General features: G+C 41.1%; 1 protein-coding gene across 1 annotated transcript; it reads right to left on the bottom strand.

The window, feature by feature from the left end:
- Positions 1-3,725: 3,725 nt before the first annotated feature.
- On the bottom strand, positions 3,726-46,077 carry kitlga (kit ligand a). The gene is made up of 10 exons (XM_054777161.1): positions 45,692-46,077; positions 23,032-23,142; positions 22,386-22,442; positions 21,899-22,051; positions 20,845-21,022; positions 14,349-14,408; positions 12,034-12,131; positions 11,761-11,870; positions 8,823-8,878; positions 3,726-8,734 (listed from the first exon to the last, which is right to left on the bottom strand). The coding sequence occupies exons 1-9, from the start codon at positions 45,704-45,706 to the stop codon at positions 8,848-8,850; spliced, it is 813 nt and encodes a 270-aa protein (XP_054633136.1). The 5' UTR covers positions 45,707-46,077; the 3' UTR covers positions 3,726-8,734; positions 8,823-8,847.
- Positions 46,078-60,948: the final 14,871 nt, after the last annotated feature.

Below are 60,948 nucleotides of genomic sequence, written 5' to 3'. Positions count from 1 at the left end.
TGGCCAGGAAGGCCAGGAAGAAGGGCAGGGTGCTGGCTGAGGACTTGGAAAAGGCTGCAGTGTAGTTGTGGATCATTATTTGTTTATGATGGAACAAAACACATGCAACATGTATGGAAGCCCCCTTTCTGCTACCCAAAGAAAAAACATCCCAATGGCAAGTTAGCACTGTGAGGTAACCAAGGACCAAATGACTCCACCTGAATAAAACATGATTAACTTAATTATGCGTCGATATCTTTGGGGTGTCCAATCATCAGGATTGTTATTACCGACATGAACGTTTTGTGACTGCAAGGTTTTATTTACCACTGTTTTTCGTGAGCACAACATTGTACAGTTACCTTTTAAAACGTATTTTTATGACGTGCCGGTGATTGAACACTGCAAAAAATAAGCAAGTTTGGAGTGCACCCCAACTTTAAATTGTCCCTCTCTTGTCAGGTTTTTAGTCGGCAGGTTAGGAAAAGTCTAACACCACACATCTTTGACATAAATTTGTAGCATTTTAGAAAAAAACACAACAGATGTCCTCTATGTATCCCACGTCCTCTGTCGTACATCCAACATCAAAACTCCCAACACTATTCATTACTAACCTTATTAAAGGCGCTTCGTGTTATAAGATCAACTGATCTTTAGTTCCGGGTTGGTCAACAATGTCTCTTGTAAAGTTACTATAAGTATTGTCCACACAGACTAAATGAAGACATATGTTAAAGTTTAAGCCGCCAGCGACATCTCCTTGGACAAAGACCGATGTACGAAGGTGCGGAAGCAACACTCCATCAGTATGTCAACCAAATTTGAGTGGTCATCCCTACAAACTTACAAAGGCCACATTATGAAACTTGTGGTGTTCCATATGCATAAGTCTTCCTTCATTTCTACAACAACAAAGTCCCTGAAAGAGTGCCATCATCCCGCATTGTCACGACACACTTGTGTCCCGCCTGACACATCTTGATGGGGGCCCTCATAAAGTCCACCTGCTAGATGTTAGAAGAGAAGCAGCAACCTACCCTAGATTAAAGATATAAAAGGAGTACATACGCACATGGTGGAAAGTGTTGGTACCCTTACGCCAAAGCAAAGACCCACAAACCCTTAGTCATTCTTGAGTTTTTTTGGCTCATTGTCTTGTTGGAAGACCCAGGACCTGTGGCTGAGACCAATCTGTCTGACACTGGGCAATCACACATGGCTCCAGAATGCCTTGATCATCTTGACATTTCATTCTACCCTGCACGGATTTAAGACACCCTGAGTCGGATGCAGCAAAGCATTCTTAAAACATAAGCGAGCCTCCTGCTTCATTGACGCGTCTGTAAACATAGAGCTGTTGTGACTTGCCAAAAAGATCTAGCCTGTCAAAATGCATTCTGGCAAGTTTCATTAAAAAAAAAAAAGATGACTTTTGTCAGTTTCATGTTACACTAGATTCCTGCTGTTCACAGGGGTTACGTCTAAAACCATCCACAAACAGTAATAATGTGGGTAATTGAGACGTCCATAAAAATGTCTACATTTGACACTAATAAAGCCTGGTTCATCTTGGCTAGCCGTCTGAGGAGACTTTGAGTTTTGAGGTTAGATTGTAAGAAAGCTTCCGTAGCCACACATAAATCTTTACTGGCTTCCACTGCATGTTTATTTCTAACATATGATTTCACTTTAACACTTAAAATGTCCAGCGCCTTTTTGCCATGTCTCCAAAAGGTGCGTACGCCAACTACAAAGGTGCCGTCACGGTGCGCACATTCTCACGCCAAGTTGTGTTTTTATAGGTACCATACTTTGCGTGGAAAATGGCGTATGCAACTTTTCCACCACATTTTTTGCGTACGTAAACTTTATAGGTGAGGCCACAGGGCTGTGGCATTTGACTTTACAGGCATCTTTTTCCCTCGTAACTTTTACAATGTTATTTTGCATTGTTCCTCACAAGGCAACACCACAGAAGCTAGCGGCACCGCCTCCCCTCACAGAGGCAAAGAGACTGTATGACTGACAAGAGGGCTCATTTCATTCAAGCCGTTGTTTTATGACACAAACTCACCCAGGTGCTGAAAACAAGCATAGAGTAAATCCTCCCTGCGTCTGTTTGGAGGCGAGAGAAGAGGAAAACAGACATGCATGCACATTGCAAAATTATCACATTCATTTTCATTTATTGTGCGATGAATGAATTTATTTACAGTTTTTTTTCTAAACAAGAAATCTCGGCACGTTTTAATCTCATGAGATCTCGTGACACCCCTACAATCCACACAATAAACATTAATAGCAAACCACATTTGTCCATAAATGGTGTCGTGCGTAATGTGAAATGTATGCAATACCTTGTACAAAGGACTTTGTTGGTAATGACAGCTTCAAGATGCCTCATCCATTTTCTATACCGCTTCTCCTCTTTAGGGTCGCGAGGGCATGCTGGAGCCTATCCCAGTTGACTTCGGGCGACAGGCGGGGTATACCCTGGACTGGTCGCGAGCCAATCGCAGGGCACATATAGACAAACAACCATTCACACTCACATTCATACCTATGGACAATTTGTCTTCCCGATCTCCAGGCTGTTACTGTGTTGGCCAACATGCTAACCACTAGACCACCGTGCGGCCCCTTGGAGAAACCAGTCACATGCATTACTCATGTGTGGTCTTGGCCCATTCTTCGTTTTCAAATCTTGAAAGTTCCGTGGGCCTTTTGTATGAAGTCTGATTTTAGCTCTGTTCATAGATTTTCAACTGGATTTGGGTCAGGTGTTTGGTTATTCCAGCAGCTTTTGTTTTCTTTGAAACCAGTTGAGTTTTATCGGCTCCATGTGTTTAGGATCATTTTATTGCCGGAATGTCCACCGTCGTTTCATCTTCATTACGCTGGTAGATAGCAGAATATTTTTCTCAAGAACGTCGCTGTACGTTTGTCACTCATCCTTCCTCCAGAGATTTAAAGTTTGCCACCACCTCCAAACGTCACTCTTCCTCCAAACATGGCGACTATTATGGGATCCAAAGACAGAGACAGTTTTGTGAACAATATTTGATAGAAACAGGCCTTTTGTGCACCCAGAATAAGTTTCCCTGCTATATTTGACCGCTATGGGTTGTACAATGTTAATAATTGTTCCGAGTCACAATGGACACTTTACATAATTTGCTGCAATGATGATTGGTGTACCACAGGGTTCACTCCTCAGTCACAAATTGTTCAGCTTGTGTACGACACTTTTCTCATCTGTGTCATATTATTGACTCCCAGATATGTTTTGTCTAGATTAGTACTGAAAATGATAATCACTTGGACTTGCTACTTTAAATTTTAATTGATGGAAAGGAGAGAAACCATCAAAAATGTCCATATGTTTTTTGCTATTTTTTTCCCTTTCACACTGAAATTGTTTACTTTGATTACATGGTGTACATTTCAATAACCATCCACTGTACACGTGTGTTTTGGCTTATTCAAAACACAGTCCTTTAATCATATGCTCCTAGTAATAACCGTAACTACACATCGCCAATGATAACATAGTAATGGGGTGTAGCTTGCTTATGTTCTGTACACTTAAGTATTTTCTCATGGAGGTTGACCAGCTGTCAAAGGCTGTTAGCAAGCAGGAGGCGCCCAACAAGTAACAAAGTATTTTGCCACCGGCGAATGTTTGAAGAGGGCGTGGGAGCTGACTGTTTATGCATGAAAGAAAAGACAAAGCTCGTGTGAACAGTGGGATAAATGTACTTTATTCATATGGTATGTATGTTTGTTTACATTTATACAAAAATACAGAATACAGTAGAGTTCTCACCCAGAGTACCAACTGGGCATTCATAATAATATTAATAATATCAATATCTGCCTTTCGGGCCACCAGACATACTTGCAGTCCAGAGCCATTCGAGTGTCCCACAGTGAAGCGGGCAGCATCGTCCCTGCCATAAAGTCGTGTTCAGGATGTGGCTGGACAAACGCCAGTGCAGGAGAACATTATTTCGGGGTTGTGGGTCTCTCACTCGGCTGTATGTTCATTCATTCATTCACAGCTTGTTGCAGCTAATCATAATCAACTTTGGGGCAAGACAGTCTTGCGTTTCTGTGGGAAAACTGGACAACGCTAAAGAGGAATTTACCAGTCCGAGCATGTTGTGTTGGGACATTTTGGAATGGACGACATAGAAATTATGGAACAGGTGACAGACTCTTGTTAATGAACTAATGAGGTGATCTTACAATGCACAACGGAGCACTGATGCTTGGTAAATGTTCCAAATGTACAAAAAAACCTTCACAATGAGGGATAGACATCGTGATCGATTGTGTCCGACTGATTGCTGATTATTTGTGTCTTGAAGCCACTGAGAACACAACTCACCACAACGATCCGGTTTCAACTTGGTTACGGCCTAAAAAGAAACAGCTGCATTCACTAGGGCAGTTTTTTTCTGCTCACGCGTCACTGACTTGGAAACAGGAGTTCAGAAGACTCAGAGACTCTCCCATGATGTTGTAAAAACAATCAATTCCTCTATAATATCATTGAAGTTGGATCAACAGCCCATCCCTGCACGGAATGTAAGAGAATCGACAAGTTCTGATGTCTGTGATTCACGTTCTGAGTTCCTTAAACAAATGGTAGCGTTACTGCAGTGTGCAACGTTCAAATCAGCATGGAACGGTCCACTGTGTCCAATCCAACAAGGCACAAAACTAAAATTGACCTCCTTTTTGTCATTAAAGGAGAATATTGCCCATCTTTTATTAAGAGTACTTAAACCACATACATTGACTTATTCAGCAATTCAGTCAGGGGCTTATTAACTGGAGTCTGATGATGGCTGTGCTGTTGCCATCAGACATCAGACCAGGGGTGTCCAAACTTTTTCCACTGAGGGCCACATATTGAAAAATGAAAGGATGCAAGGGTCACTTTGATATTTCGTAAACCAACACAAGTCGATAACTGATATATATATTTCAAGAAAAAACTGCATCTCAGCTTTGGGTGATAAACTGTAGGTGTTTTTTAAAACTGTCCACCTTTTTCAATTCTTCTGGTAATTATGTATTTATTCCCATAACTAAAAATTACAACTTTATTTTGTTTTGTTTGTTTCTCATAATATTAGGACTTTTAAATAATAACATCCTTTTTTTCTTTAATATTTTAAATTCATGACGGTATCTTTCTTCATAACATGGCGACGTTATTCTTGTAAAATTACGACTTTTTCTTGTTAGATTACAACATTTTTCTCCTAATATTTGGACTTTATTCTTATAAAATTACAGCTGATTTTTTTTTTTTATTTTGCTGGGGTTTTTAAAGTTTAAAAATATATTTTTAGAATGTGCTGCAGGCCAATTAAAAAATTTTAAAAAAACAGCGACAGGCCGCACTTTGGACACCCCTCCATTAAAAAATGTCTAATATCAAAGTGAAGACAAGGCCATCCAACAAAGTGCATCCAAGGATCAAATCCAAATCTCTCTCGAGGAAGCACACTTGTTTGAAATCTTCACCTGACAAACCTCATAAACCTGGTAATGGTAATGGTAATGGTAATGGTTTTCACACCAGTCTAAAGTGGACAGAGTCTTCTAAGTGTCGCAGCACATGAGGTCCTCCAGTGACTGTGGTTTGCACGCATAGAACAAAGTCAACATGACTGCTGTTCCCTGAAGGCGACATGCCTCCTAGAGTGGCCGCTTATTGGGTTAGCATCTGCTGAAAAGACACTAACTGACGTTAGCTGGCTTTGTTGTTGAGCTGGAGATCGACTTTGACGTGAATCAGACCGTTTTGGTCTTAAACTGTTTTGAGGATGCACAGTTGTGCAACCTATTTGTGTACGGGCGGCTTTTTGGACGATAATTCGAAAATTGCATTTCTTGTGCATTTTTCATATTAAACTGTACTAACTGGCTTAGTCAGGTTGTCTACATTTTTGACATTTTTGTTGGTCTTGTTGGGTCGTTAAAGGTGCTGTCAGCCTTGATTAGGTAGGGTGACCAAATGTCCTGTTTTCTCAGGCCACGTTGTGTTTTCCCAGGACATGTCCTATCCTGGCCTTCCTGGTTTTTGTTTTTTTTAGAAAGTGATTAAAATGTACTGGTTTTCATTGTGTTTCCATTGGTCCATTGAATTGGCCAGTATTGGGGTTTGCTAATATAGCTGATTTCATATTTTTTAGTTATTTGTCCAGTGAGACTTGAGCTACTATTTTCTTACAAGGTGGTTTCTCTAATACACAAGCGACATTACTTCTATCATTAGTTAATTCCAGAGACGTTAATGTTATTTGCACACCATTGGAAAATGTATTATTTTAGGCATAATAAAACATGTTGAGTAACTCTGAGAATCTGAATGTGTGTCTTAGGCTGTAGATAGTATTTTATTTTATATATAACACTTTTCTAGCCATACAGAGGAGGCCTACTTTATATGTATAGATATTTTAAGGCATCTTTGAGTAAACTTCGAGTATCATTTGAGTATCTCACTGCCGGGTTGAGTGTCCTGATTTTCTGTAAATTAAATCTGGTCACCCTACCAAGAGGGCGCTCGCGTTTGAACGTACAGCAAGCATTATATCCTGCCCTCTGCATGTTTTGAGAATGTAAGCGATGCCCGACATTACAATGTCAGCTATTGACAGCGATTTAGTGACGGGCCGAAAGACAATATACACCCATTTTTCATGCAGTTTAACTCATTTGTTCAATCTGTTGTTTTACACGACCCTAACATATTCTAGCCGCTGGTGGTGTTGTTATATTTTTGTGGTTGCAAAAAAAGTTACTGATGCATGTACAATGTACAAATGTAATGTCGTCCCTCGTTTATCGCGGTGAATTGGTTCCAAACCCGACCACAATAAAGTGATAAAGTAGGATTCAATATTAATAAACTGAATATTTTCATAGTTAGAGCATAGAAAAGCCCTCTTAATAACACCTTTACACTCCTATTATTCTTTGTTTACACCACATTGCACAACACTAATGTGCAGGCCACAGGATCACTGCAGGGACATAAGAGGCAGCTGCCGCTCATAGCATATAGCAAGCTACCGAGCTAACTAGTTAAACATTTTTCCCCACTCCCCACGGTGTGGGGAAGAAGGACAAAGCAAGAAGCCAAAAATGTACCACTTCCACACGGAATGGGAGAAGAACTTTTTTTTCACTCTATCATGTCAGACATGCCATTGCTGACTGCATGCACTGTGAAGGTAATGTAATCTAAGGTAATGTCTCATCAATGTAACATTACTGATGCCAAGTGACCAGAATACTACGTATAACTTGTCTTTCCATATTTTTATTAATAAGAGGCCATAGTCAACCATAAATGAGCAATCATGAATTCATTCTTTGAAAACCGCGATATAGGTAGGGAGTGATGTTCGAACCGTGACGTAGCGAGGGACGACTGTACTTTTAATACAAAGACATACAGCACCTTTCAGTGAAGTTTCAGTTTTCTTGTGTGGTCTTGTCTTTCTACGTGCTGCAGTATACTGGACTCTGATGGACTGAGGAAACGATCCCAACCCTGCTCTGTGACATCCGTCATGTCACGACCTCATGTTCCAGCAAACACAGTGGAACCTCTAAAGCAGATCAGCCAACAATTTGTAATTGAATCAAAACATTTGCAAAAAAAAACTTTGGAGTTCAAACTGCCTCCCGTGAGGCTTTTTTTTTTTTTTTTTTGCTTTGCACTTGCATTTTTTTAAAATATGCAACAAGAAGTTAGATGTAGTAAGCAGACTCAAGTTCGAAGCAGTAAAACTCCAGCGTCACCACACACCTCCTCATTTGTTAGAAAATTTAAATTTTTACTATTAATACTGATTCACTTCTTTAAGAATGTGAAAATGTGACTTAAAACAGCGACTTTACGCTTAATAATGTTTCTATTTCCCATTATCCAAATAGTTAGTGTTTGACCTTAGAGGTTCCACTGTACAGAATATGAAATAGTTGCAATTTGTGGTGTCCACATATGATTGGCATCTTTCCCATCCTGTCTAGAACCTTGATCCATGTTACAATTCCGGTACCGTTGTTACAAAGTCAAGTTGTTCGCCACGAGTCCGTGGTTCTGCTGGAGGACAAGCATCCAGACCAAATGGGAGAACAAGGAACTGTAACTTGTTCTGGAATGTGTTTTTTTTTCAGTTTATATGACGAAGGAAGGACGTAGCTAAAGGTGCTCCACCTCAAAAAAGTGTAGAAGTGTAGCAGCTCAGTGCCACCATCAATAAATAAATAGATCTTACACACGCTTCAATGAGACGAGTTGAGCTATGGAGATGATTGTGATGCTCGTTGGAATCCGAGAACATAGCAGACGTGTTGAGAAGGAGGCGAAGATGAGGATGAGCGGAGGTAGCACTTCATCGCATCATCATCCAGCATCGGCTTCTCTGCGGACAGTCATCAATCTCCAAGGAGGGCGGTGGGGTTGGGGTGGGGGGGTCGGGGGGTGGAGGTGGTACATGGGCTTCCAAATACGTTTTGGGCTTTCAGTCGTTTTGTTAAAAGCACAGGGTTAACGCAGTCTTAAAGCAAAGGCAAGCTTATCCATACAGTAGAATTGTGTGGTTTAACCAGACACATTTTGCTCGTGGCAGTCATAGCTGAGCCACCGTCAATCTGGAGAGGAATCCAAAGCGGGCCTTTCACCTCAGAAGATTTCTCTATGGAGTTCCAGTTGAGATACCTGAGGGGGAACAGGGGACACATCGTAAAACCGGAGTTAGGCTGCCAGACAATAAGGCAAGACTCTAAAAGTGTGAGTAGAGTCTTACCATCTGAACAACACGGAGGGATTCATTACACTGTTTCAATCACGTTCAGCTTGTTTCTGCAATGAGAGAAACACAACACGACGCTGTCAGTCACTGGAAGGAACACAAGGCAGGAAAGACAACGGCTTTGAAAAAAAAGCAGTATGTTAACATCAATGTTGTAAAATAGTACAAAAAAGAGAGTAAAGTTACTTTCTTTTTATTTTGCATAGTTCAAACTACACTAACTACACAAACTACACATGCATTCGGAATTGCGTTTTTCTCTGTGAACATTCGGTACGCTACAGAAGTGTACTGACTTCCACATGGTACACATTAAGTGAGGGGCGCTCATTCAAGCTGTTTACGCAAAAGCTAAGCTGTTTTATGTTTTTGTTGTTTTTTTATGTGACCTTAAACTGAGGTACGTACCAAACTGTCATTATGGCATACTGTTACACCCCTCGTTCACGCATAGCTACAAAAAGGAGGAAAAGAGGGCAATGTGCATGCCAGGCCACTAGTTGGTGTTGCAGCTTTGTAAAAAAAAAACACAACAAACTATTGCCAGTTTTTAACTGGTTGGATTAATTTCGGATGCGTCAGCTCAGAGTTGAAGCAGAGGTAGAACTGGATTGTCCAACTTTAGAGCCTTTTTTGCTCGCCCGAGACAGGTTGTTTTTAGCATTAGCATTCCCAGTCCATAGATGGTGGAAAGTCTTCCTTTTTGTTTTAATAGTCAACAACTGTTTGAAGTGTGCACTACTCACGCCTACAGGACTTAAGTGGAACAGTAACAGAACTCATAGCTAGACCGAGAACCTCCTGTATGCCTGAGTTACTGTACATTACTCGTTGCTACATTTCTAGAAATATCCGATACCCACTCCACGATCTTGGGCCCATGCCTGACCCGTACACCAAGGTGGTGGAAATAAGTTGCATAATCCCATTAGCTGTGCTCGTGAACTTAGTTCTTGTGGCTTGGCACGTCCAGACACTTTAAAAAAAGCACAAAGCAGCCATAAGTCAACCATGTTGAGAGGCAGTCTGGTCTGAAGGCAGAAAGTGCAAACAAAAATGAAGATAAGATCTCCCCCAAGGAGGCGCATGGCTGCCACGCACCACCGCAATGTGGTTATAAGTTGGCCCAACATTGCCCGACTTTTCACAGCTGCTAATGAAACTCTGCTGGTGTGTCGATGCGCGGGGCGCGTGGGCTCATTCATCTTGCTGAATATTTCATTCCATTGGCTTCAGAGAGGAGGATTTTGTTGGTGGACCTTTTTGTGTGAAGCATTCACTGTGAAGGTCTTTCGCATGTTTGTCAACAAGTGGGCCAGTCCACCATAGCACAGGGTGGACATGCAGGAGCAGGTGTTTTCCTTTAATACTTCTGCCTTCTACCTCGGAAATCACAGAGCGTTTATGTGGCAAAATAATCAGCAACCAGTGGAAATGCGTTGAATGAGCCCAGTTTATAATTTCACTGATCATTAGTCTCATTAGTTTCATACTTTGCACTTTACTTTGTTCGTTTATGGATATTTGTGCCAAATAGAAATGAGAAGTTTTCCAAATCTGATCGTTGCTTTTGGCAGTGGGATATGTTATCATAGCTGACCATGATTGATCATGATTTTTTTCTTTTGTTGAGACAAACTATTTTAAATAAATATGGCGCTTTCTCTATAAGCTGGATTGCGTATTTCAGTATTTGTCTTATTTTGCACCAACAGTGTTTATCTGTGAAATGGCATTACAGCAAAAGTAGAATAATGTGTTTATTACATGACAAGAGTTGAGATGCTGTCAATATCGGTATTAATAAATATCGGCATCAATGAAAATGTACTGGATAATATCAGTAAATTGGTAAGAAAGCCAATATCCAGCCTCTTGTGGCAGTGCTTATAGAGCCATGGGGGTATAGCAGGTCTGATAGTCTGTTAGTCTGCTAGTCGGTCATCCGTTGGTATCACTCACACTCCCCTCGACTGTTTTCACTCATACCTCAAAGGCCACACTCAGTCCATACAGCTCAAGTCCTGCAAGTGACTGACCTCTCTAGTGTCACTACAGGTTTGCCTCAGGGCTCTGTATTGGGGCCCCTTTTTTTCATCATCTACCTTCTCCCACTTGGCAATATCTTCCGCAGGTTCAATATCTCGTCCCACTGCTTTGCTGAGGACACGCAGCTCTACCTCTCCACTAAACCAAACTTCATACTACCTCCGTCCTCCCTCACCTCCCGTCTATCTGAAATCAAATCGCTTCCTTTTTGGTCTCCCCCAGAAGTTCCTCCATAAACTTCAACTGGTCCAGAACTCTGCTGCCCGGATTTTAACCAGAACTGCTTCATTTCATCACATTACCCCCATCCTACAGCAACTTCACTGGCTCCATGTCAAGCAGAGAATAGACTACGAACTCTTCCTACATACCTTCAAGGCTATACACAACCTCAGCCCTTTGTATCTGACTGACCTCCTCCACATTGCCACTCCATTGCTCGCTCCGTCAGATCCTCCTCCTCCATTCACCTCACTGTGCCCTCTGTCTGCCTCAGCACCATGGGGAGCAAAGGTTTCAGCCGCTCTGCTCCCAAAATCTAGAACTCATTACCATCTGACATCTGAAATATTGGCTTACTCCCCATCTTCAAATCCAGACTCAAAACTCATCCGTTCAAGACTGCATACTCACTTTGACTTGTTCTTGTTGTTTTACCCTTTGTTGTTTTGTCTGTATCTTTTGCAGTGTTCTTCGGTTTTTAGAAAGGCGCTTACAAATTAAATGTATTATTATTATTTTTATCAGTGTCTTTCTTCATGAAGGATGCTGGCGCCAGCAACTCATACAGTGGTTTGTACAGATAAATAATCTGTATGACAGGAAATAATTGAGAACCACTGTGCTATGACATTGAAAATGTGAATGAAATATAGACACTCACTTTTCTGTTATTTCAGCATCTAGTGGGGCCGCAGTCCCTTCCGTTCCCGTGAAGAGTCCACTTTCTCCAGAATTCTGTGGAAGATCCTGCTTGTTCCGTCGTGATCTGAGCTGCTCAGGAGGCAGGAAATTATATTAATAAAAATTCGGGGCACTCCAGCAACAGATTACAACAACAGCAAGTGAAGCCTGAGTAAGGTTGAAAGGCAGCAGCTGGCTGCCACAAATTCCACACAACATAGTGCCGTCGAAGGGAATAAACTGGTGGACTCACCTTCCATACGAGCAGGAATAAGAGGGCTAGGAAGGGAATGAAGAGTAACGAAAGAAGACTTCGCTCCACCACCTCAGGAAGCAGCCGTGCTTGTTTATCTGCACACACAACAAAAACAACATTACAATGCAAACGTGTACATTCTAACACCTTTTTGACTGACGTAATCCTGCTTTTTCTCACTGACTTGTGAGGTGTCCGGGGGGGTGGCGTGAGAGGCAGGGGGAACTATACGATATAGTACCACTGTATGTACTATACTATACTATACTATATATGCATTTCTTCAAGGCTGGCAGGTCTGTTACTATCTTGGTTTATGTTTCAAAGATGCTGGTGCCAGCAACATACACAGTGGTTTGTGCAGATGTATGAATAAATAATACAGGTTCTCAACAAAAATCTCTGTCCCCTGGTGGTATAATTGAGCACTGCACTATATGGACCAACAGCTTGCACTCTTCTGGGAAGACTTTCTACAAGATTTTGGATGTGTCCATTGTGAGAGCAGAAGTGTACAAAATGTCTTTAGCTGAAGAATGAAGATTCACGGACCAGTAAGAACTCTCGTCCAATCTCTCATTGATTGATCACGTGTTCGTGTAAACACGATTGATCGTGTTTATCGCGTCACATGCCTACTCTGTAAACAAATACACGGAAGTCTGGTCTTTGGCTAGCGGGAATCATGGCTAGCAGTGCCAAGGAGAAGCCAGAGTTTGAAAACCCTCTTCCGTCATTAAAGTCTCCTAAACAAAAATGTTTTAATTGTTATATTTTACTATTAAGTATTTTACTAAAAACTAACCTTGTAAATTAGTTCAAATATATATATATCAAATGTAAATATTCAATCCATCCATCCATTTTCTATACTGCTTGACCTCACTAGGGTCGCGGGAATGCTTGGGCCTATCCCATCTGAATTCGGGCGAGAGGCTGGGTACACCCTGAACTGGTCACCAGCCAATCGCAGGGTATGTAAAGATTATATTATAAATTATAAATTATATTATAAAATATCTAAAATATAATTATATAATGACAAAAATATAATTATATATTATAATATATATGACTTGTTAAATGTTAAAATAATTACAGTATTAAAAGTACATTAAAATATAAAAATATTCATATTTATTTCTTTATTTTTAAATTTGACTATTGTATTCATTGCAGAATCACCTGCTGGCATTCCACATACCGAGAGCCAACCTCTGCAGCCGAGGATTGGACCGCCAAGGTCCCCGCTCTCGGCTGCCACTCGACTCAGGCTGACCCGACCCCTTGGGGGGACCCGTGTTGTGTCTTCCGGCTATGCCCAGCCACCAGATACTTGTCATCGTGTCCCACCTCCAGGCCTGATGCCACCAGATCGCGGGTACAAGCGGCTGAAATGAGTTATTTCCATAGAGTGGCTGGGCTATCCATTAGGGATAAGCTGAGAAGCACTGTCATCTGGGATAAACTCGGAGTAGAACCGCTGCTCCTCTGCATTGAGAGGAGCCAGAAGAGGTGGCATCTGGTCAGGGTGCCTCCTGGAAGCCTCCCTGGGGAGGTGTACAGGGCAGCCTCGGGGAAGACCCAGGACACGTTGGAGAGATTATGTCTCTCAACTGGCCTGAGGACGCCTCAGGATCTGCCGGGAGAAGCTGGACAAAGTAGTCGGGGAAAGGGAACAACAGCAGTTTTATGTTTTGCATTTTGTTCCTTCCCTGCACACAAAATGAACCAACCGTGAACTTAAAACCGAGCCGTCATTATGGTGTACCGTGGCGTACCCCTATTCCAGCGAAAAATTGGTTAAATGAGCTTGAATGATTACAGTTAACGACAATGAAGACTTTTAATACAATGAGTCACTAAAGTAGCCTTTTGAATATATCAAATTACTTTTCATCCTTCTGCAAATACAACTAAAAAAGCGTGTGATCATTGTCTGCACACGTGGACTGTAACACATAATGGCTTCTACATCTAAAGCTTGTCACGTTTCATATCGCACGTACACACTAGCATGATGATGACATAACAGGGGCAACAGGGACTTGAAGACTTAAAAGTTAAAAATAGTCGACGCAGCGAGGGTGCCAACATGGCTGGGAGAGTCACAGAGGTCAAGATAAACCGTGAGACTTTAGACGGAGGAGGAATTTGCCCTGCAGTTACGCCGTCAACCGAGTGACAAGGCGAGCTGTTCCCTGAAATTGTGGAGCCGGAATTTGTGACACACCAGCTTGACTAGTTTGGCAGCCCGAACACACAGCTGGCACCTCATCTTGCAAAACCACAAAGACATTGACAAAACCTACGTGTTTCGCAGCCTGTTGACAAATCACATTCTGAGCTTTCCCTGCTGGATGGCGGCAATTCTGAGGAAGAGAGAGGACAAGGATTTGAGTGAGGAAGTGAAGGAAACATTCAGAGAGAGTAAAAAACAAAGTTAGTGATCTGTGAAAGTCACGTCAGTGGTGTTTCTTCCACGCACAGCAGAGTGCTTGGGAAGATGGTAGGATTGCTGTGTATCAGCATGTATGCAGTCAAGTTTTGGCCTTTCCAGCCGTGCTACCTGAGGACACCTTCAGATGGGACCGTCCAGACACTCAGACTGGACTTTCTATGTCACCCGCAACAAGCCTTTGGATAATGGTAATAATGGTGCCTGGACTGAAAGCTTCTCACTCAAGAGCTGGCCTACATCGCACTTGTTTACAACAGCCCAACAGAGAAAAACATACACTTGTTTGGTTTTAAGTTGACTGTAGTTTGACTCACTCAAGACGGTCTTAGCATGCTATTGTGATCCTTAACGTGTAGACTTCTAGGACAGACCAAAAATGCAGGGTCGTAAATCAGGACAATGCTTCCCACCGGGCATCCTCCAATCGTTTACGATACGGTACATTTGGGGTGTAACGGTACACCATCATGATGGTTTGGTATGTACCTCAGTTTTACGGTCATGGTTGGGTCCTGTAAGGGATTAAAATGCTTCACTTTTGTTTAAACAAGTAAGCGCTTAAAGAATGTGAATGATTATTTTATTTTTAATAAAGTTCCTTTTTGGCTGAAGTGCAGCGTAAATAGTTCCAGTTTGTAGCCCTGTTCCCCATCTCTACTTAACAATTGCGGAACACTGATTTTGTCTTACCCACTTGTCTACATACTAAATTGTTTCCATAGTTCACTGTGAAGGCCAAGTGTTCCCAAACAAGACACTTGACCAACGGAAAGAGGTTTTCCAGCTCTGAGTTCTACTTGGCATTTTCGCTGGCCTGACTCCCGCAAGCCAAAGGTTGACTAGACGCGTGATGTGATAAGCACTTTGTGTCCCTCACTTTTAGTATGTACCGTGTGGGAAATCGATACGCCTCTGTACCGAATTGAAGGTTCCATGTGGAAAAATCTGATTACGAATAAACGTACTTGGGGAGTCACAAGACACAGTTCGCGAGACGAGACAATACACAAGATTGTGTCTACGAGAATGAGATGAGACAAGATTTTAACATTACTACTACTAATATAATTTCTACTACGTTACACTCTTATGCACTCTGTGTGTATGCTAGCGGCCCCGCCTCTACCCATCCAGACAAAGACACTGTATGACAGACAAAAGGGCTCACTCTGGTCATGCCGTTGTTCTATGGAACGTGCCAAAGTGCTGAAACCAATGCACAGAGTGAATTATTCCTCTTCCTGCCTGTTTGGAGGCCGGAGGCGAGGAAAACAGACAGACATTCACATGGCAATATATTGAGGTCGGCAAAATTATCAAGTTCATTTTCATTTATTGGCTGCACGGTGGCTGAGTGTTGGCCACACAGTCAGGGGATCAGGAAGACCTGGGTTTGATTCTCCTTTGGGTATTTCTGTGTGGAGTTTGCATGTTCTCCCCGTGCGTGCGTGGGTTTTCTCCGGGTACTCCGGTTTCCTCCCACATTCCAAAAACATGCATGTTAGGTTAATTGGCGACTCTAAATTGTCCATAGGTATGAATGTGAGTGTGAATGGTTGTTTGTCTATATGTGCCCTGCGATTGGCTGGTGACCAGTCCAGGGTGTACCCCGCCTGTCGCCTGAAGTCAGCTGCGACCCGTGACCCTAGCGAGGATAAGCGACATAGAAAACAGATGGATTTTCATTTATTGTGTGATTAATTAATAATTATTAATTAATAACGTTTTTTTCTGAATGAGAAATCTTGTCACTTTTTGATCTCGCCAGATCTTGTGACACGAGGTCTCGTGACATCCCTAATACTGTAAGTACCATAAAAGTTGCTCACTTTGCAACTACAAGGTCAGCTCAAATTGAACCTGCCTTGATATTGAATCTATGAGAGACTTCCATCAGTACTGAAGAAAAAAAACATTTTAGAACTACACACTACACACACCATCCAAATGTGACTGTGGCCTGTGTTCTGTGAAAACAAACCAAAATCAACAATAATATCAAATTCCAGTCCGAGTCAAGTCATTAACAGGCAATTATCTTTCTATCTCTCCATAACTATTCTGTGCACAAATCATAATTATATTTGTTTAGTATTCAGGAAACAAAAAACCTTTGTTTATTTAAAAAAAAAAACATCTCCAAATATGACAACTAATCAAGGATTTAAATTTACATTCCACTTAAACAGATGATGCATAATAAACATAAACTCATATAATAAGCGATATTGTTGCAAATTTTGCACCCAAAAATCAAATGTTCAGAATATCATACACCTTTTTGAAAAGGAAGAAGCTGATGAAGCTGTCTAATCTTCACAGTTTTAAACAAGGTTCTCAATAGTGACAGAAAGTAATTGAGAAGTTTGAGAACCACTGGGGCCTACTGTAAGTATGTCAAAATGAGTGTAAAGTAAATGTCATGAGGGGGCGAATAAATAAAGGGAATGGAAAGGTGCACTCTTGCTGGGGAGTGTGGGAACGTTATTTTAAGAAGCTGAGCTTTATTTGCCAAACCAAATGTTGACATTTCCCGAGTCAGGAGGCAGATTCATATCACAAATGTGTGAAATGCTCTGACTGTTCAAATGTGTCTGCAATCTAATAACAAGCATCAAGGCCTGTGCCAGAGGCTGCAACATGCCAGCATGTCAACACACCAGCATGCCGGCACAATTTCACCAAGCAGTTGCTAGCTGGCACCACAGCACACATGAGCTGCTCCCTTTTTTCCTTCACATAACACCTTTTCCACATGTCCGACTGCAGCATGCATGGCTAATTCACATCACATTTGCTGAAAGAAAACACATTTGTGAGTCACTTTGACCCGCTGAACCACAACACAAAAAGTTTTGAAGCCCACCTGGTCAGACAGGAAATAAAGAGAATCCCCACATGGAGCTGTGAAATATTGACAGGGTTGACTTAAGACATGACAACATTTTTCATGTGTCAACCAATATATCGCTAAATATTTAGGATGGATTGCTACAATCACGAATGTGTGACGACAGTAAAACCTAAAAAAATAATAGAACGCCTCTGAGGAATTTGTCAAAAGCGTTCAGTGAAAAATACATATGACTTCACTTGAAGCCTCATCAGCGTGAAAGGGCATACTCACACCTAACACCTAAAGCACAGTACGTTTGACTAAAATTCTCCTCTTTAGGCACGATTCCTTGCACATGCAAGCAGCGTAGCGGAGTCACAGAATAATGGTAATGTGATCGCACACAGCGGATTCTTTAATGATAACCAACACAATTCATAATAGAACTAAAATACTATACTATTATCCCAATGTTAAACCCCCAGTATGCTCGATCTCACAAGGATGTACTCGTGGGTGGTTGAGACGTGTTGCAATCCTCTCGCAAGTAATCAATGACAGCACAAACCTTGCAGAAAATAAATAATCACAACGACTCCAAATAAGTATGGAAATATTTCGCAAAGTCAAAGCAAATGCAGTCAAACAGCAGGACAGAAGTGATGGGATGGATGTATAGAGTGAGCGCAGGCCAGCAGGGGCCAGGAGAGGAAGGGGGAATCAAACTGAAGTCCATGACCGTAGGTATGGCCCAGTGTGAGCGCAACCTAAGAGAACCGTACTTAGTAGACTTCATGGTCTTGTCACAACTTTATTGGTCACAATTAAGATAGGGGCGATGATTTATTGTCCCCGCAGGGAAATTCTTCACGAGACTCTAAATGACCTTAGACCAGGGGTGCCCATTACGTCGATCGCAAGCTACCAGTAGATCGTCAAGGTAGTTGATGCTTATATCTATAACAAAAGTTATCTATTCACTTGTAGCGCTAGTCATGTAGAAAAAATATATATTGTTTGATGCCTTTGAACTCCATTACAGAAATCAGTGTTTTCTACACGTTCGCTTCTTAAACTATTATTTCATGATAAAATTAAATATGTGCCCATTGGTGAAACCTTTTCAATATGTTGCCTTGACTTCGGCTGCATTTTGTTTTGCATAATCATTTTAAATTCTTGTATTTTGGTCATGTTTGATAGCAAATGCTAACTGGATGTAATACATGAACTGTGTGCCCTAATGAACGCTACATAGCTAATTTGACTGACATATTACCAGTACTCAGGTTATGTACACAACTATTTAGGAGTTATGTGGAATTATCTTTATTTCCATGTTGAAGTGAATTATGATAGCAACTACTTTACCTGTAAACTTTGAAAATGTGAATGTGAAATACTAATCATTAATATTTACAATAGAAGTTCAGAGTTTACTGGTTATATTTTGTATATGTTATATGTTTTATGGAAAGAGGTAGATCATTTTGACTCGTAACTGGCATGCTGAAAAAGTGTGTGCACCCCTGATATACATGTACAACGTACATAAATACCTACTCATATTTTTTTTATAAATATAGTCAATATATATATTTTCTATATTTATAGTAGTAGGTAGATCTTTGGGACTTGGTCATTTCACATGTACCTCGCAGGCTAAAAAAGTGTGAGCAGTGTGAGCTTTAGGCATTAAGTGTGTACACACACTGGCCCTGGCTGGCATGCACTCACTCTGCATTTGGTTGTCACGTCTATTCTACTGTTTTATTTCAATTTCCCTGACTTTGTGGATTATTTCCAGTCTTATTCCAAGTGATTCTGATTATTTGTTTCGTGCAAGGTGGCAGATGTCATTAATTACCTGCGAGACAAGCGTTTGCATTCATTAAATGACCTGTAAGGGAAAGGCTTCTTGAGACGTCATCTGTACTTCTGTGAAGAAGGTGTCGGACGTTTCGCTCCTCATCCGAAGAGCTTCGTCAGCGAACTAACAAGTGCTGGTAGCCTAGGCCTACATTGGGGAAACTAAGCAAATGCTCCAAAAAAGGCTTTATCAACATCGCAGGGACAATTCTAGTGGGCCTCAATCAGCAGTACATCTACACCTTAAAGCAACCAATCACTCTTTTGAGGACAGCGAGGTAAAGATTTTGGCCAAAGAAAACAGATGGTTTGAAAGAGGAGTAAAGGAAGCTATTTTTGTCAAACAACAGAACCCATCATTGAATCGGAATGGTGGTTTGAGGTTCAATTTGGACCCTGTGTTCAGCAGGTTACTGAGACCAAAACCCACAGCTCTTAGTCTTGCAAATGAGGTGAAGCCAGGGCCGAGCCAGAACAATAGATGCTAACGAGCCAGTATCAGAGTCGTTCATACCCAACTACAGGGAGCTACACTTCCCTTTGATCGGAGGTGCTAATGGCAGGAGACAATTAGACCACTACTTCGCCCAGGCTTAGTGTAAGGAACCAATAGGAGGAGGGTGTTGGCACACCAATTCCGCCCACTCTTACTGTATTTAAGGCCTAGGCTACCAGCACTTATTAGTTCGCTGACGAAGCTCTTCGGATGAGGAGCGAAACATCCGACACCTTCTTCACAGAAGTACAGATGACGTCTCAAGAAGCCTTTCCCTCGTTGGACAACTCCTGTACGACTGAGAGCCTACACAGACATAAATGACCTGTATTTATTACGCACACAAACATATTCGCGGGTGAGTGAGCGTGCCGCAGGTTTGACTTTGTATTTTATTTGTATAATGAAATGTGTCAGTTATCATTAAGCACCTGCGAGGAGTGATCGCATTACAGTCACTCTATGCGTATGTGCGTGTTATGCACATACGCATAACATGCACTAGCCAAACATGCTGGACTTTGGATGTGAAGTGGGCGAAGGCATGGTACGATTGGCCTACTGTAAGCGTAACCCGTCTGGTCGAGAGCGCTAGCCGTCGGGCTAAAAGCCTGGACTCTCAACTTGATGTCCAGCGTGATATTTAAGGAGTCAGGGAGTGATATTTATTGATTATTGATATCAAAATAATGTTTGACAAAAGAAGGTTCTAGTAAAATTAACCGTACCCTTTCTTGAAAATGATTTTTTTGTTTTCAGGAAGCTAACGACCTACCTCATACTCACTGCTCACGCTGTGACCAAGATACAGTTCAATGCCGGATTTTCCAGCATTCATCCAATTAAATCCAATATGCAATTCTTCTTTACTGTTTGCTGACAACCATTCACACCTAACTGCTTGAGTGTGAGTGGGGGGCTGGAGCTGATCCTCGGCCTCTGACCAATCACGACAAAGGGGGACTAAGAGGGTGACGGGGAGAAGAATGCAGATTTACCCTGTACACGACTTGAGATTTATGGAGTATTTGGTTAAAAGAAACTTACAATAGTGCCCCCTGGGATGCAATATCATTATAAAATCCCCTGAAATGAGCAAAATAGGGCACCTTGAAGAATCACTTAAAACAGACTTTAAGCGCTCACCTTTTAAATATTCTTCTGTTTGTGTGTATGCCGTCGTGGGACAGGGAGGAGGCTCGCAGTCATCAGAATTGTCTCGATGCTGCGCACTTGTAAGGAAGTCTGAGACAAACTCAAAGTATTGCTCCGTGGGCCACCTCTCTTCCCTGTAGTGGCACTCAAAGTCGTACATGACAGGCTCCTGCAGAGACACAAAAAATAAATAAAAAGTCCAACTGACAGAAGCGCTAAGATTTCCCGTGTTTCGCTCATGCTACGTTCATGCGTGACGTGCTGAATGAACCCAGTTTATAATTTCATTGGTTGTATTAGTCCAGAGTCCAGAGACTTTGCACTTTATTTTGTTCTGATACGGAAGTTTGTGCCACATATAAATGTGCAGGCCTCCAAATTGTTACCAGCATTAGTTAACTGGATTCTTATTTGTGTATTTATTAAGACTAATGTGTCTCAGTGTAACCCGCCCTGTTTCGCACCGCCCGCACCAGGGCTCGAATACAGGACATTCGCAATGAGAGGCGAGAGCGCTGACCACACGGCCAAAAGCCCGGACTGTCGACCACGTGTTCGGCGCAGCTCTAAAGGCAGAGGGAGTGAGGTTTACCAAGTACACTTGCACAGCCTCACAGGCTGCCATCCGTTACATTAGCCTGAACATGATATAATAGTTGGTCATAATTTTTTTAATGCTCATTTTGTTGAGACCAAATATTTAAAATAAATATGGCACTTTTTCAATAACTAACATTGCATATTGCAGCATTTGTCTTATTTAGTGGCATCACAGTCAAAGAAGCATAATGCATTCAATCATTGCACAAGATGTAACATGCTTGCTGCCTATATTGGTATCTGTTGATGTCAGGTAAGGAAGTGCTGGACAATATCGGTATACTGTATCGGACATCAGTTAGAAAGCCAATATCGAGCATCTCTATGGAATGTTCAAATGTGACTTTGCCTGATTGAACAAAGACGATTGTAGATCTTGTAGACCACAAAGTAGTTTCACTGTACACTGTAATGGGTTGCATTGTTGTGTACTGTGTGTACTTACCACAGACCCCATGTTGAGCCGTAGTTCTTGGAGCATTTGTATAAATATGCTAATATCTTTTCTATTGGATGAAATGTTGCCAAACTTGTGCGCTAAATCTTGCAAACTCTCTTCCAAGTAAAAGACGTTGAGTTTTACCCAGCACATCCTAGCCTGAAAGACAAAGAGCAGACAGCAGGGAGAGGGGTTAGAAACAAGCTGTGTGCCACGTAGAAACAGCCAGGGCTATCATTAACAAGACAGGTCTAGACAAAAGCCTAAATAGACGTCCCAAGGGACACCGGGTCAGACAAAGTTTGGTGTAAAACTGACACAGAGGTAAAGGTTACACTAGTCAATGGGTTTCTTCCCATTCTGGGCGAGAATAGTTTTCACACTCCTTGGTGGAGTTTTGGAGTGAAAGCTCACACACTTGCTACATTTGGCACAAAGCTGCTCAGCAAATATTCTTATCGACTGAACAAAGCTTTATTGAGGAAAGTCTTACCTCTTCTTTTGGAACGTAACGTACAGGAATTTTGTAGTCTTTAGGAATATTATGTTTCTGTGGGAGGAGAACACAATAGGGAATCAATCACAAATACAACGCATAGTGAAGGATTCATTTACTTTTATTGGCATGACAAGTAACATGTGTCAAGCCAAAAGACGCCTCTGCCTTTCTAATGACTGATGTTGCTGCTTTGTCTTATCTTGACAATCTTCGTAAAGCAAACATATATATATATATATATAAACCAGCTGTTCTGTGGCTGTAGCATCTCCTAAAATGTGCAAACCACAAAATTGCGTTTGACCACAGAAGTCCCAGATTTTTTCTATGCTTAAAAACTTGATTAGGATGAAGAAGTATGTGATGTTTTGGTTTGGAAAAGTGACGCTTAAAACCACAATGTACATATATGTGTCATGTAACTTAGAGTATGTGTTTAAATATCAAAAGAAACTGCAGTGCAAATGCATGCATGCTGGTTGAATGGGACATGATGTCATGGCTGTCTTTAAATAAATTATGTTTGGTTAGCTAGAAAGCTGTAATAAAAGAACTGCACGATTATGGCTCATTAAAGTGATGACAACACATTTGATTGAAGCAACAAAGTCAAAGCCTTCCCACACAGTACCCTTCTTACCAAGATAGAGAGTCTAGAGACGTCATCTGTCACTGGGTTGACGTCAAATTTACTTGAATGTACCCCGAGCGTGATCAGCAGCAGTAAATGGACACAAATGCGTATCCGAATCTGCACAGACAAAAAGAAATCAACAATTAGTCACATGTCCGGCCGCACCAAATGGGAGGCGTCACGTTGAAGGGAATGGGAATAGTTTACAAAGCACACAACCATAAATATAATTTAACAGCCATCCAAACACGGAATATTCCGTTACGCTTAAACTACATCACACTTACACATGTGACACCGCCACCTATTAATAGGAACATACTCAGGAAACTTAAAACAATGCTTCACGGCTCTGAACTTTCCTGATCACACATACTGATATGAAAACAAACATACACCAGCCTTTAACGCCATACAAAGGATTCATACATGTCACAAACTTAACTGTGTTGGTTTTGTTTTTCCTGCTTGCTTGCTACAAGTACAGAACCAAATGGCATCAATCTTGACTGGAACCTTGGTTTTCATACTCTCTCGTTTTTCGTTGGATTGGGTTTTGACGAATATTATTGCCACAAATATGTCTCGGTTTTTGTACACTGTCTCGGTTAATGTACAACCAAAAAATGTGGCTAACAAACTAGTCGAGTGGCCAAAGAAAGCATCAATGTGTTGGTGACTCAGTCTCTTTGAAGAATAGCTAGTGGTTCTTTTAGATTTGGGACACTATGAGTAGATTCCAGCCAGGGAATCGTCTTTATTATGTGTGTGTGTGTGTGTGCGGTTTATTTGGTCACTGAACACACAGAACAATGAAAAACTTTGTATTTGTCTCCTTTCTTCCTTCTTACAAGCACTGCGAGAATGAGGTGTTCAAGTGCATTGCGTATTTTCGCGTGCTAGAAGAAAAAAAGTTGCAAGTGTCAGAACTTTGATAAACATAAGAAATACTGTTGAATTCAAGAGGTTGTAGTACAGTACAAAGGTAGCATCTGTTACAACAAGATTGTAATGTAAAGAGTCATAGTGAATTGTACCTGCTGTTGAAGTTCGAGTGAGCAAGTATACAGCTCTAACCGTCCACTCATTAAACTTAAGTTTGTAACAGGCTGTGTAGCTTTTCTGCCCCCTCCCGTCTTCCCTCCATCCACCCATTTATGTGTTTGCTAGTCTTCCTTAAAGGTAAAAGTCATGTTAAATGTTCATGTATCCATTTCATTTGTCATTTATATGTATTTTGCTTTGTTTTCTGCATGTAAAACTGTGTTTTGTGTTCATACTTGAGTGTCTGGAACTGGTAAATTGGATTTACATTATTTCTTATGGGAAAAATGGATTCGGTTTTCGTCAGCTCTTTTGGCTTAATGGCAAAAATCGAGGGTCTACTGTCCATTAATTGTGATTAGGACTATGCACTTTCTCAGTAAGCGACACAAGCAAAAGCAAAGCTTTGCACTGTAAATCAAATTTGTGGTCCAACATGGCGCCCATGTGTTGTTTTAGTTCATGGTGGAATAACTGGTGCATTCTTTGGTTTCTTAGCTGGCAGGGCAGGGCGGCAAGACCGTAAAGAGAATGCAAACATGCTAAAAACATTGCGCTGCACAAAGAAGATCCATACAAGACTAATCCTGATCTCTACCAATGTTCTGTGTGTCGCGAATGATCATGAATTCATGTTTTACTGTCATGTTGGCGCCTGTAAGCTCAGTAGATTGACAGATTGTTGTTTTGGCTTTTTTGGAACAACCCACAATGAGTCAACTACATTGAATATCATTTATATTTATTGATAATGCCAGCTTTCATGCTCAGACTTGCCACAGTCAAAACAAATTTGAGTTGTTAGAAATGTTACATGATGATTTTTATCTCTATTTGTGTAGAAAACATGACATTTTAGTGAGGATGTGGACAACAGATTCAGATTTTTTATTCATTATTGTAAAAACTGGAAACTGCAGTGGAACATTTAACTGATGATGTTTTGAATTAGCAGTTTTTCTTTTACTGACAATGATGGATAATGGAACCATTTCTTTAAAGGGATAGTTCGGATTTTTTGGCATGAAGTTGTATGACATCCCCATCAGCAGTGAAGTGCATCAACAGTGACTTACAAAGTGGGGGGTAAGTCACTGTTACCACTGTTACCACTGTTCCATCATGCAGCGGTGGGCGTGGTGTTCCTATGCAAACACTGCTCAATCACTTCGGGGATCAGTGTCTTGCCCAAGGACACTGCACATGTACGCAAGAGAATCAGCGACTTACAAAGTGGGGGGTAAGTAACTGTTGATGCGCTACACCGCTGATGAGGATGTCATACAACTTCATGTCAAAAAATCTGCACAATCCCTTTAAGCACAGTAGCTGTTAGAAGCTGTTAAAATAGGAGGTAGGAATCTACCACTAATTGAGATTATTGTTTAGTCTTGGCTGAGGTCTCTTGTTTGCCCTGTGTTTTGTGTTTGTTGGATGAAAATGAGGACCAAGAGTTATGAACCCTACAGCAGTTGGTTGAAAGTTGGCTGACAGTCAAGCCTGCGGCGTTTGGTTCCATTAAGAAAGTATTTCCCGACCACCTGCAGGAGCCCAGAGGGCTCGTCATGTCGGCGACGCTATGCTGACTTTTGGCTCTGTGGGAACGTCCAACTCCAAGTTGTGGACCCTCCGGTTAGAAGAGGCGAGGCGGTTGCAACATGAAAGTAGCTGAGCCCAAACTATGTGATGATACCGAGCCAACACATGCTGTGAAGCCTCGCAGAGTGAAGTGCGTCTCAGTGGCCTCTTTCCATCATGCAGCGGTGGGCGTGGTGTTCCTATGCAAACACTGCTCAATCACTTCGGGGATCAGTGTCTTGCCCAAGGACACTGCATATGTACGCAAGAGAATCAGCTAAGTGGTTGACACCTGGCATGAGTCCTGAATGAAGAATGCCTTCAAAGGCGGCACTCCAAGGGAAATCTTTGCAAATTATCCGGTGAAGGTCACCAGGCGTGATTTGTCAAGTTTTGTTTCAGACCTCACAGAAATTCCCAGAGTCACTTTGCTTGTCATCACCGATACGGACTTTTGCATCACTGCACGCCTTGAGCGTGATCAACATTTGCCTGCCACCATGATAATACTCTGCCATTTTCTGGTTGGTTCTTACTCTTTCAAAAAATAATGGCTAGGTGTCCGTACTTGGGTAGCACAATGAATGAGATTGAGACAGTAGTATTGTCACCTCTCAGTATTCAGTATTATTGTGTAGTGATGTGCGTGTCTGTCAAAAGTCATGAGTTTCTTTACTGAATCGGTATTGACAGGTACTCGTTTGTGTTAACTTGTTCACTTACTCACCCTTACTAGCTACATTAAAAAGGAAACCAGGTAAGATTTCAGGGATTATGTGCATGCGCTCTGTGACGAGTGAATCGAGTACTTGATTCACTTCAGCAGCAGTAAAAAGAATTGAGTTTCCCCATCACTAGTGGGGAATTCTTTCATGTTCTATATAAAAAAAACAGCTTGTGAACAGGGGTGTTAGTAGACAGAACACTGACTACAATCACAGTGCCAACACAAAAATGGCCCCCAGTTAAATTGAGTTTGAGGCCCCTGTCCTAAATTTTCTGCAATGCAAGGTTTGTGAAGAACGTGCAAACGTTTTAAAGCTGAAGTCCACTTTTACCTTAAACCTGTCACCCCAAGTCCTCTACACCTGCTGTTACATTGCAAATGAGAAGGTCCTCTGTGAAAACTAACAGCTGCCGCATCAACCGCATCAGGTGGCACTCGAGTGGAACACAATTCAGCCAGCTGCAAAGTGAGCCTCCTCTTTATTGAAAATCTTTCTCAAATGGCAAGCTGAGCCTTGTCAGAACCTTGCGGCAGTGCAAGAGTTTACTCAGGAAACAATTTGATTGCCACACTTGTCCCGCAGCAACTTGTTGCATTTCACTCACACACTCACTGCACTGCAGTTTAAACACCCCAACCCCCTGCCATTTTGAAAACTGTTTATAGTTCTCTCCAGGAGATTAATTCTTCTCACTCTGAGACATAACAGGAAAAGCATGGAGCGATGATCCATCCACAGCAGGAAAGACAAAAATAAAAAAGCATTTAAAAGAGCACATGGAATGTTATTCAATTCCTTATTGCTTGATCATATTGTCTGAAGTGGCTGAGTGGCACCAAAGTAAGTGTTGTTTTGGGGACAGCATGAAAAGAAAAAAATGTGTTGGTTACTTACTCTGCAATCATCAGCAGCTAAAGACACAAGATAAAAGGCTCACTCAAAGATTGGAAGTTTTCCAAAACATGCAAGATGGTTTGGAACAAAGCTATTATTCCACTCAAGCGCTAAACAGCTTCAGGTGCCAAAAACCTGCAAGGCACCGCTGATTGTGCCTCTGCTGGCTGAGAGAAATTGAGCTAACTGACGGTAAGTTGGACTAGTGCGTGATGCATGGGAGCTGTGCAGGAACAAATTAATACATGATATCTGCGGCAAGTCAAGCCAACCGTAAAACCTTCTTCTTCTTCAATTTCTGCAAAAATGTCATGTGCAAGATTCTACAGAAAGAAGCGTTGCATATAAAGCCAGGAAAGGGTTCAAGTGTGCCGCTTGCACAGCTGAAACTTCAATACCATGCCGTTCAATTCACTCATTTGTCAGTTGAAACCCTCCGCTAGGAAGTGAAAAGAGACGTTGTTCCATCTGATGCCGGGTAGCTTGGCTCAGGGAGTACATTTATCAGTCACCTGTGACCGTGTCCAAATCCTTGTGCAAGACACAAAACCTTTTCTCTCTCGGACAACATACTCCATTTATCATTGCAGTGGAACCTTGGTTAGCATATGCCCTGGTTAGTGTATTTATCGATTTAAGTATAAAAACTTACTCCAAAATTTTGCCTTGGTTCGCGTTCATTTCCCGTTCATTTCATATCGTTATTAATACACTATGTGAGTCCAACTGTGTTTTGTAATGTATTTTTTATCACAAAACGTCCCTGTGAACGGCGTGTTCGTGTAACCCTCCTGGTTCAGCCAGCCCCACGTTCGACCCTGGGCTTGAACCATGGTCTGCAGAATGAGCACTAGCCGTCAAGCTAAAAGCCTGGACTGTCAACTCGATGTCCAGTGCGACTCTTAAAGGTACATGGAGTGAGGTTTACCAACGTGCATTCGCAAAGCCACACTGGATAGCATCTGTTACAGTAGCATGAAAATCAGAACCACAAGTCATTGTCCCCCAGCTCCGTCACCCGTTTATGACATCATCAGCGGTTGACTTTCTAGTTCTTTGCCAACTAACAGTTACATGTGTGGATATTTCTTCCCCTCCTCCCTGGTTGCTTTGTCAACAAAAGGTCTTCAGTCAAAGTAAAAGTGATGTTAAATGTTTGTTTAATTTAATTTTTTTTTATTTGTATTTTATATGCATTTTGAATTGTTTTCTGTATGTTAAACTATAATTGTGAAATTATAAGAAAGTGTTTTGTGTTAACATTTTCGGATTAATTGGATTTGCATTATTTCTTATGGAAAAATTTGAGCATCAGTTTGACTCAGATGTTCTTGAACGGATTAATGATGATAACCGAGGTTCAACTGTATGTAAATGAAGTGACACTAAAGAGTCCACAGAAACCTCCTCCAAGCATGCATACATTACTGTTTAACGTTTTGTTGTTGGGCGGAGGTGGTGGTATGGATGAAAAACTGGGTCTTGGCACAGCGCTTCATGCACAGCTGGACACGATGACAACTATTACTTCCATAATCCATAGAAACCACAAGCTGCTTTGATGAATTAAGGAGGCACAGTGGGATTTGGTAATAAAAAAAAAATGGGCATGCTTCCTGAGTGCTAGTGGCATGTTAAATGTACAGCGTCACGCTAGCATGCACGCACAGGGTTTAACTGAGGAGAGGAACTTCCATGTTAGCACTCAACACTTGCAGGAGCTGGCGCAGCAACACGCTCTGATTTTCCGAGAACTGATTAAAGTAATGGCTGCCACAAATGACTGTATGTGCGTATTACAAGCTTTGTATGGTTTCCGTGTGGGTTTTATACAAAAATCCACTCTACGTCGACACCTTCTACCATGATGTTAGCTGGATGTTTTCATTTCCTTGTCTCCCAGAACTGTCCAGTGGCCAGCTACTTCAAGAATTGTGGGCGTGGCCCCATAGGCATAGTGCATTATGGAAGACCTGAAAGACAACTTCTGTCAGCACTTCTGTTGATTTACACGCTGCGCTAAAAGTCAAATCAAACGAAATAGGAGTTTTTTGCAAGACTTCTGACACCGAACTATAAATATCATTTAGTTAATCAATGATGTACAGGTTTGGACTTACCCATCAACGGATTCCTGTATCTACACTATGTCCTTGGTTTAGAATAAGTAAAGTAATTTCATGACAAAATGGTAATGCATTTTTGCAGTGGGCTTTGACAAAAGTGGAGCGCTCCCACATATGAATTGCTCATCTGCAAAAGTCTGAGGTCAAGAGGTCTGTTATTCCATATGTTAGTCTGGCTAATGTTCAGTGTTTTTTGTGTGCACGAACACGTGGCTGAATGGAATCCCTGAGGACGTGAAAGAGCGGCTAGCTGCATGGCTGCATGCAATGAAGGTTAGGTTTGTGGAGGCAGATAATTTATTGAAGGACATTCTGGAGGGGCTGAGGGGCCATATGGTATACAAACATTACACTAGTCTCAGCCCTGAGTTTCCTCTCTTGAGAGTTCCTAAGATGATGCAGATGGAGCAGATAGAACACAAGACGCATGCCATTGCAACTATGGATAGAAATCCACAATACCAAAAATACTGCACAACTATAGTAATGGATATACAAAAAGGATCACTCAATTTGTGACTGATATATCAGCAAAGTCAAACAAAGACTGAAACAGCCCTGCAGTGGTACTTTGTTGTAGGAAGTGTCATGCAGGTATGCAGTACTGCGTATTAGCCAACACAAGTCTAAACTTGAATTATCTTGGCTAATTGTTTAGAAGACAGTTGATTCAGAAAGACATTGTGAGAGGCTAGACTGTAGATGTACAGAGCTTTATTTCATTGATACTTGGCCAAGACCTGTCACATGTTTTAATCAGTTCCTAAATGGATTGAGACATCTCAATTTTAGGATTTGAAAATAAATCTTTCAACTGACATCTTAAAAATAGTCCTTGATACGCCGCCTGAGGGGAAGTGTACATTTTTTAACTCAGTCATATCCAAATGCTACAATCACAAATGAACTATGAGGTTCCTGTGTATCTAAAGGTAGCAGGAGATAAGCTAGATAGGATAGATAGCACAGGCAACCCTTCCCTTAATACATAACAAAAACCAACTGTGCATATCTTGTGCGTATACAACACAGAGTGGTTGTTATCAGTCTGTATCATCTCAAGAATGTACAATGTTCTGGTGCTAAACAAAATTATGAATTTTATCTTAAAGGAGAGCCATTCTATTCCATCCAGAAAAAATACATCTCAGCCAAACATTTTCTGAGCAAAATCTCCATATTCCGACAACATTTGAAGTGATTTGGACTGTTTATCTTGTGACCCTACACTGAAGTCAACCATATTTGTTTTATTAATGGAACATATTCTTTAACCGCACATTTTTAAATGTCAAAAGGGTCACAGGTGCATTTTGCCTCTCCTGCGTGACTCATGTCACCACTTTGACATCATTAGCTGGACAAGACCAGACCAGGACAGACCTGTGGCCTCAGAGGCAGTTTCATGTAATCCCATAAAAGCAGAACATAGCCGGCCTTGCATGACACGGGTTCGTGATTTAATCCTAATCTCTTGCCTCGATCATTGTTTTGTGATATGAATGAGGATCAGAGGTGCAGATGATTAAGGCTGCCAAGGCCGTCCAGATGTTGCCGCTAGATCTCAAATGATTGTTTTGAGGTTTGCTATTTAGTGGAGTGCTGGCTGCGCAGTGATTGTTTTGTAATAAAACATCCACAGTAATTTCCTGTGGTGCCTTACACTTTCTGGTTAATTATTTCACCTTGTGGTGCTGAAATTTTTTCTGTCAACAATATTTACACTGCAACACGGCTCAAAGAAGCGGTCGGTCATCAAGAAAGCCTTCAGTCATGTTTGCATGACAATATTTTACTTGGGACCAAAACAGTCCCTGGTGGCACTTAAACCATAAAGATAAGAAAGTCAACAGACCGCCTGTGAAGTCTTTTATTTTGGAGTATCATTATCACCAACATCCTGGCAACATTAGACATATCAAGCGGTGGAATAAAGAGGCACAAAGACAGGTCTGTGGATTGCATTGCATTTTCCACCGACTCTCGCTCACTTACTTCAAAAGCTAATCGATTTAGCCTTTGAGCTCATCCTGTCTGCCGAGGTGCACTTAAACTGTTCGATCTAATACTTGTCGGCTTAACAGACAGAAGCCAGACAGTTACTCAGAGCGGGATAGAATCTTTCTAATCCACCAAGGTTAAATCGAAGGCAACTTTGTTGTTTCAGGCATTTACTCTTCAGTGCAAAGCCTTCCTCTGCTTAAATTGTTACATCTTCAAAAATAAAGAAGGCATCCAGCTGCCTTTGATTTAGCTCTTGATGATTGCCATGACCTCAATGACTTGGCTCTATACTGACAAAACACATGTTTCCATACAGTACTACAGTATGTGGTTCACTTTGGTACTGTACGCAACTGTGTAGGCTACGAAAAATAATGGATCCATACTGTATCAAGCACAGTGTTAGGCTACCCGATGGCTGGAGTTTGACACACTGCAATGGGCTGATTGGTGGAAATGAGCCAGAACAAGACTGCCTGTGAAAAACCACACCTGGTGAACTGAACTGTACTGGACAGCTTGGTGGGAACAGTACCAATCTACCTAAGAGACACTCCGACTTCTTCAGCTCCACTTGTTGTCTGAGGACCTGTCCACATGGGAATGTTTCTGAGATTTTTTTTGGAGCGAGTTAAAAAAAAGTTGCATCCGTACTGTGCCGGATTAGTAAATTGTTGCATCCAGACGGGAATGAGTCACTGAATGAAAACAATGTAATACACAAGCACACGTACGTGTGGCGCTGTGAACAAACACGCGGGCGGAACCACATGACACACCAAACCATAGAAGGAGGAAGAACGCATGCGCATAAGTCCGTCGTCTTCCGCTTTTCAAGACTTATGAGAAATGGAATTACTTCTGTGAGTCATTAGGGAGTATAAGACAACAAAATATGAGGAGAATGTCGACTGGGGTCGAAATATTCAGATATTATGTTGGTTTGTTGTCAAAGCTCACTTCTGGTCACGTGATGGCGACAAGGCGGCGGTGAGTCGGTGACATCAACGTTTTCGTATTGCCTGTATACACGGCAACGACAAGCCGGCGTTCTCAGTTTTTCCCACTCTGGAAGCCAAAAAATACTGTTTCAAGTCACGCCGTTCCCGTGTGGATGAGAAGCTGAAACGATAAAATACTTTGCTGTCTCGACCTGAAAACCTTTCCGTGTGTATAGCCCCTGAGATGGCCATGCAGGCTGTGTATGCAGATTACCATCCTATGACTCACCAATGCAGTCAGAGTTTACTGCTCTCCTCTCGTTTATGCCCATTTCAGTCCATAAGGGTAAATATGACAACAGCACATCACCCACATCAGTTTGTACAAACATTTTCCCTGCATACCAAAGTTAGAAATTCATCCTGAGGCTATTTATAATTATGATGTCATTCTCCAACCTAAGCATTTGTATGCAGTGCAGTCTTGCCTTTCATCTGAAGAATGTAAAAGGCAAAAAGGAAAAGTATACTGTAGCTTGTCCACTCTACACGGGGAGCAACAAAAAAAAACACTCTGAGTTAGGGATTGGTGATATGACCTTACATCCATATTGTAATATATATTGCAGCCACTCGCGATAACTAATTTTTTTGGCACGTAAATAATAATAGAGCCATTTAAAACCAGGCTACAAGTTAGGCTCCTCCTTTGGCTGCTTATGTATGCGGTAATGTATTGCATCATTTCCGGTTTTCGGACGTGTAGCTGTTGTGTTGTCTCTCTAGACTCTTAATAATCTACTTGCTAGCTTCCTGTTCAAAGAAAATTACTCTCCACTGTAACGCGGTTTCAGCTACACTTCTATGAAAGTGTGCTAAGCACTTATTCTTCTGTTGATGTGCTACTTACAGTAAAGCTAGCTTAGTGGTTAAGCCTAGGTCACAACCAGACGTTTGATTTTTGGCATTTCCTAAATTGCTGCGTTTTTTTTTGTTCGTGGAGAACATAGTTGTGGTGACCATGAAGGAGTAAGATCTCAACGTGCATGCAGGATGTACGAAATATCTGAAATACCTACGTGGGGTGAACGTGTGGTGCTCAGCACACATAGGAGTCGGCAAGTGCGACGTACAAAAACATTGACATTTCGAAAAATATATATTAAAGACACACGTTGGCTGTACGGACGATGCACGAAGACGTACAAAGTGCGTCTTGCAACCTGAAAAAAACATCCCGCCCGTAGAGTTTGTTTGACATGACAAAGAACCTCTGGCTGGTCTGTGGCCAGTCTACGGCTTGAAAATCAGCACGTTACACGCGCGTCCTCTGTGCGTTTGTGTGTGTCGCTTGTTTAGGTCATCCTCCAGTCCTCTAGTGGTAATTATACTTGTGAGAAATGTAGTTTGCCACCATGAGGAGCCGCTCCACACTTGGAAGGACGTACTTTAGCCGCAGTAGCTACAGCAACAACAACAACAACAACACGCATTATCATGATAGGATGACAGAATTAAAATCTCTATTGTAGGCCAAATTTATATCGTATTCTAGCGCAACCCTGCTGTGAGCAAACTAAGAAAATGCATCTTTTCTGTGCTTGGTGATCATGCTTATGAATATGTTACAATTCTACCAACAGATCCCTCCAGCGTAAAAAGATAGGTCTAACATTGAGCAGACGAGACAAAGACGTTTAGCTCTGAGGTTCAGCTTGTTCTTCCATTTAAACATAGCAGTTAATGTTCAATACAACCCAAAAAAAATATAAGAACATCACCACTAACTAGCATATGTCACCAGAAGACTGATGTCACAATACAAAGTAAAACTTTATAAAAACTGCATTCATGGCTTACATTCATGGCTGTCTTATATACTGTATGCACACATGTACATGCACATAAGCAAAAGCAGTCTGAGCAAAGCCACCGTCAATTTGGAGTCATTGTGTGAGCATGATAGACTATACATTCAATTGGAGCTGCAACAATTAATTGAAGAATCGATGACTAATCGATTATCCAATTAATCAACAACTCTTTTGGTATTTGATTAACTGTTTTATGATTTCAAAATGTAAATATCCTCTAATTTCAGCCTCTCAAATGTGAATATTTTTTAATTTCTTTAGTCAGCAATGAAAGCAAAACAAAATATTCACACACATCATCTTTGACTTAATCAACATTTTTGCCTCTTTTCTGATATGTTGCGGACCAAACCACTAACTGTGTTTGTTTCATATTTATTTATTCCGACTAGGGCCTAACCAATTACTCGATTAATCAAAACAACAAACCACATGAATCGACAAAGAAAATAATCGTTAGTTGCAGCCCTACGTTCAATGGTATTGTTAAGAAATGCCCTCTTAGCAGGGCGAAGTCCATCCAGATTCTTTTTTTCTACCAGCTCTGAAATAATACTAAGAGTCTCAAGTATTGTTTACAATTTAATATTAAAAGGAGTAGATACTAACAATGGTAATGCCAGCACTGGAGAGAACAGTCAGTCCACCAGCCAAATTAAACTGAGTGAGTTCTTCTTTCTCATATGCCTGCTGTGGAGGCCGTTCCAATGATCAGGAAACTTCCCGTTAACTGTTTCATGAAGTATTGGTCTGATCTGGTTTCAACCAGTCTTAGATAAGAGCCTGGCTGCCTCAACCAGGAGACAGAAGAATGACTTACGATGAAACTATGTGTGACTAATAAAAAAAAACAAAAAACAGTGTGTCTTTGTTCCAAGTGAAAGGTACTGTGAGTATGTCTCTGTTGGAGATAAGCACGTGCATGTTGCAGTACCCATCCAGAACAGAGTGGAAAATATTCCATTTCTATCAATAGCTAACATTAGTACTCAAGCGAAACTGTGTGTAGTGAAACTATCCATTGAAATAGCTCGAATAATGCCTGATGAAAAAACAAATGCACACTTAACTCAATCTTCTGTGAGTAGTCACCCCTACGTAGTCAATATTCCTAAATCCAACACCCAGTGTCATCTTTCTTCCTACATCCCAAGAACAGCCAGGTTGTGGAACTCCCTCCCACCAACCATGTTTCCAGAGACTCCTAACATGAACAGTTTCAAGTCAGCAGTTAATGCACATTTTTTGAACAATATTATAAGTGAATGAATTTACTTATACAGTAGACGCCCCTACAACATAAATAATCCGTTCCGAGAACCTTTATGTTATAGGGTTTTTATGTTATATGAAGCGTAAAATACATGTCAATAGCCTAATCTGTTCCAAGATCTTCCCAAACTCACCCCTTTGGCACTTCAAAATATTCAAAGTCCACCAAATATGGTGGGAAAATATAAGAAAACATTAGCATAAACATAGTAGAGTAACATTCCAATATAAAATAAGGTAATAAATAAGATTACTGTAAATGAATAAACTGAAAAACAAAAACAATCCTACCGTTCACGAGATGTCTTGATCAGGAGCGCAAGTGGAGGCAGGAAGGAGGAGGAGGACTAGCCTGAGTCGAAACGCGACTCAAAGTGTCTGAGAGTCAGCTGGTCTCACAGACAAACGCACACGCACTACACGATAATTTTAATTTGTAACTTAACTTAATTGTTTAAGTTAGTTTAAGGGCGACTACGAAGAGGAAGGAGGTTGAAGGGAGAAGCCTGTCTCTCACACAAACTCACGTACGTTCTGTATAACTCAGCCAATGAGATGAGAGTGTAGGCAGTGCCCCGATAATCAGCCAATGAGATGAGAGCGGAGGCGGTGCCTCGAAAATCAGCCAATGAGAGCGTGATGCGTCAGAAGGCGTCACCAAGTGTTAGTCTGAACTTGCACCAACTTGAGGCATTAATAAAGTTGATTGAAAAAAAAAAGACTTGCACTGACTTGACGCTTTATGTTGTATGGAATTTCTTCTGTAATACGAAGCAAAAACTTTACATCAATTCTTTATGTTTAGTGGAATTTATGTAAAAGGAGGTTCATGTTATGCGAGGTACTACTGTATTACATTTTAGGGCCGCTTTTCATCGTTTTGATGGCACCGCCGGCCCTTGAACCTGCCAATAAAAAAAAAAAAAACCTTTGCCAAATTGCTATCGCAATTGCTAGCTGACAACAAACGAACAAATGCGCACGTGTGAGTGTTAGGTAGAAGGAAGAGGGCCCAATATACACATTCGAAAGCTAGTGCTCTGTAGTACGCAACAAAGGCAGACAGCACCTGTAAAAGAATTGTTGGACTATCATTTCTCGTCACTTGACTAAACAAACATTGAACCTATAAGTTCACTGAGTACTCAGTCGGGGAAATGTCTTGAATGTCTTTCCCTTGTTTAGAAGATATATTCCTCTTCAAATGTTCTTGAACACACAAATACCTCAGATATAGGTTACTATACAAATAAATTCAAAACATTACAAAAAGCTATAGAAAATGTTTTGCTCAATGCAGCCCCGAGCAACACTGGAGATCCCACTGGAGTGCGAGTTCCTCGGCAGTAGGCCTCACCAACTGTGCTGACTCTCAAAGATCAAGGTGTAGCACAATATTGAGAACCTCTAAGTAAATATTGTCCGAGTTTCAGTGAGCCAGAGAAAGACACGCACGACGAGGGAAAACAAACATGAAGCTGAGGAAACAAGTGGACCAAGCTAGAAAAACAACCTATAGAAGTTGCTTAAGAATAAAACACTCAACACACCACATTCAGTAACGTCCTTTGATCAAACACAATCTGTTTATTGTTTCAGATGATGCCGAGTCTAAATACGATTATTGTTTTTGAGATATGTCCAAGAGTAGCATAAATTCCCCATTTCCTCTGGTTTTGTTAAGCAAGGGATCACATTTAAAGCCTGGACATGAGTGACAAGTGATCCCTTCAGTGGTCCAAGGATAACAATGTATTCAGTGACTGCATGCTCTCGAGCGTTGTACTTGGAGAGAAAAGGCCCTAGACTTCCACACACTCCCATTTGTGGAGCCAACAGCATAAACGGCTGCTTTGGAATTGCATCTGAAAAATTTGGGAATAATACAAATTAGAATTGGGTTTTGTCATGACCACTTCCAAGTCACTTTAATCATAAATCAATTAATTGCAGTTTCAGAGGGGGTAGCTTGGACCTTGTGATTCCTCCCATGATGTGTGTGACTAAGGTCTCTCATGGCTCTGACCTTCAGGCTAACCGCTGCATTAACTCAGCACTTTCTGCGTAACCTAACAAGGTGCGAGCGAGCATATGCCCCCTCTTTGTATGCATTTTTATACAAGAATTTTTGGGACTTGCGATATGGTCTTTGTCTTTGTCTTTGATTAGGCACTTTATTAATCCAAGGTGCTATCATTTTGTAATGTTTCTACTTGTGATCAAAGCACGCGCAATAGATCAAGGCCGACTTCCAACTCTTTCATAATGTGTAATGTCTCATGCTGGACGTCTGGTGGACATCGGAACAACATCACTACAATATAAAATGTGTCAGTAGATGTTTTTCTTTAGTGCTTGATACCACTCTGACTGAACTGAAATAAAGTATAACCTCGGTTAGCGTTATTAATCCAATCCAGAGGGTCTGACTCATAGCAGAATGTAAATTTTTCATGAGAAATAATGCAAATCCAATTAATCCGTCCCAGACACCCAAAAGGGTTAACACAGATCACTTTTTTCTAGTTTTACAATTATAGTTTTACACACAGAAAACAATTCAAAATGTGGATAAATGACACATGAAAGTTAGAAATGAACAGTTAACGTCACTTTTACCTTGATTGAAGACTTCATTATTGACAAAGATGGTTACCTTTGTGTTTTGCTATGAGTTATTTATTGAATTCAGTAGTGTTTCTCACCTTCTTTATCAAACTGCTGTTACTTGCAACTACCCTTGGTTCCATTATGCATTATTTTATAGCCATGATGAATGAGGAAAGCAGAGGCTTGTGGCGGAATTGTGTTAGTTAGCAAAGAACTACACAGTCAACCACTGATGGAGCTGGGGGACAATGACTTCTGGTTTTGGTTTCCATGCTAACAGCAACAGTTAATAGGCCGCGAACAGGAACATTTTGTGATAAAAAAAAAAATACAATACGAACACGGTTAGAATCACAAAGTGTGTTAATAACATGACAAGACGCATGCCATATTGTAGGCTAACCAAGAAGTGGTCAATTTTTGCCTATATTTTCAACCAAAAAATACACTAACTGGGGCGTTCCACGGTATTACAAAAACAAGACTCTCTCTTAATTTTAAATGTAGACATCTTGTGACATGTTATTATCAAGACCAAGTGCCAGCGATTTTTCACTAAGCACCTGAAACAATACAAGCCCCGTAAATTCTGAACTATAAGCCACTACTCTTTTCACATGCTTTGAATGCTGCGCAGCAAATTTAAGGCTAAAAGAAATATAGTTCCCACGATGCTTAGAGTGCAGATTCAGGAAGTAGTGAATTTGAGTAATGAAGTGGACGCTAATATCACCATTTTAATTCTTATACAGTGATCGTGTTCAAGTGATCAAGTGTAGAATTACTTCATCTTCTGCTTGGACTGATTGGACATTGGCAGCTGTTGAACTGAAATGGAAAAAAAAACATCTCACGTCTCACTCATCCGAACAAATGATTGATGCCGTGAACACCGAGTGTAAGTAAGATTGTAAGGTTTATAGTGTGTCTTTCTATGTTCCTATTTTAGAGCGTGGACACCTACATCTTATAGATAAGTGCGGCCTATATATGTACATAAATTTTTTCTCTTTAAATTTAGTGGGTGCAGCTTATATTTAGGTGTGCGCAATAGTCCAGAATTCATGGTAGATTAGTAGCTTTGCTGATAAAACTAATCAGGAGAAACACAAGAGGTGTAATGTGACTATTCTAATTATTCACCGTAGGCCTGGAATAAAGTTCAACTTGGGTGTTACGGAAGCAGCAGTTGGCTGTTGATTCAAAACTGGATTTTAAACACACCCATAACACTCCCAGAGCATGAAACTATTCACATGTTTATTCCATCAAGCATCATGGTTACACCATCACCAACAGTTCGTGATTACTATATATAGAGAATGTCATTCCATGATTTCAAATTAGATCAAATCCATTTACGCAGCCTCCACTAGTGACTACTCCCTGGGAATGGTCCACTGTGGGTGGAATAAGGATGGCAAGTGGTGCCCAGTTTGACACAGAGGCTTTCAGCATTGTGCGTGTCACTCTGAATTTAGCTTTAACGATAGGCCTGCATCTCACACACGCACACAACACAAACACACAGCACAACAACAGCATGACGAGCACACTAATGCTCTTGACGAAGGCATATAGGGCATGTGGTCACATTGCTGACAGCTGTGCTTCTTCTTAAACTGAAACAGCAAATTGATGATGTGGTAGTTGCAGCATATGCACTAATCGTTCACTTCTGACTCAAAATGTGTGGTCGTAAACCACGATGTATCTGGATTTTCCCGGGCACACTTCCCATACATACTTGAAGAAGAACATAGTATTTGTGGCCCATTATACCACGGTTCAGTGATTAAAGTGTGACCGGTTTGCTGCACATAGATCATTATTATTGGAAAGTTGAGGATGGAGACAATTGCTTTCCTGCGGAACAGAGAGTAAATGATTAAGGAGGTGTTATAAATGTAACACTACACCCTCACATGACAATGAAGAGAAAAAGACACAGCACTAAAAATCCATCAAACCAATCGGCAACAGCAACTAAGTATATTTGTCCACATTTTTTAAATATCCCCTAAGAACCATTTTTACAATCCTTAACAAACCCCAAATCTTAAATCACAGCAAGGTGTAATGGATTTCAGCACATTTGTCAACAACATTGCATGACAGCAGAAAGGATCATGTTGCTATCCATCAACTCGTCTGCTGCGCTGTACACTGACCACATCAACAAACTGTCAATAAATGCTCTCTTCCTTTTTTCAAAACTTGCATAACAAGTCCACAGACACCAAGAGCGATTGTCTTCAATTAGCTCTTTCAGTAAATAACACAAATCCAAAAAACATTCACATTCTCACTTGATTCTTCAAACATTAACAGGCAGTTGTTTCAAAACAAATATCTTCTATCCATCAATTCCATACTCTCAATGCAGAGGCAGCAATAAGCCATTGAACATTTACAGCTTACAGGCAAGCAGGGAAACACAAACACCCATGTGGAACCCACATAATCACTAGGCCGCTTGCATGAAATCATGTTCAAAAGACTAATGACTTTACAAATACATTTCCGTCAAAATGTGTGACAAATGTGACCTTTCACCCCAGCTAACTGACCATCGTATATGGTACAAAAATCAAGACACTATAAACCGTGTTTCTCCTGAGTTGCAGTCAAGACATGCACTCCATTTTGGCTCAAACATAATTCTTAATGATCACCTACATTTACACTGAAATTTTGAATGGGCCTTCCTGTTGCTTACCTCTGTTCTCCTTTCAGGTTGCTAGCATGTTATATGCATGGTATGGCCTGAAGTGTGGGTTCCTAATAAAGTGGTCGTTTTCAACTTTGGTTGTCAATTACACCACCACGGTTACACAGAATGTTACCAATTATAAATAGGGCTCTTCCCCACATCGATACCGATCCAATGATATTACATGTGTGGGGGATGTTAGCACAATCTGGACTGAAGGGGGGTTCCTAATCAAGAGGCCCGTTTTCAACTTTGTTTGTTTTTGATACACAAATGTTACACAGTATAAATAGCACACGACCTACAATCAAGACCTTTCCATATGTGTGTGTGTTTTTTTTTCCAAAAGATATACTAATAAATAAGTATGAGAAATAATAAGATGCAGCTGCTGCACTTTTCTTTGCAGGCCCATATTTAATCAACCGAAAATTATACATTGAACACTGATTGCTGAAGCGCAAAATTCTTCCAATATACTAGGGGTGGAAATCTATGGCCACCTCACGATTCAACGCGATTACAATTCAGAGGCCTGCAATGCGATGATAAAATGATTCTCAATGCATCTCGATGAAACTTTTTTTGCGATAGTTTGTCAGTTTTTTCATGCATAACTTTTTCAGATATTTTTTTTTTTATAATTTTCTATTTGTTCATAATTGTTTCTATATACAGTTTCTTTTTACTCACGGTGTACTACTAAAACGAAACATATTTGTAATGATCCACAATTAAAATAAACATGAAAGAGATTAATTGACTTCCATTATCTTTTAATAATTGCAAGGTTACATCCACCAACAAATTTCCCATTGCACAGAACCAGCAGGAAAAGTAAAGTGCACCAGTAGCAGCATGTATAAAATTAACAATAGCATATTCTGACTAACCAACATAAAAAAATCTATATTATATAATATTCAGAAATAAATAATAGACTTCTGAATTCAAACTAACTCCTGAGCATAGAATCTCTGACAAAATAATATTTTTGCTGTATACAAAGTCAAAAACAGCATTCATAAAAAACATAGATTTCTGTACCAGCGGCTCTCATACAAGAGTCATGCTTGCAGACGTCAGTATATTATGAATAACCAAAAAAAACTAAGCTGCCCTTATTCACAATTGCAGTGTCAGTGAAATAACGTTGCGACGGGGCGTTGTATCTGGGTTCCAAAGTGCGCAACAACGCACGGAAGCCCTGCTTCTCAACAACCGAATACGGCCACAAATCCTTTGCAATAAAAGTTGCAATTGACTTTGTGATTCGCTTTGCCTTGACAAAGCTTGCATATTATCTGGCTCTTGTCCAGCTCATACCTTCAACTACATGAAAGCCAAAGTGCTTCGAAACGCTCGCTTTAAAATCGGGTCAGTGCGGGTCAGAGTTTACGCTCAGCCATTTTGGGAACATCTTACACTTAGGTGTACCACCATAAACTGTCTTCTGTCTTTTTGTTCCATTTTTTTGTTCCATCAGCATCAATTATTGACATTTATGAATCGATTAATAATCGTCAATGTCCACATCGCGATGCATCTAAGAATGGATTATTTCCCCCCACCCCTACTACATACCACATATTTTCAACTTCAGGATCCAAAAATACAACACAAACTCCATTTCTTGGGAGAATGAACAGAATAAGATTTTCATTGCATGGTATAACTGCTGTTTTACTATGCACATGACAATAAAACTCTCTTGTATCTTGTATCTTGTATACTAAAACATCACACTTGACTGACAAGATGATGCTGGACTTCTTTAGGACAGATTGTGGGACAAACCCCTTTAAAGCATCAAAATATGACTGGCCAAAGTGAAATCTAGCTTGTATAAAACATACCACATATCCATTTATTTTCTATACCGCTTGTCCTCATTGGGGTCACAGGTAAGATGGAGCCTATCCCAGCTGACTTTGGGCAAGAGGCGGGGTACACCCTTGACTGGTCTCCAGCCAATTGCAGGGCATATATAGACAAACAAGCATTCACACTCACATTCACACGCACCTATGGTCAATTTAAAATCTTGAATGAAAAACAAGCTGGAGTATTAAAAAAAACAAACATTTGTAGTGCTTTGAAGTATTATATGCATTTTATGGTTGGGACAGCAACTGGACTCTTGAAAGAAATGGAAAACACGAAGACTTTTGGACAAAAGGTGTCTTTTAGATTAGGGAAAAATACCAGCATTGTGGACTGCAGCATGGCCACATAGCTGTGGTCGCCCCAATAACAACGTAGAATCAGCAGCTTGATCACGATGCAACCGTGTGAACATTCAAACAAACTCAGCACAGGAAATCCATTTGAATCACTAAGTGTAATACGCTGGTCTTCAGCGCTTCATCTGGGCTTTTTTTTTTGTTTTAAGATCCAACAGCAAGAAGCTGAAACTGCGGTGAGATTACCAAAACTCAGATGCTTACATGTGGCGCAAGTGTGAAAAAACTGGGCTCCTCAAGATGAAGGCGTACACTCCTGTAAATACTATTTCTATTGAAACCGCCAAATTTTATTGAGCAATGAAGCTTTTCATGTTTCATTGTTAATTCTCTGCAGGTGTTGAACTTTAACAGCTTAAACCTTTTCCAAAAGCCAGTGCAGTCAAACCTCAGTTTTCAAACACCCCAATTTTCACACAATACAGTTTTGATTAAATTTCTTTCTCTGTCTCAGTTATAGCACGTAACAAAATAATCTGTGTTGGTGACTCACTGTCCATGCAATTTTTATTGAGTGCGACTGCTAAATAACCAGGCATGGGGTTGCTATGTATTACATTTTTGGCAGAAATTAATTGGATTTACATTGTTTCCTATGGAAAAAAATTGCTTCGGTTTTTGTCTGACCTTTTGGAATTAATTATAACGAAATCCGAGGTACCACTGTATTTGAGAATCTGAAGTCTTGTTACATATGGATTAGTGCAACTGGCTAAAACAAAACTATACTTATTTACATGTTATGATGCTGGAATTTAATGCGACTGAGTGCCTTCTTGAAATTCTTTGTACTGAATGAATCGCACAATTCAGATAAAAGTACTTGTGGTCAAATTATTTTCTTTTATGCTGTACTGTTCTTTAAGGTAGCTTACAAAAAAAAAAAAAGTAAAAAAAATAAAAAATAAATAAATAAATAAAAAAAAAAAAAAAAAAAAAAGGTAGCTTACAGGACTGGAGTGAAACCTTTTGTTTTCAATCAAAGGAGAGAATAACATTCATTTTGCATCTCATTAACTACAGCTCATCCACGGTGATGTTCAGGGATGCGTAAGAATTGACTGACATCTGGAATTCAAAGAAGGTAAGGTAGTACAGGGAGCGACTTGATGTGATTGAGTCTTTTCTTTAAAAAATGCTCATTGACGAGGTGAAAGAGGGTAGCAAAAAGGCCAATACCTCTATAGGATGTGTTTATTTCTTGTCGTTACATGCCTCATTTTATCACTGATCACTAGGTCACTTTAGTTGTAGACCTAGTTTGTAGTTTTCACGCACGTTTGGGGAACAAAGTGAAAAACAACTCTGGGTTTACAAGCCGAGCCCTCAATGCTCCTCATGTCAATCATCCGGCTCTTCCTCAACAGAAGCCTTCCGAAAAATAAACCATGAACTGCATAAATGCTGCCTCACATCAGGCTTCCAGCATCTTGATGCGTCCTAAACCTGTGATAAATTCCACACATGGCCATCCAGACAGGATGCGGGAGGGTGCTTGACATGGGATGACTTCCAGCCCAAACCACCCACCCACCAAGATGACTTCTTATTCCATCGCCCCCTACTGGCTCAAAGTAGGGCTCAAACATTTCACTTTCTCTTGCTTTTACTCCGCCTGCATGCCATATCTGCATAAACTGTTGTGATATCATAGTGTGCTTGGCACACACGAGTGCAGCCAACTATAAGCAAACTACAAAAATAAACTTTGTTAGTCATAGAAAGGAGCATAAGCGGCTCAGAACAGGATCAGTAAGGATGCAGATACTTTGCTGAATGTGTGTTGCAACACATTACTATGCATCCTCTCAAGTTCTTTTTAACAAGGAATGAGGAATGAGGAATTTGGACTGAGGCAGAGCTTAATTGGAGCCAGCCTGAGGTCAGCTTTAAAAATTAGCATGAGAGCGTCTCAGGCCCAAGACACAGGAAACGCAGACAAAATGTATTATGTATTATTGTAAAGAGATTCCAGAAAAAAAGAATGTTCTGGGATGGAGGGGAGGGTTGCATACTTGGTTGAGGGTAGAGGGTGGAGAGGGGGTTAACCGTGTCAAAGGTTAAGAGTGTGGAGGCAGACGGGCTGTCTGAACCGGTGGCCAAGCGGTGGATGAATGGGGATCACATCAAAATCACCAACATCATCTCCACTACCATCCTCCTCAATTCGCAGATGAACACTTGTATTTCGCACTACAGTATGTGCTTACAAATGTAACAACCTGAAAAAAACGTATAAATCCTGAAAAAGCAACCACCACCAATTGTAGGCTATGTGCATTAAATATACTGTATATTTAATGCACTACTAAATACTAAATATATATTTAATGCGCATACACTAGTGTGCGGCTGACTTTCCCTTGAAGGCGCAGCGTCTCTAATTGGAAACACCAGTTCCTGCTGAAAAGCCTCTCAGTCAAGTTCAAACGTACGATCCGAGCACCATTAAGGAGCCTTTTAGAAGTTGTGCAATGACAGGAACTTTTCATGCATGCGTCTCTGCTGCAAACACGCTTTAAAACTAACCAAAGCACATTATAAGCTGGAAGAAAGCTGCAGGTACGATCTGCGTAATGCAATGCAAAAACAATACATAGCAATAAAGCCAAGCAGTGGAGTAAAAACAAACTACTTACTTTTGACTTCTTCATATGGAACGACAGGGTACAATCTGGAGTGCGCGAAAGCCTATTTTATTTTGCTTCTACGGGCAGGAAAGGGGTTGTCATCATCTTGTGTGCACATATCCAACGCGTAGAGTCAGTAGTATCCGAGAAGAGGAGAAAAGGTAAAAAAAAATAAATAACAAAAAGACAAAAGGAGCCCCACGGAGAAGAAGACGAAAAAGAATCAGGACTATTAAGTCAGTAAGTAAGCCGTTTGTTTGGTCGCTCGGTGTGTGTATGTATGTGTGTGTGTGTGTAGGCAGGAGACATGAGTGCAGCCCAGCCGAGTATCGCGTCCATTCAGAAGGCTTCCAGGGAGGGAGGAAACCTTTATAATGATGCATGAAAAACGCAGCCAGAGAGCCGCCCTCCTATCAAGGGACGCCCTAGTGCGAGCTGGAGGAGAGGTGGCCACAGGTTGGCAAGGACTGGCCCCGACTCACATCTTAACCCTCTCATGGCCACTTACAAAAACGTACTCAGTGACATGCGATCAGGGGAGGCACGTGAAGCTGATCACATGAAATAGATATGAGCATTTGTCCATTGAACTGTGTTGCACGAGAACTGAGGCAACATTTTCACAAAACACGAATCATACAAAACTGAGGAATTTTGTATTAACATTAATGAGATCACAATAATTTAAAGTTGAAAAAACAAGGCAGTGCCTCACGAGCCATAAACCTCACTGCACGTAATTATTTACGTACAATGCAGTGCAAGTGTTATGTCAAAGACTGTTGAAGTGAAACAGTTTTATGGTTTGTCTTTGATGTTAGTTGTGTTTTATTCTGTGTTAAAAGTCAAATAGTTTAGATAGATACTTTATCGCCTCGAGAAGCTCTCCAGCAGCTCTACAAAATGTCATAATAAATGTAATCACTTAAAAACAAAACAAACAAAGCAAGATAGGAGAGATACTGTAAGAAAAAAATAACAATTCCTTCAAATATTCTTGCACCTCTGAGTGATGAGACATGGGCAGATTACCACGGCAGACTTTTCTCTTAAATGCTAATCATGTCATAAGACTGTCAGCATCCTGAACTACTGTTATCAACCACAAAAAAATGCCTTAAAGTAAAAAAATACAGGCCTTGAAATCATCTGGAAGTGGAGGAAGTTCTGACAAACTCCAAAACAGAAATAAATGGTCCGCATTGATGATGTTTCAAAACGTCCCATCATTCACGGTGGCTGGCTTAGTCACACCATGATACACAGTCAGGTGCAAGTGGGGGCTCTTGGACTTCAGGGAAAGTGGCGGTCAGAAGAAGACTTCCAACTGCTGGTCTTTTTTGCAGAGGAGCGATGTTTTTTGCATAATTCCAACTTGTCTCGTCTAGTAAAAGATGCAGGCTGCTGGGAAAGCTGTCACAAATAGTGATGTGTCACAAATGTGTACTCTGGGAAAACATCTTTCTCTCAAATATTGTTTACAAATCTGTCTAAATCTGTGTTAGTGAGCCTTTCTCTTTATCTGAGATAATCCACCTCACAGGGGTGGCATATACTGATTAGACAGCATGATTATTATATGCCGTTTTACTGTATGGTATTTGTTAGAGGTGTCAGTGATTAAAACGTGACAAGATTTCTCGTTTGGAAAAAAGCTGTATCGCAAGAACAGGGCAGCCTGAAGCCAATCCGACTGTGAACTATGGCATCGCTACTATGAATGATAGTACAGTGATACAGAAGCGGCAGCGTGCAAGGCATTATTGGAAGCGCACCTTAAGTGCTTTACGCACACCTTGCAATCCAACGTACCTCTGTGTTTACTGTGTCAGCATCAGCGAGTGACAAGTGGCTGTTTTTTTCCATCAGAGTTAAAGACTTGCTTGCTACTTGCTGATGCCCAAGCCATTGGCGTATTTAGTCATTTGGGGGCCCAAGGGAAAATGTATCATTGGGGCCCTTCACATCTTTTTTCTCTGTCAACTTAACAATTTGAAATTTAATGTTTATCATCTTTTAACATGTGTGAATATGACAAAATTGTCCTATTTCTATTGTACAAACGCACAGTAGTATGGGTATGGATGGCTAAGCTCCGGCTCCATTTCCTATTTCTTCACGTTCTCCCCTTCCATTAATGAAGAAAGTGAGACAGAATAGTGAAGTACTGGTAGTGGGTCAGTACCAGTACTTCACTGCCTCCACTCCGGATGGGATTTTTTAGGTTTTCCTCAGCTCGCCTCTATTTTGGTTTGTATCTAAAGTTATTTGGTAAACTTGTTCCATAACGTACGCGGCGCATTCGACAAGACAGAGCTGTAAACGGCTCGTGTTGCGTCGGTCCCTGCCTGTGTTTTTTTCCCCGTCTGCTTGCTTCTAATTAGGCTGGAGATATAAAGTCAGCTGGAAAACTTTGCTCGCAGTACTGAACGTGTTGCTTCTAGGAAAATACAGTGAAGAAGACTGACAGATTATTTCCCTGTTTGCCATTATTGATGTTCGCGGTGGTTCTATTGACACTATTGTATGTTTCTATTCTATTGAACCACCTTTGGAGACAGCTTATGGTAGAGAAAGGAACATTCATTTCAGCCAATGTTTTTTTTTTTTACATCACAAACTAGAACTAGAAACTAGAAACTTTTTTTTTTGCATGTTTGTCAAACTTAAATGTTTCAGATCAAATTGAAATATTAGTCAATGACAACACAACTGAACACAAAATGCAGTTTTTAAATGAAACATTTTATCATTAAGGGAGAAAAAAAATCCAAACCTACATGAACCTGTGTGAAAAAGCGATTGCCTCCTAAACCTAGTAACTGGTTGTGCCACCCTTAGCAGCAACAACTGCAATCAAGTATTTGCAATAATTTGCAATGAGTCTCTTACAGCGCTGTGGAGGAATTTTGGCCAACTCATCTTTGCAGAATTGTTGTAATTCAGCCACATTGGAGGGTTTTCCAGCATGAACCGCCTTTTTAAGGTCATGCCACAGCATCTCAATAGGATTCAAGCAATTACTCTTTCACACAGGGTCATATAGGTTGGGATTTTTTTCCGTTCAAAATAAAACGTTTCATTTAAAAACTTCATTTTGTGTTCAGTTGTATTGTAATTGACTAATATTTAAATTTGTTTGATGATCTGAAACATTTAAGTGTGACAAACATGCAAAAAAAAAAAGAAATCAGGAAGGGGGAAAACACTTTTGCACATCACTGTATAGCCAAGCTCAACAGAAGGTGATCAGACTCCTTTGAAATTGGAGCACGGTCTCTTTTCTTATCAGGCAGCGTGTCAGGACATTTTTAAGGACTTCGATTTTCCCACATTAAGATTGCTCTTCTTGTTTATTCATCCCAACAGAAGTCAAGAATTAAAGACCACAATAATGATGATTACATCCTTTTTTAGGCAAGCGATCCGACTACAATGGTGAGAACTTTTTGGGCTGTCTGATGGAAACATCATGTCCCAAATACTCTTCTAATCAACTCAAGCTACAACAAAATTATGTTGACTGCAAACTCAAACAGATTACAGTGGGAGGTTAAAGTTAGACCACATTTTGTTCCGTGATGCTGGTCAACCTTAATTTGGTCAACTTTAGCCACGGAGGTCAAGTACTGTATGTTCGTAATAATTTGTTCCATAGTCCAAATTGTGGCCATCATAAAACCTTTATTAACTGTACAGACACTGTTTTCAGTGACATACTGTCAAACAAGCATAACAAGAGGTTAACCAGTCTAATATTAAACTTGTTAGAAACAACAAAAGACTATTTAACCTTTAATGAAGAAAGAGAAGTACAGTTTGTGTCGCAGCTGCACCAAGCCACTGTAATATACCGGTAAGACATTACGACACTTATGAACACAAGCGACAAGCTTATGACTGCAAAGTCTTTACGTTATTTTACATTATTTGATGCTCTATTTTGCTACTGAAAAGCATTAGAGAGCGGCCGTCTCCCAACCTAATGGTGGCTTGTTCGATCCTCGGTCGGTGACTCTACAGTGAACACATTTCTTGTACATTGCAACATTCATTCCAGACAAAAAAATTAAAGAATAGGGCTGTCAAATGAATACAAATTTTAATCAGATGAATCATTTTTTTTAATGAATTAATCATGATTAATCACCATTAGCAACTATGTCTGAAATATGCCAATTGTTATTGTGTTTAGATAAGATAAGATGAGATAAGATATGCCTTTATTAGTCCCACAAGAGGAAATGTCAGGTTACCAGCAGCGAAAGTACAAGAGCACACAAGAGTATAGTACACATCACACAAGAGCAGACAAAGTGCAAAAACAGGGTAATACAAATCAGAGGTTATATTCACTATCTACAGCTATATACATGTTGACCAAGTCACAGGTTTACAGTATTTCCCGGTTATTGCACTTGTTTATTGCATGGTTAATTGCACGGTTATTGTACAGGATTTTTTGGGGGAAAAAGTTTTTATTTTTTGAGTCTGACAGTTGCAGGAAGGAAAGACCTGCGATATCGCTCCTTCTGATTTGTATTACCATGTTTTTGCACTTTATCTGCTCTTGTGTGATGTGTACTATACTCTTGGGTGCTCTTGTACTCTTGCTCCTCTAAACCTAAAATTTCCCCTTGTGGGACTAATAAAGGCTTATCTTATCTTTTTTAATGAACAGAAAGATAAATGACAGGACAGGATGATATATATTTGTATGTATTAACAGCTCTAAATGAACTGAATATGTTAATCAAGCTAAAAGATACCACACAAGTCTAAAAATCTATTTGTCTCACACACGTCTCGTTAATAGTAGCAGAACATTTGAATCACACTTTAAACCTGTTATTATGAGCAAGGAACCGACTAGAGACGTGTGTGAGTTGGAGATATATACAGTATATGGTGTTGGAATTGTACTGCTGTGGATGTGTTCAGGTCAGAATGAAGATATAAAAGAGCAGCAGACTCTGTGTGACTGTGAGGCTTGCTTGCTCTGGTGCTCAAGTGTTACACTAAAAAATGGAACATAATTAATGAAATCAAATTAGTTACCGCCATTAACGCGTTATTTTTGACAGCCCTAAAAAAAGTAAACGCTTTTGTTTTTGCTCCCATCTTTCATTAGTAAACTCAAAGAGCCGACCAATCCCAGGCATTACGGCCCGTGAGGTTTGATTTATTTTGACTGAATTCAAAACTGAAACCAATGAAATGCAACAAAATGTGTACCTGGAGAGCAGTGAAGTGTAAAGGCGTATTCAAAGGTCAAAATGCACGCAGAGGATTAAAATGCACACTTTGTGGCAGGTCTGCACTAAGCCTGAAAGCCCAACTTACACATCACCCCGCCCCTCTGCCCAACTATTTGAGAAGCACTGAATTATGCTAAGAAACTTCACTATAGTGGTCTTTATTTGTATTTGGAACGAGATAAAAGCTTTGTCTGCAAATTCATGGGTGCGATGTACAAGGGGGGGCTGTTTGTATGAGACAGTGTCATATTGTAATACTTCTGAGCCAAGGACAACTAGCAGCATTGTGGAATCCCACAATCGTCAATTATGTCTCTTTTTATCCTTATTATGAAGACTTCATGGCAACAAAAATGTAATGCTTGGCCTTAACAATGTTGTTTTTTTTGTTTTAGCATATCAGTGCGGTCCTGTCGTATAAGGCAGTGGTTCTAAACTGGTTTGGTTGCGGGACCCACCATCCCTTCTTCAGTGACAACCGGAAACCAAAATTGCGGAATTTTTTTAACGCAAATTTCTCAAAATCGTATTTATTTAATAAATTACCTTTATTTATTTTAATATTAAATTTAACTGTTAAGCGGCTGCCTACAAGGTGCTAACTTCTGAATGTCTTGCAAGTATTATATCCCACCCTCTTCCTGCCCCCCGCATGTAAGCTATGCCCCAGGTAACACACACTGCAGTGTCATTTTGGGCCAGCTGCAAACAGTACATTTGATGAAAAGACATTAAAGTGCAGTTTAAATTTGAGGTAGTGCAAACTCACACTGCGTGGCAGCACAAAACAAATGTCATGGTTATTTCAGGAACAAATACGTTTTTATTCACAAATACAAAAAAATATTTGAACAAAAAGTGTTTGTACACATTTTCAGCACATGATATATCTTCTGGGGAGTTGAATCACAGCATTTGCACATGGACCTGGATGATAAGTGAAACAAGAAGTTAAAAACCAAGCGAGTCCAGTTGCTCTGATTCAGCATTCAGTAGTTAAGCTTAATAATAATAATACTAGGAGGATCATTTCTTCTGATGACCACCACTGTGCCTGGGTCAATGGATCAAATTGGGCATGAAACACCTCCCAGTACCGTCATACTGTACCTGCTAGTCTTAATTGTGTGCGGAATTCCCCCTCTTAACACAACGGAAACTTGCGCTTTATGCCACGCTCTTCTCTAGTCGATATCTAACTATCTACCTGTGTGTTGGACGAATGGTGCGTTAAGTCCACACTCGATGTCTTTCCCCTCCTGTTCAAGCTGACCAAGTCGCCCATAAACATGGCACGCATCTTGTGGTGGTGTAGCAAAGAAATTTCACCAGCATAAGGTGCGTTCACGGACACTGAGTCATTACATTATTTTTTTGGTAAAGACTCTGCCACCCACCAGTTGTGTTACGATGGTGTTACGATGTGTCCGACAGGGGTCCACAATTCACTTCCAGAGTATGGAAGGCGTTTTGCAAGACATTGGGGGCATCAGTCAGCCTATCCTCAGGTCACCACCCTCAGACCAACGGCCAGACAGAGCGGGCCAATCAGGATCTCGGAGCGGCGTTACGATGTGTTTGCCACCAGCATCCGTCGTCGTGGTCCTTCCACCTCCTCTGGGTGGAACATGCCCACAACACCCTTACAAGCTCAGCCACAGGTATGTCACCATTTAAAGTTGCCTACGGTTACCAGCCTCCGTTGTTCCCTTCACAGGAGTCGGAGGTAGCAGTACCATCTGTGCAAGTCCACCTTCGCCGCGCCCGAAGAGTCTGGCAAGAGACTATTGCGGCACTCAACCAACAGCTGCACGCAACCAATGCCTGGCAGATCGCCGTAGGGTTCCGGCACCGAACTACCGGTTAGGCCAGGAGGTGTGGTTATCAGCCAAGGATTTGCCCTTAGTGGGAACCAGCAAGAAGCTAGCCCCGAGATTTGTGGGACCTTTTCCGATCGAAGCCATCGTCAGCCCCGCCTCCATCAGGCTCAAGCTTCCATCATCACTCAAGGTACACCCAGTAATCCACGTCTCCTGCCTGAAGCCAGTTTCCCCCAGTTAGCTGTGCCTGCCGGCTGAGGCGCCGCCCCTGCCGCGTATGATCGATGGCCAGCCAGCTTACACTGTGAAGGCTCTTTTGGACTCCCGTAAGAGGGGTAGAGGGTTTGAGTATTTGGTCGACTGGGAGGGTTACGGTCCTGAGGAACGTTCCTGGGTCTCCCGCTCCTGTATCCTCGACCATTCCTTCATTAGCGACTTCCACCGTCTTCACCCTAGTAAGCCAGGTAGGTCGCCAGGGGATGCCTTATAAGAGGGGGGAATACTGTTACGATGGTGTTTGTCGCTCTGCTGCCGCCTGCTGTGTTTTTACTTTCAGTGCAACCTCAGCCAGTGTGGGTGGAGTTCCCAGCGCACACCTGCAGGCAATCTCATCATGCACCCTTTATATACCTGGCGGCAGCACTGGACCTTTGCCAGATTGTACTCCTTGCCAACCCTTGCTACCTGTACCGCTTTGTCCGGCTCCTTACCTGTTACCCTGCTTTCTGGCTCACCTCTGTTACTCCCTGCTCAGAACTATTACCTGCTATACGTATTGCTGTTCCAGCTCAGGTTTGCCTGTAGTGTTTCTTAGTTATATTATAGTTACTTCCTGTCGGCCTTCTGCTGACAGCGTTTTGTGTTTCTGCTTTTGGTTTGTTACTTTTGTCTGTGTTGTACATTTCCCCCGTTTCGGGACACCTTGTGTTATTAAATATCTTTTGTATCTATTTTTGGACTGTATCTCTGGGATCTGCCCCCTTTACAAGTGGCTTCCCCCACTTGTGACAAGTTGAGAATCACTGACCTACAGCACATGCACTGGTAGTGGCGTTCTTGGCTAAAACAGTCGTCCCTCACTTCATTGCACTTTGAACATCGTGTCCTCACTCTATCGCGGTAATTAATTAATAAATGATTGCTGTTTTGTGGTCAAATACGGCCCAAAATTACTTTTAAAAAATGCCATCTTCATCAAATTCTACTTATTCTTGGCCTAAATTAAGCATTTTCAAGCATAAAAATAGCTAAATGAACTAAGTAAATGAACTAAAACACAAATACAAGGCAAAAGAAGCATTCTAATTGTGAATGTAGTATTCTACATTGGCCACTAGGTGTCGGTGTTTGGTGAGACAAGGGCCGGAAGTGATCACCAGAAAAGGCATTTATTGCAAGTTAAAATTTTCTCACAGCAAGAACAATAATAATAACATAACAATTATAAATATAACACGGGCTACTGTCGGGGCCATAACCTACGACAAGTTAACTCTAAACCGCCGACGTCACTTTCTGTCCTCTACACATCTGTCTGCCTGCCCGCCACCAAGGTCCGTTAGGGGACACATTTACTGTGATACACACGGACAGGAGTTTTATTTACTTATTAAATGGCTTATTTACTTTTATTATGTCGAACGCTGTCCAGAAAAAAAGAAGAAACTGCTAAGGTGTGAGTCTCTTATGTTATTTATGTCTAATATGTCTTATTTTCTCGAATTCTATCTACTATATTGGGTAATACAAACGTAAAGGTGACTTTATGGGTGTTATTTCATATTTACAGGGCTCTAATAATGTTAAAAAAATGTATTTACAATCTCGTAAACAGGTTTTTTATGCCTTAACTATGAAAATATTCCATTTATTAAAACTGAATCCTACTTCGCGCAAATTCAGTTACTGCGGTCGAGTCTGGAACCAATTAACCGCGATAAACGAGTGACAACCTTATTACAAATACTGTATAGCTCAAACAGTATGGCTGGCATGTCGACACCGGCAGCAAATGGATTTCATTCTCTTCCCAGAAAGACCCACATTGTGTCTCTGCAGTTCCCCCTAATTTCATGGATTATTTTGTTAACTCAAGAGTTGACCATTGATTTTATGTAAAGCCTAAAAAAGCTAGCTGAGGTTTAAAGTGAAATGATTGCATGCTTCTAATTTCAACTGATCCAAGCAAAAACCCTAGTGGTTTTGGATGTTTCATGGACAGTAAGGCACTTGAGGCAGTTGAGGACGACACGTTGTCTGAAGCAGTTTTATAGTGACCATTAAAATACACTCTTTTCATGAAAGTAAATTACAAGGTGCACAGTAAGCATTTACACTGTAAGGCCCTGAAGCTTCTAATGCTGTTTTTCTGCCCCCCTCTGAGTTAATATCAATTCAATTAGATTCCAAGATTAAGTGGGCTGATTCTCCAGACTAGCTTTGTTAATTTACATGTTAATTGTATAAAATAGTTTGTTGTCTGTGATTGATATTTATCGCTATAGGATTTTCAAAATAAATCCATTAAGCAACCTCCCATGCTGTGTGGTGACCCTGCAGCCTTCCACAATCTCATTTGTGTTCAGTAATGATGATGAAACTGATGATGCCTCTGACAATTATCTTGTCACCAGCCTCTAACTCACAATGTTGCAATCCCTCGAAAACCCTCCATCACAAATGACAAGCACAAAGACATTAAAAAGAATAGTCTGTTTTCACCACAAAACTAGTATGGTTCTTCCCCGAAGCCGCCAACGGACAAATGCTGATGCAAAGCAGTAAAAATGATGTAAAAAATAAAATAACATTTTGACTTTAGAGTGAACGCAATCTTTTCCTATAGATGGGTTGAATTTGTTTGTATTTGAAAATAACTTTTTCTATCGCAAATAACTTAAGTATTAACTATATACAAAGGGTGTCCAGTTCCTGAAAAACATATTCATTACAAATGTAATTAGATATTACGCTACTTTGTCACCCATAACACAAAGCTAAGATGTGGATGTTTTGTTCAGATGGACTGACGTATAAAGTAGATCCCAGCTTTTTGCAGGGGTTATGTCTGAGGCCACTTGTGAATGACGAAAAATTGCGAGTAACTGATACGTCCATGAAAATTTTGATTTTTGGCACATGGCTTGCTCCTCCCCCTCCAAACCCTCCTGCAAGCTTGACGTTGGCACTCTCCTCTGATTTTGTATCAACATTTAAAAGTGACTGTTGCAATTACTAGATTAGATTCCGCTCCAGAATCCTCCCGTCTGTCTTCAATTGCCATTGTTTGCATGCGATGGAAGCTAACTAAATGTACAACCCAGGTTTAACCCCTAAATATTCCTCACACACTAATTACATGCATTTTAAATTATAGAATGTATTGGTACTCACCCCTAATGAATGATAATGTAAGATGATCAATAGAACATATGAAATTGGAGTCACAGTCTGGCCTTTAGCCTGTTCGTCAGGCTAGCGCTACAACCGCACGTATGACTGTTGTGGGGCCGCTTCCATCTTCCTCTGAAGCGACTAGCAGTGGTACACTGTGCAGGCTGCTGGGTCCTCCCAGCTAGCTGTGGGAGAAGGCGTTTTTCCAAGCCAGGTCTACATAATCCACACTACTTCCCTGTTGTAATTCCAGTAATTTAAGTAATTTACAATCATACAAGTCCTTCTGAAGCTACACACACAGAGCCATCTTGAACCAACTTAACATCACTATGCCGGTACAGCATACAGGTACATGAATTGTTGTGGCCAACTTTTACCTCTGGCCGCTGACAGGTGTAGGCATGGTCCTTGTGTTTGATAACGCGCTTGAACAGAGATGGTGAATTCCAGAATGAGTTTTGTGTGGTTGATTTATTGCTGAGACCATTATATGGCAAACTGAGGATATGAGTATGTAAGTATGATGGCGACATACTGTATGATAGCAGTCAACAAAAGAGCGACTTCCCGCCTTTCCTCCTTGACACAAAAAAGAGCACGTGCTTTATAGCATACATTCATACGCATATAGCATATATTCGTACGCACACCCACCCACCTATGCCCATGTGACCATGTGCTCTACACCAGTGATGCCCAACCCCCGGGCCGCGGCCCGGTACCGGGCCGTGGGTCATTTGGTACCGGGCCGCACAGAAAGAAAAAATAATTTCCATGATGTTTTATTTTGAAAAGTGGCCGGATTCTCTCTGTTACATCCGTCTCACTTGACGCATGTCCATTGTGCGTGTGCTAACTTTCTCTCGCTGCACAGATAGACTACTACTGTATTTTTACCATTTTTCTTTCACCTCATATTTGGTCTTAAATACTGATACTGTGTGGGAATGCATTAAGGTAAGTTTGGATGACTTACTGAGTGCTAATGTGCACATTTGTCTCAAGTGAATTCATGCTAGCGCACTGCCTTTTACCACACACGTCAAACAGCGATGTAATGTTGATGTTTTCCATCTCTCTGGAAAAACTCCAAAGATAAACCCTACGCAAAAATCTGTGAACGATTCTTCAACTTTAATTAGGACTACTCACCCTTTGATGACTAGCATCAATGAAGAGAACAGGGAGGGTTGCTGTAGGTTCAGATTGAAGTATCAAATTGTTTGACACTATAAAAGTCATTCAATAAAGATTAGAATACAATGAATGTACTGCATATGAAAGAAGTAATAACTATCAAAATTATATTCTTGGCCCATGCTGACATTTCAAGTTCAGAGTGATACAATGACTTGCTCCTGTGCGTTCTTTTAGATGAATGGATATGGAATTATAAAAGGAGAACATCAACAAATCTTTTGCCATACGCAGTTTTCAGTATTTCTGCCATCAAATTGTCATTTAACAATATGTCATATCACCGAACTGCCGCTGGTTTGCACGGAGGAAAATATTCAGGAATACCAATGAAAACACCCCAAAAAAAAGACCCCAGCTAACTAAAATGTCCCGTTAAATTGAGAGGCTAACCGCTGACAGAGTGAGAGGGTGTGGACATCTGAAGATGATGAACTGAAAATTCCACAGCCATCTTTGATGACTTTCCGATCCTTTGAAATGTTTAAAGGCTTCTTAAACTTGTTAAAGTTAACAACCTCATGGCTTTTCTCAGACATAATTCAAACTACATGACATGCTTTGCCATAAAACGATACATTACATTTTAAATGTTTAAACCCCTAAAGATCCTGCATACCTGGACACAAATATTACTGTAGAGTTAACTAACGTTACTCCTCCACATACTTTGCATGACTACCGGTACCAATTCTACTAAGATGTCCCATTCATTGAGACACTTCCTGTTATTTAACAAGACTCACCTCTGTGTTAAAGGCTGTCTAACTTCCTGCCTCCATGTGGTTCCTGGAGCATACCTGTGTGTTAGTGTTATCTAAAATCATTTGATCGGTTAAATGGACTTTTTGCAACTGGCTCAAGGCTGCATTTTTTAAAACCAAAAAATAGAGGAAGAACACCACTGGCTAGCACTGTTGCTGTTGTTTCGAGGCTATACAGTCGTCCCTCGCTACATCGTGGCTCGAACATCGCTCCCTCACTCTATCACAGTTTTTTAAAAATGAATTAATAAAGGTCCGCTGTTTTGTGGTTGACTATGGACTATTATTAGTAAAAAAATATTGAAAAACAAATTATATGTAGTATTCTGGTCACTAGGCATCAGTAATGTTACATTGATGAGACATGACACAGATTACCTTCACACTGCACACAACATGTCTGCAGTGTGAAAAAATGTTTTCCGATTCTATGTGGAAGTGAGAAGTTTTTGGCTTCTTACTTTTCCCTCTTCACCACTCCATCTGAAACCCTTTTTTAAGTTCAGAATAAACCAATTGGAGGCTAACTAGCTAGCTCGATAGCATCCTATGTTTAAAGTGGCAACCATCTCTTGTGTCCCTGCAGTGATTCAAGATTCAAGATTCAAGAGTTTTATTGTCATATGCATAGTAAAACAGGTAGTTATACTATGCAATGAAATTCTTATTCTGTTCATTCTCCCAAGAAAAGAGAGAAAACACAAGAAAGAATAAGAACATAAGAAACATAAATAGCAATAAATTAAGCAACAACAGAAGAGACATTAATACAAATAAATAATACAAACAAACAAACAAATAAATAAATAAATAAAAGTGCTGTGCGTGTGTTGCGTGCGGCGTGTGTGAGTGCTTCGTTGAGAAGCCTGATGGCCTGTGGATAAAAGCTGTTCGCCAGCCTTGTGGTCCTGGACTTCAAACTCCTGTAGCGTCTGCCTGACGGTAGGAGTGTGAATAATGAGTGTTGTGGATGTGTGCTGTCCTTGATGAGGTTGTGTGTTCTTCGTAGGACTCGTTTTATAAATGTCTTGCAATGAGGGGAGGGCTGCCCCAACAATGTTCTGTGAGGTCTTGATCACCCGCTGGAGTGCCTTCCTATCACGTGTTGTACAGTTACCGTACCAAACAGGGATGGAGGCGGTAAGGACACTTTTGATAGTGCATCTGTAGAAGCAACTCAGGATTGTGGTGGACATGCCAAATTTCCTCAGTCTCCCCAGGAAGTACAGTCTCCTTTGGGACTTCTTCAAAATTTGTTGGGTGTTGTGAGACCAGGTGAGGTCCTCGCTGATGTGTGTGCCAAGGAACTTGAAGGTTTTCACCCTCTCCACCTCACTCTCATCAATAAACAGGGGTCTATGCGGCTCCTTTTCCCTTGTTCTTGGGTCAGTGATCATCTCTTTAATCTTATCTGTATTGAGATGGAGATTGTTATCATGACACCAAGCTATGAGGTCCGCCACCTCTCTTCTGTATGATGTTTCAACACCACCAGTGATCAGGCCGATGACTGTAGTGTCATCCGCAAATTTTATGATGCCTGTGTTGTTCTGGGAGGCCACACAATCGTAGGTGAAGAGCGTGTAGAGGAGTGGACTCAGCACACACCCCTGTGGGGTCCCAGTGCTCACAATTCTTGAGCTGGATGTGCGATTGTGGACTCTGACTGACTGGGGTCTGCCTGTGAGAAAGTTAAACACCCAGTTACAGAGGGAGGGTGACAGGCTAAGTGTGAGGAGCTTATTTGTGAGTTTGTGGGGCTGGCTGTGTTAAATGCAGAGCTGTAATCGATAAATAACATTCTGACGTATGTGTCATGGCCCTGTAGGTGCGAAAGGGCTGTGTGGATGGCAGTGTTGACTGCCATCATCAGTGGACCGGTTCTGGCGGTATGCAAACTGTGGAGGGTCCACAGTGGCCGGGATGCTCTTTTTGATGTGGGTCATGACTATTCTTTCAAAGCACTTCATTACAATAGCAGTGAGTGCTATAGGGCGATAGTCATTCAAGCAGGTCACGTTGCTCTTCTTGGGTACGGGCACTATGGTGGTGGACTTAAAGCAGGTCGGTACAGAGGCTTGTGCAAGCGACAGGTTAAATATGTCAGCAAGCACATCAGCTAGCTCTGATGAGCAAACCCGAAGTGCACGGCCTGAGATGTTGTCTGGTCCTGCTGCTTTTCGTGGGTTTGTTTTGTTCAGAACCCTGCGCACATCAGCTGATGTCACCATGAGAGGTGAGTCCTGTGTGCTCCCCAAGTCCAGCCACCCTCTCTGCTCATCAGGAGTTTGGGTGTAAAAGCGGGCATAGAACTCATTCAGCTCATCTGGAAGTGTGGTTTGGCTGGACGTGGCTACGCTACTCCGCTGTCGATAGTCTGTGATGTGCTGGAGCCCCGCCCACATGCGCCGAGGGTCTGAGGTGGAATGGTAGCCCTCCAGCTTTTGTCTGTAATGTCTTTTGGCCTCTCGTATGGACCTCCTCAGGTCATATCTGGCCTTTTTGTAGTCCTCAGCGGTGCCCATGACAAATGCAGTCGAACAAGCACGTAGCGTAGCCCTTACATCACAGTTCATCCACTGTTTTTGATTAGGGTATTTTCTGTAATACTTGGTAGTGGTAACAGTCTCTATGCATGTGCTAATGTAGCCAGTAACAGCAGACGCGTATTCATCCAAATCAACAGTACAATCTTCCCTCCCCGCTGCAGTTTTAAACACATCCCAGTTTGTGCAGCCAAAGCAGTCCTGAAGTACTTCATCAGTTTCTTCATTCCACACTTTAACTGCTGTACTTACAGGGGGAGCTTGTTTGAGAAGTTGTCTGTATGT

This window comes from Dunckerocampus dactyliophorus, chromosome 5 (assembly GCF_027744805.1).
Source record: "Dunckerocampus dactyliophorus isolate RoL2022-P2 chromosome 5, RoL_Ddac_1.1, whole genome shotgun sequence".
In the NCBI taxonomy this organism is placed as follows: domain Eukaryota; kingdom Metazoa; phylum Chordata; class Actinopteri; order Syngnathiformes; family Syngnathidae; genus Dunckerocampus; species Dunckerocampus dactyliophorus.
The sequence above is the reverse complement of the archived record's forward strand: the minus strand, read 5'-3'. Positions and strand labels throughout refer to the sequence as shown.

Coding starts and splice junctions, on each gene's coding strand:
- kitlga (XM_054777161.1), bottom strand. Junction 22,052..22,385: donor GTTACGTTCCAAAAGAAGAG/GTAAGACTTTCC, acceptor TTTGTCTTTCAG/GCTAGGATGTGCTGGGTAAA. Junction 14,409..20,844: donor AACAGAAGAATATTTAAAAG/GTGAGCGCTTAA, acceptor TCTCTTCCTCAG/AATTGCCGCCATCCAGCAGG.